The sequence below is a fragment of the Rhineura floridana genome, chromosome 11 (assembly GCF_030035675.1).
Source record: "Rhineura floridana isolate rRhiFlo1 chromosome 11, rRhiFlo1.hap2, whole genome shotgun sequence".
Lineage (NCBI taxonomy): Eukaryota > Metazoa > Chordata > Lepidosauria > Squamata > Rhineuridae > Rhineura > Rhineura floridana.
In genome coordinates this window covers 60,281,799-60,336,649 of record NC_084490.1, presented here as the reverse complement: position 1 = coordinate 60,336,649, position 54,851 = coordinate 60,281,799, and the positions used below count along the sequence as shown (strand labels likewise).

The following is a 54,851-nucleotide window of genomic DNA, read 5'->3' as shown; positions in this document are numbered from 1 at the left end:
TTCAGAGTAAGCCTCTTTAGGATTACATTGCCATCCGTCCGTTGCTGAGCTCCCCTCCCCTTTCCCTCTTTGCTGAGCTTTCCCTCAGACTTTTTGTCTTTTTTTTTTTTTACCATGGGGCTAGATTCCATTCCTTTCATTTCCTTTCCCCTTCTCACCTCCTCCAACCTCCCCTGAAACTAAAAAGTCAGTTTTAGCCAATTCCACAACTCCGTCAACAGGACTTTATGCCTAACTCTGCTCAAGATTCCCGCTCCACAGATTGACGCTTCTGACAGCAGGAGAATGCAGGGAGACATGAACATGTGAGCAGAACTCAAGTTTATTCATGGGACAGCTACACGCGGTGACTAGCAAAATCACCACGTGTAGAATCTTTCTCACCAGCAGCTGTACGCAGGTACAGGCAACTTGTACCTGGGTACAGAGTAACATGAGAACACCCCCACTGTGTCATCGGTTATTGCAGCTCAGTAGAGTCGCGTCTTGCCCGTGAGACCTTTCGTTCAATACAGCTGCCCGGTCGCGGTGCATTGTGGTCAATGTAGTTCCCTAGTAGTCTTGCGCAAGTTCACCACGGCGCGCATCGCCTGCAGGAAACACTACATATCCCATGTGGCCGTGGAAGAAGGCGCTCAACTAGGAGAGTGGCGGACATTCCTAGCGATTCTTTGGAACAACCAGCAAGAGCCAGGCAAAGGCGAAAGGGGGCCGACCGACGGGCATGCGGCAGAGGGGGGAATGTGCCGCACTTCTCTGCAGGACGCTGATAGCGGAAGGGAGAGTACAGGCGAGGGTTCCACGGCGAGGGCACGTGCAGAAGCGTAGGCAGCTCAGCGGCAGCAGCAGCAATAATAATACTATGACCGAGGAGGCAAAAAAGCTGGCCGCCTGGGCTGCAGTAAACAACCACGTACAGGTGGGAACCTCCTTTTGCAAAGTTCTGTGAGCCTTCCGAAGTTTGCAGCAGGGTGGGGAGCTAAGCGTGTTTGTGTTCGCTAGAAATTTAGGAACATGCTCTTAATACCGTGTAAAATGTTGGGAGGCGTGGTTTTTGTACACATCTCTAGGCAATCGTTTCGAAAACTACCGATTGTAGTACTTCTGCAGTTGCTGGAACTGGTATTTAAGCAGATAAGCGATCCTAGTCATTTTGAAATCTCATTAGGAGGCCAAGAACCGTATGTTAGGGTTGGACCTCTTAAATTAATAACGTGCTCAAAGGTTTATCGAGTCGCAGTTTTTATCGGATGTAAAGCCCCGCTGAATGGCCTTTTCACAGATTACTCTTGTAGTAGGCGCTTAATAAAGCTATTTATGCGTGAAATATACGGACAGGTATTTCATAATGCATACACTTGTCAGAGAAGCAGCTGAATAATGTACTAACTGTAATAACGAGGTACAGTATTTCTCAAAATACATGTACATACACACATCATATTTATTAATGAAGTACATTATTTAACTGTACATATTACAGTTTTTACTTTAAATCAATAAATGTGACTTCATACTTTTTCTTATTCTTTTTAGGCAGAAGGATGCTTTTTAGTTTTTATATCAGAAAGCATTTATATTTAAAGTACTGGGCCCAGTTTTGCATAAAATAAACTTTTGTCTCCTTAAAAACAAGGCCACAGATGATCATGCCTTCTAAAAGTTGTTCCTTCTTGCATATGCTAAATACTCTGTAGTGTAACTGAAGCTACACGCACACCATACATTTGTTGCACTATTATTCCACTTTAAACAATCACAGCTTACCCCAAAGAGTCCTGGGAAGTGTAGTTTGTAAAAGGTGCTGAGAGTTGTCAGGACACTCCTATTCTCCTCACAGAGCTACAATTATACGAATGGTTTAACAGTCAGTTCCTCTTCCCAAAAAACTTTGGGAATTGTAGCTCTGTGAGGGGAATAGGAGGCTCCTAACAACTCTCAGCACCTCTTACAAACTGCACTCCTTGCAATTCTTTCGGGGAAGCTGTGACTGTTTAACATGGAATAATAGCGGCGTAAATGTATGGTATGAGTGTGGCAACTTTTGAGTTGGTTGTCAACAAAAGATTTTTGCTCTTTTTTGTAGACTAATCAAGTCCTTGGTATTGGAAGTGGGTCTACAATTGTTCATGCTGTACATAAGTTGGGTATGTATTTTCACTCTTCTTTCTGTCCCAATTATGCTTCTTAGTCAGACTTCCAGAGTCTGTTCTATGCAAGTATACTTATTTCTACTTGCCAAACAGATAACCCTGTGCGTGGAGCCCATGTTGGACCAGGCCCTGAGATATCTATGTCTTGTACATAGACTACATAGGTTATATCCAACATGTATAGGCCCAAACTGTACAGTTATTTCTTAGATTACATGTGAGTTAATGACTGAATGCATTGGACTTTGGATGTGCTCATATTGGGTATGTCTGTGTAACACAGCCGTCTTCAACCTAGTACCCTCCGGATGTTTTGGAATATAACTCCCATTATCAGCCCAGCCAGCACATTGGTACTGGCTGGGGCTGATGGAAATTGTAGTCCAAAATACTATGAGGGTAACAGGTTGGAAAAGGCTAGTGGGATAAGCCTATGCAGTTGGTGGTAGAAGGGCACGATTCTTCTTCCCTTGGTGCCCATAGCTTCTACACCAACCTGGTGTCCTCCAGATGTTTCAGACTACGACTCCCATCATCCCCAATTGGGTTAAGCAAGGCTGCTGTGCTATCCACTGGGCTTTAGAGGATTTGATTTGTTTAAAACATACACGCACACACTTAAGTTGTGCCTCCACATAAGGACCAGCTATAAAGAATTAAAGGCCTAACTGTTGATAGATTCCAGAGTGGAGTGTTAAACATTCTAAAGCGTTCTGTGACCATGACATTGTCAGACTCTACTGTCTGAAGATACTTCAATCTACGGTATCATGTAATAGCAGGCCCTCTCCTGTTTTGCAGGGTTATTTTAATTTTTGTAATTTAAGCAGTTTTCAAAGTTGCAACTTGAATTAAATACTGGTTTACTCCTCTGGGTTGTGCTGAATAGACATTAGTCGATTCCTATGAAATAGTTTATTTCTTAAATGTTTTTTTTAAACAGAAAGCCCAGTACAAGCCTTTGTGCACACCCTTGAATAATGAAGAGGGCTCAAGATTCCACACACAAATAGCAGTTGCTCTTTTCTCCCACACCCAGCAAAAAAGGTTCCATTCTCAAGTTCTGCACACACTGCAGAAGATTCAGGGGGCATGGAATAGGACAAGTGTGACTTGAGAGATCTCTTTTGCTTTGCATCAGGCATTGGGGAAGGCTGGAAACTGGATTAACCTCTGAAATTAACAGAGATCTTAGGGCAGAATCAACAAAAATGTCCTCAGTGCTCCGCCCCACCTCCCAAACAATGCTGTTGGCTGAGTAAGTGAGAAACTGCTAGGACTATATATATCTGTTCTAGAAACCTTTTCTGACTTGTGCCATCCGTGACATACTCGTGAATCCCAGAAAGCTCATCATGGTATTAAACCTTACAAGTTTCACTACAATTCTTAGATGAACATTTGCTGTTACCTCAGTGGTTTTCCAGCACAGTTGTCTCTTTTTCTTAGTGCTGTTGAAAACTTGTTGCTTTATCTCAAGGCTGAGGATCTGGATCTGGCCAATGGGCCAGATCCTTAGCATCTCCTCTTCTCCCACTCCTTGCCCTGAGGGCCAAGTTTGGCAGGTGGGCAGGACCACTCACGGGTCAATCACCTGATGTCGTGAGACTTTAAAAAAAAACTATTTTGGCACAGGCAGAGCACTTTGCAAAACCCAGTAACCAACTGACCGGCAGCACTTGCAAGCCCCCTTTCACTCAAGCCCGTCTTTAACTGCTTTACGCCATCTGTGACAACAGGTGGGCACTGCTTGGCCGAAGGCCTTGTGGGCCAAATGGAAAGGCCTGCTGGGCCTGAGGTTCCCCATTGCAACTTGATGAATGGTCACATTGACAAAATACAAAGGTCATAAATGAAAAAAGGTCCATGTTCAGAAGAACAACAAAATGGTGGTTTCTGACCACATTCATCAGAAATGTTCTCCTTATTTGTTGTTGGCAATCATTTTCCAGGTACATCATATTGATCTCTTCACTTTAAGGTGGTTTTCTCAACCTTTGGTATGTTAATTTCTCTTGCAATTTATTCAGCATAAAACTGGTATGTTTGTTAACTTTGGCTGCATGAGCATCGTACTGCTAACTGGATACACTTTTTGCTTCATTTGCTGCCACCATTAAAAACTGAAAGGAAGAAATTGTCTTCGTTCAGCAGAAACTGTAAACTCCACCAACATCATTATTTTGTAGTAAACGTTTCCTTTCCTTTTTGCAAGCTGGATGAAGCCCGGTAACTGAAATATTATAAATAGCCTGTTTTGAACAGGGATATTTTAATATGGATGTATGATTCTTAATGATTTGAGTATATATTAAACCAAGTAATTTCCCCCCACAGCTGAGAGAGTGAAGCAAGAAAATCTCAACATAGTCTGTATACCGTCATCTTTTCAGGTAAAATCTTCCCCTTGCATGTCCATTTCTTAAACAGCCAGATCTTTTGTTTATGTCTTAATCAGTCACTTGACAATTACAAGGCTGTTTTCCAGTATGTCAGCAACTGAATTAAGGATACATTTAGGATATCTTTCTGGAATGATGTCATGTGAACCTCATCCTAGGTCTGATTAGGAATCCGCTTCTGAGTTCTTTAGGAAAATCCATATGCCATTAAATATGTATTAACAGTACCCTTGTAGTATCTTGACCATAAGGTCACTGTCTTCCAACAGTGAGTTGTATTTGTCAGTAGGCAAAGCAGAACACTGGAATTGCATCCCTAATTTGGTTTGTTTCCTATTCTTGCCTGCCGTTCTTGGTACTCCAGACTGAAAGGATGCTACATCTTAATGCATCACAAAAGACTAGAGCCCGGAGTATGATGGTACTGCTGCTTGAACTGCTGCTGGTGTTTTAACCATTTTTGAATTGTGTGCAGAACTCATCTGAGGTCACAACCTAGCAACAGTTTGTTTCTTAGCAACTAATACCAAGTTGTCTTAGTGTCTGGAGTCTCAGTTTCTAGATCATTAGACTGTTGGTGCAGTAAGGCTGCATTCAGTTGAGCAACATAATGATATCCTTTAATGCATTTTAGAAAATGTTCATTCCCATGTGTGAATAGGATGTTTGAATTGCCACATTGGGTGTTCCTTTTGGGACTGGAAGTCAGAGTATAAGCGAATAACCAACTTCTGTTTATTCAAAAGATTTAGCATAAGTACACTTGCTTCCTTAGCCTGTTGAAACTGATAGTCTCTGTTCTATGAGATCTGCAAGGTGGCCAAACATTTAAAAACAATCCTGCATGTAATTTATTCTGCCCATAGTTTTATGTCAAACAGAATATTTACGGATACAGTCATATAGGATAATACATGATGGAAATGTTATAATTTTTAAAAGGTGAAGGCCAGGAGATAATGTTTCATGTTATAATGTAAAATTGACTGTTTGGTGAAATATTGATCAAATAGTTAAAAATATAAAGTCTCTGGAATGGTGTTTCACAATTATAAAAGTGCAGGCTCATTTTTTAATGTCTAGAAGATTGTTACATTTTCAGAAACTTCTGAATACTCTTCTGAATACTGGGTCTTGATGCAGATCTTCCATGTTTCCATCCTGGAACCCCAATGATAACCAAAACAGTTACAAATGCTGTGTTAAAACAAAATTAAATCAATAAAACATACATGACAACTATAAAAGTGAAAAGTCAGTTTTGAAATGTGTCTATGTATATAGCACAGAGCAGGCAATGCCTTCTATTAAGTGTGTGCATAGATTAGTATATAAAAAGGCTTTCCTGGTTTTGTGGGATATGTGGCTGTAGCTGTAAGAATCAACTGGCAATATTTGGTTGGCTTCTGAGACTGCAGTCTGCTCAACTGTTTAGAAAGCTCTGGGCCCAACTGTGCTTGTGATTGATGGAAAGCATTTCTGTGTGTGAAACTATAAAGAAATTGTGCAGTGTAGCATAGGAGTGGATATGGTTGGGGTAGGAAAAGTTAACTGACAAACCAGGAGGGATCTTCCAATATTGAGTCCAAATAATGTTTTTGTATAAAGAGATAAAGCCCTTGCATAAAAGCTTTGGAATAAAAATTGCATTGATTCCAAGCTTCCAGTGAACTACAGCTGTGTCATCAGTTGCCATCCATCCCCATTTCCACATCTCCCATACTAAATTTCCATATTATCCTTCTCCAGCAGGTCATTGGATGAGGCTGTGCGCCCCCAGAGAGCCCACCAAGCTCCTTTATTGCCCCTCTTCTGGCATTTGTGTTATTTTTTAAAAGTTTTATCAAGCCGTAAAAAAATAAAAAATCAGCTATTGCTGTTTTACTGAATTTCATTTATTTCAGACTGTGTATATATAGATAATAGATATAGATATATTTGCTTTTCAACAGAACTGTTGTCAGTGTCCTATTTTATACTATTTTTATTGCAGTTTATTTTTGTATTCAGGCTACCACAAATCTGCTCACCAGGGGAAATTGCCCTAGGCCCCATTCAAAACCTAGTTTGGGGGTAGGTGGGTTCTCATGTCACACCATTGAGCTTTGGAAGTAGGAAAAGAGCTTCTGTCTGTACCAAACCATTGTGCAATATGAGAGACATCCCCCTCTCCCCTCCCCCAAATTCTCTGGCATTCACAAAGGATTTGAAGGCTGGCAGGAATCTGTTTGACCACAATGTAAATCATGGTTTGACCCCAGTATGTCTACCTTATTTATTAATAATAATAATATTTGTTAGTCACTTTCCTCACAAAAGTGACCCAAAGCAACTTGCATTAAGCAATTTCGTATTGGAAAATTGGCTGTAAAAAGATCTCCAACTGCATTAGGCTTTGATTTTACAGGAGTGCTTCCTGGCTATGGAGTCGCATCCCCAGGTTACTAGCAAAAACAGCTGGAAGCTCTTGGGTTACGTGGTGCCAGGTTTTTTTTGTTAAATACTATACAGCTGTCCCTAAGATGTGTACGGCTGAGCATTGCAATTGTTGCACATCTGAAAATGAGTTCCTTATATCATTCAGATTGTACTGTTGGCATGTAGAGTAACAGTTGCATGCATCATTTTGAATTAATATCAGAGTCCAGCTAAGCGATCCCAGTCTTTCCTAATCTTCCAGGAACGTGATCCTGCTTGCATAGGAGATCAGACCACATCTCCATCGAAGTAAATATGCTTAGGATTGCAGCCTTCGCTCAGTTTTATTGATGCAAAGCTTGTGCAACATTTTTGATGGCGCTATCTTCCATGGTCTGTTGAAAGCTTAAATTGGGTTTTACTTAGGAAGATACTTTATATTGAGTCAGACAACTGGTCCATCTAGCTCAATATTGCCTATGCTAGATTGGTCGCTGTCCAGGGCTTCAGGCAAGGTTCATTCCCAGCCCCACTCAGAGGATTAAACCAGGGACCTCTTGCATGCAGTGCATGTCCTCTCCTGTTACGTTATGTCCATTTCTGTGCACTGCTGGTTTGACATCATAGACTATCTATTTGTACTTCTTCTGAGAGAATGAGGCCTTCTTATAGAAGATAATGCATGTGATACGTGGATGCAAAGGTCTTAACACTTTTTTTATTGTGGGAGAAGAGACTTTTCTTCTTGACTGCTTTCATGCTTTCCTTGGATCAGAACAATAGCAATCACTCCATGATAGCATAGTTTCTTAAAAATAAATTTGTATTACATCTGCTAATAAAAATGTTGAAATGAATCTGGATTTCCCCCCTTAAACTTTGACAAAGAATTCTGGCTTTTAATTTCCCTGTAGGCACGTCAGTTGATTCTGCAGAATGGCTTGACCTTAAGTGACTTGGATAGACACCCTGAGGTAAGAGGCTTGAGTTTTTTTCTTGTGGTCTTCAGCACCTATTTAGTTCCCATACAATGCATCTGTCTTTTAGGATTTTTTTGGTATAAGTGAGCCTCTAGTTCTAATCAACATAAAAATTTACGTTGCCATGGCTGGACGGTGGAGGGATGCATCTTGACTTGGGATAGGTCTCTGTGTAGGTATCAATGAAAGGCCAATTCATATGTACCTGAACTGCCTTGAGTACTTTGCCTCCAAGCAGTCTGCCTGAATGCATTGGGAAGGCTGTGTGTATGTGAACATGGCCTAAGAATAGAAAGGTCAAGCTCGAAGGTTGTGTGCAATTCAACCCCAGTTTAATCTGGTATAAGCTGTGGAATGGGTGATGCCACAATGCAGTTCCTAGGAAGAAACAGGCATTTTGGAAGGCTCTCTCTCTGGTGACAGATTATGCATTCATTAAACATATCCACGTATAATGGTTACTAAAACTGCAATAACCTGGGTAGTAGTCTCTCTGCATCATATACCCCCGGCAGTTGATTCATATATATTAACTGAGCAGTCGTTGCTTCAGTGCTCAAACGTTAATGATTCCCAGCCCAATGTAAAAGTAAAAAGTGTTGTGTGTTTGAGCTGGCACTGGGTGATGTGAAAATTCCATCTGTAGTGACTTGCACATATGCCAAAGTCTGCAAACAGTCACTATGCCTGAGGGCGCCAGATCCAAATTCCACTGTTTCATTTCTCTTGCAGTGTGTTCCTCAGACGCAACCACCTTTGCGCAGTTTATGGTGACATTATTTTTATTATGGTGACATTATTGCTATTCTTTTAACTGTATACCGCTGCATATTTCAACAGAATTCTCTTAAGCGGTTTACTTATCTCAACAAAACTCAATATTAAAAAATACAGTACAAAGTCTATATTAATACTGCTTCTAATAATAATAAATTGCACATTTAAGTAGCATAATTGAGCAACAGTTAATCTCAGAACGGTCTACATAAGCCTGTAAATAAAATAAAAACCACAAAATCGAATCGTGTACAAGACATCAAGATATGACATGACTACATATATAGCTAGAAAATCCCAAAAATAATATATAAGAGCTGTAATATATAGTAATACAAATCAGATTCAGGAACCCTGCTGTTATGCCGTATCATTCCACTCCGTCACTTTCCTTGCACTCACTACGTCACTCCCATCTATTCTCACTTCAGTAAAGCGCTCAAACACTCAACAACCAACAATCATGTACAGAAAGATATGAATAAGGACAATCCAATCACAGGAGGGGGAAAATTAAAGCACTCATTTCTGCTCCATCGCTCACCTGGGGCAATACAAACATGCTCTCTCCTCAAGAAGATGAGCCCTTCCCCACCAGCAGACTTGAATACTTTACTGCATATGCTGCCATGTTGCATAAGCTTTGAGAAAATAATTAGAGGAATGAGGAAGAGAGGAAATCCAGTTGCAACCATCTAGCACATGCAGAAGTAGTACTCGTTTGAAATCTAGGAAGTTAAGATGCACAGTGTGCTAGGCATCCCTGGGGATGGTCCATCTGTTTCAGAATTATGCTGGTAACGTATTCAAGCGACAGACAAACAATTATTGGGGAGTGGTGAAACCAATATGGTGTATCCAGTGCTAGCCAAATACATTTCAGGAACATAACAGAGAAGAGGGATCTCTTTCTTTGAGGTAGGGAGGGTTGTTATGTCTGTGAATGTGCCTGTTTTCTTTTTCTCAAACTGTTACCCTAAAGTGGGCAGGAACCACTGGGAAAGTAAGGAGAAGGTAATAGACTGTTTAAAGAAATTTGTGAGAGAACTTCCCAAAAACATTCCTCACCCCTGGTTTACGAATCCACCTGTGTTTGTGATATCAGTAGGTTTTAAGCCTGTTCTTATCATGATTTCAGACCTATTTACATGCCTAGCAACCAACATGCCTCATAGTAAGCAAAGGCTGCCCTGAAAAAGGTCCTAAAAGCAAAGGGCCAAGAGTGAGTATGAATGTTCAGAGTTGAGCAGAAGCCAGCACAGCTGCTTGTCTGTCTGTCTGTGATACACACACATACATATATATTAGTGTGTGTGTTTTGTGCCACCTGTCAACAGTTGCCAGGGCCTAGAAGACTGCTTTAGGTAGTTCTGCTTATCCCTAATACATTGGAACTTTTTTGTGAATTGTCATTTTAAGATCCTTTGAAATCCATTCTTGGCTGAACAGCAGGGTATAAATAAATGCAGGCATGTCCCTATACGCAGCCCTAGATACTTAATTAAGAACCTGAGATTAATCGCTTAACCTTATCACATGAAGCCGAAGCTACTGTAAATTCCTCTGTCTCCAGAAGCGCTCAGCCTCTTGCCCTTGGGTTGTGGTCCACTCTCAATGCTACATTGGTGCTGATGTCACTTCTGCAGTACCAGAGGTTTCCCCTTGGAGAGCTGACCCAGACTGTCTTTTGCTTAATGAATGAGATCAGTCTTGAGGCACCAGAGCTTTTACAGTGGAAAGATTTCGGAGAGGCTTGTCAGCTGCCTTGTAGTCATCTGCAGGTCCAGCCTATGTGGAATTCTATTTGGCAGATGGTGATTCTGAGTCACCTGGATCTGGGTTGTTTTGTAGTTGTTTCCTGACATTGGCTGCTCTTGGGCTAAAGGAAAGCAACAGCAGGAGTGAGTTCAAGTTTGTAGTTGCAAATGTGTCAAACTTAAAAACCCCTCTGTTGCTGGTACATGAGCCACCTTGTGATGTGGCCACAGAATTAGAACTTCCCTATGCAGAATATTTTTTTTCCACAGATGTCTATTAAAACTTCTCCCATTCAGCATGCCATGCTATTTTTCACATAGGACGTTAATTCCCAAATGGGGTCATGTACGAGAACAGCTAGTCTGCCATAAAGGCTTCCATGAACCCGAAGTCCCCACCCAAGGAAGAGGCTACATTCTCTGTCTCTGCCTGAGTCAGGATTCTGACCTTGCTTCACCCAACTAGCATCTTCTGGAAGCAAGTAGTTCTACTGTGTCTCCACCAGATATGTTTGAGTAAATTAGTTGTTTCCTGGGCAGAGTTACAGCAGAATTTCTCATCTTTGGAATGGGAGGAGGCTGCCTGTTGTGTCTCTGTAGGAGTCACTGCCCTGGGCTTGCCTGGTTCTGCAAGAAGCAGAAAGATAGCAGGTGGGCTTCTCGGAGGGTGGAGTGAGTCATGCACATGTTGTTTACACTTGGTGAAGGTTTACTTTTAGAGTGCGATTGTATTTTAGAGCCCTTTATGGCTTGGGATCCAGGTAGTTGAAGGGACTGTCTTTCCCCCACATATATCTGCCCATGTGTGATGGTCCTTCTGCAGGCATCCCAGGCTTCTGAAACCAGGCAGCTGCAGAGAGGCCTTTTTTGGCTGTGATGTCCTGATCAGTCTCCCCACACAGGGTGACATGCCTGGTGCCTAATTTTTTGGGCACTAGATGGTGCTCTCCTCCTTTCCTCCACCACCAGCCTTTTAAATACCGCCTATGCTATGTTTTCTGACACAGTTGCCCATCCTAATGCTATTGCTTTTATTATTTTGCTGCTAAAGTGTTCTTAGTAGATTGGTAACTGCCACCCTGGAAGTACTTTGCCTCCAAAGTGTGGTGTAGAAATACTGTAAAATTCCACTTTCTTTTATGTAGTTGAATGTTGCCATTGATGGGGCTGATGAAGTTGACTTGGACCTCAATCTTATCAAAGGTGGAGGGTAAGAAATAACTTCTAATTATTTTACTTGTAGGCCAAGTACTGAGGGGAAGGGTGGAAAGCCTAGACTGAATAAATGCATTGCTACCCAGTAGCGTAACCAGTGTTTTGGGCCCCAAGATTCAATCTCTAGATTTTCCTGCTAACCCTTTAGTTGATAAACCTCCGATTGACTGCTGATCAGCCTGTGCAGTTAGGTTTGTGTTCTGCTCTCTTTTTTTTTCTCCAGGGGCTGCCTGACACAGGAGAAGATAGTTGCTGGCTATGCAAAAAGCTTCATAGTTATTGCTGATTACAGGTAAAATATGCTGGCAGCAGTTTTGTGTTTTCTTCCCAGAAGGTAGAGAGAGAGAGAACTTTAATCAGACATAACTTAGTCAGCTGGTTCACTCTTGTGTTGTGCTCCTGTGTGTAACCTACAAGTCCATGCAGAGGATTTGTCTCGCTTTAATTGTTATATATGTGAAAACTGCCCGTTGCTCCAGCCTTTCTTCTTCACCTACTCACTGCTATCAACCAGGAGTGTGTCCTTGGGTAGCACTTGCTCTGGCAGGCAGGACCTTTCAAACTAGCTTCCCTTTGACCCCTCAAGTGGGAGGAGTCCCACCCAGTTCCAGTCCTGCCTTCTATAGGGCTGGTTCTCTTCTCCTCACCCCCTGGCCCCATTCTTCCCTGGATTGGGCAGATAGGAGGGAGAGGGAATTGGAACTAAGTACTGTGGCCGGTTCTGGTCACCACATTAAGAAGGATGTAGACAAACTGGTACAGCTTCAGAGAAAGGCAGTGAAGATTGAAGAACATCCAACACGCGTTTAAAGCATGTGACTTCCCCGAAAGTATCCTGGGAACTGTGGTTTCCCCTTCACAGAGCTACAAATTCCCAGCAATCTAACAAACTACAGTTCCCAGGATTCTTTGGGAGAAGTCATGTGCTTTAGATGTGTGTTGGATGTGCTTTAAATGTATGGTGTGGATCTGCCCTAATAAATCTTATGAGGAAAGCTTGAAAAAATTGGGCAGGTTTAGCCTGAAGAAGCGAAGCTAGAGAAGGGACATGATGGTTTCCTTCAAATACCTGAAGGGTTGCTGTATAGAAAAGAGCAAAGACTAGAGCTCTAATGGTCTTAAGTTACAGGAGGGTAGATTTTGGTTGAACATTAAGAGAAATGTCATGATGGTAAGAACAGTTCAACTGGGGAAACAATTGCCTAAAGGGATTGGCAGCTCTCCTTTTCTGGAGGTCTTGAAGCGGAGGCCAGGGCTGTGGAGTCAGTACGTCAAACCTTCGACTCCGAATCCTCTATTTTTCTACTGTCCGACTCAGACTCCTTCATAAATGGCAAATGTATATTAATTTATTAATACTAATAAATTAATATTAAAATATTAATTTTATTTTGAAGTCGGAGTCAGTACATTTCTACCGACTCTGGCTCCACCCAAAATTGCTTACGACTCCACAGCCCTGGCAGAGGCTAGACAGCTGGGGATGCTCTAGCCCTGCATGTCCTGCTCTGAGCAGCAGATTAGACTGTTTGCTCAAAAATGTATACTTCTTAATCTCTAAACTGTTTAAATGAAATCAGAACAGCCTACCTTGCCTACAAGGCTCTTTCCAACTCTGTTATTCTCTTAAAATTTATCCTGATGGAAAGAGTTTGGCAAAAAAAACAAAAGGTATCGATCAAGGCCATCGCAGTGTTCTCTCGTACAAAAAAAGGAGCTCTGAGATGCTTGGAGGAGGAGAAAGACAGAGGGGGGCAGGCAACAGGAAAGGGAAGGAGATTGAAATAAACTAAACAAGTCTTCTTCAGAGTGATGTGCCCAACTACCTTTACTTTTTAAAACCTGGCTGATCCTTGTTGATGTCTGTTCAGTTCTCTGGGCCTGCAGCCTTCTCTCTGTCTTGCAGTGAATGGCTCTTGTACTCAAAACAACTTGGGAGTTTCCCTTTTTCTCTTCCCCCCCCCCCGGTCTCCCATAGTTTGAGTGCCATCTGAAAAAGGGGACTGAATTGTCATGTACCCAGATATGAAAAAAGCTGCCTCTGTCGTTAAACTTCTCTCTGCTGCCACTATTTAGGTGTAACGTGTTTTGGTTGCCAAGATTAAGGTTGTCCTGGCAGTCTGGTGTGTATGTGTGTGTGTGTGTGTGTGTTTTGAGGATTCCTAGTTTTAGTGCAACCATCTGCAAAAGAAGTGTCAATGTCAAATCTAGTTTCAAACCATGTTCCTGTAGGAAAAAGTCCAAAAGCCTTGGGGAGCAATGGAAGAAAGGCATTCCTATTGAAGTCATCCCAATGGCCTATGTGCCCATTACCAGGGCTCTGGCCAAGAAGTTTGGGGGTGTCGCAGAGCTCAGGATGGCTGTGAATAAGGCTGTAAGTATAAATTACGATGATGGAGCCAGTCTGCAGCTGCTGAAACGTGAAGAACGCCTTTCTGTTTTAGCCTGAATAAATTCACTCTCTGCCATGTCGGATTGGTGTATGAGATAGTATACCTCTGTAGGGCTGTGTCTCCGCTGTGCTTAATATTTTTTTAAACTCCTGCACTCAGGCAATCTAAATTCTGCACCAAGAGAAGCTGAATTCTCTTGTATTAATCACTCATCTTTATAGAATTGCTAACGCTACAATTACAGGTTACAGATTTTTTACATTTATAATTTTTGCTAGCTATGGGGAAAAATAAGGAGCTACGGTGGGTACTGACATTATACCCCCACCCAATGGAAATCTTACTCAGCCATAAGTATGCCTTCTTTGAGCAGGTATTACCCTCAATCTTTCAAGCATATATTTCCAGCCAAAAGGGCTAGAACCTTGTTTTTTTTTAAAAGTGAGATTCCCCAGAAAATGAGTGTTGTAATTAATAACATCTTCTGTGCTTCTGTGTAATCACAGCATTTATGTACAGGCCTGACAACAGCAGGTGGCCCGGTTGGGCCCTAGCCAGGTGTCCCTGAAGGGCCCCTCCTTAGGCTGGGAGGGTGGAGCTCCCGCTTCACAATCTGTGCCAGTGTCAGGTTTTGGGACCTGGCGAACGCAGAGCTGGAGCTCCCAGGCAACTCCCCCAATGCAGGCAGCAGGGGCTTAAATAAGTCTGCCCACCCCACCTACCTGCTGTGTCAGTACACACACCCTGCATGCTGTGTGTGCCTGCCTGCCATCACTAAAAACAGTGGCAGGGGCATCCCTAAGGAGTTGGTGCCCCCACCACCATCTTGGGTGATGGCAGGGGTGTATGCGAGGTGTGCACACCGACGTGCTGTCACAAGGAGGCTGGTGGGGCGGGCGGGCCTATTTAAGCTCCATGCTGCCTGCATCAGGAGGGGGGTGCTGGGGAGTATGGCATTGCAGGCCCAGGGCAGGCTAGTGCCAGCTGTGTTTATGTAGTCCTGACTGTAGTATGATTCTCCTCTTCTATCCCTGCTTCTGCTTTTCCTTTGCATTTATTACAAAGCCATAGACTGATTAGAGCCAGTTACTGCATTTCTAGTAGTCACAATATTTATCCATGGATGTTGTAATGCTAGAAGACTTGTCCCCTGATCTGTGTTGTTTTATTGATGACAAAATGTACATAACTGAGAGGGATACATAATATATATCTATTCTAAAAATATTATCCACCAGATGCTTAGCTGCAACTGCTCTGTTTGGCCAGTGTCATGATAGATCATGATATGTATTATAATGGGAAGACCCAGATAATGGCTTCAAGTATGCATATAATGTGCTGAAATCAGTTACATTTGCTTAACTTTGCTCACAAGATGCTTAAGACTGATTGAACTAGTGTATAAAGTTTGCTATAGGTACAAGAGCCAACAGTAAAACAGGAGTAGTTTGAAATTGCCCCTCTTCAGAGTTGGAGGAAAAGCATTTTAAAAAGGCAAACATTTCTGTGCCCATTCTCCCCCTCCAGGAAGTCGGTGTACAGCCAAGATAGTAGATTCAAAATAAGCAAGTCTGAGTTAGAATGTAAACAACAGAGAGAACGGGAAAATACCTTAGTAAGATTCTCTGAATGGCTGGCGGTAATCTGGCCAATTCACCTATGAATTGATACAAATCTCTGAGAGGTTGTTTATGAAACTAAATGTCTGTGAGAACGGAAAGGTGATTATTTGTTTATTAGACTGCCCCATGAGAATGTTTATGACAAGTCTGTGAGAATTTTATGAGAATGTTTATGACAAGTATCATGAATTCATGAGAAAAAACCATGGGAACACTCCCATAGAAGACAGAGTGTATAAAAAGCCAGGTGTCATAGCACTCAAGGCCCCCTCAGCTCTGTTGGGGGCGGTCAAAGCAAGCAAGAGAACCATCCATCTATTCCATCCGTAACATCTGATGGGTGATGTATCATGACATGTATTCCTATGTCCTTTGTATTTTGGCTCTGTGACTTAGAGTTTAACTCAGTCCTTCAACTTTTGTTACTTGTTTTAATTAGAGTTTTATACTTTGATGTTAAATGAATATCCAGCAATTTCTTTTGTGTATATATATATATATTTCTATTTTTCTGTTTCTGCAATGATGGCTAAGGCCACCTAGAATACATTGTATTAGTTGTAGCGTGCAGTATATGAATAAATAGCATATATTATAAAGACCATTTTGCTGTCTGAAGTCTGAATCCCAAATAGGAAATTTCTGGTACCTCCCAAGATCTCGAGTGGGGTCTCCTCTATTCTCCACCTATACTGGACGGCTGCTATTGATAACCTGTGAGCTTATGTGACCTAATGTTCGACATACAAGGACTCTGTGTAAATTCTGGGGAAGGGAGAAAGCAAGAACCCTCGACCCTATGCATACACTGGCAAGGGGGTAGTCTTGCCGGTAACAGAATGAAAACTAGAAAATAGAAGGACTACGCTGCCAAAGCTATGTTTTCAATATTTTCATGCTATGAAAAAGTGCTAAAATTCTCATGAAACAAACTATATTTTTTCTTAAAACCTGCAAGGGATTGTAGGAACTTGGGATCCATTTGCTTTATAGGATCAGTAAAAAGTAAGCTTCCTATTACAGGTATATAATAGCTATGAGCCATGAACATATCTTGGGCCTCACATCTTTGAGCAATTCTAATTTCCTTTCAGGAAAACAATTGTAATGTGAATGAAGAATTGGCACATTCAGTAGACAGAAGAGATGCTTTTTCTGTGAAGAGTTAACATGCACATAAAATGTGTCAATGGAACCTTGGGAGGAGCTAGCAATGGCCTCCATTTCTGCAACAATCAGATTTGCCATTGTATTGATTATTATTTCTGATATTCTCTACCTTTGCGGAGAGAATGTTGAAGTAGCAACTCTCCACACCTCGTTCTGATTCCTCCTTTTTTCTCCCAGTTTTTTAAAAATTCACCTTGAAATAATCGATAGTATGAGTGATACTTCTATTGATCTACTCTCTTCAAACATGTATTCCTTTTCAATGAAGTTTTGATTCTAACTGACAGACAGAAAGCAGCAGGGGGGAATGAGGTGTTGATTGTAAGGGGGGGGGAGACACTGACTTGATTATCTGCCTTAATCTGTCTGCTCTGCAGTGCACTTGAACAGGAATGTAAACAAGCAATCATAGCAGAGTTCAGAATACAGATTGATACCAGTAGAAACTTGTGAATAAATAGCTATTATAATATTGATAATTTTCTGCAAAGCAAAAAAGAAATATATCGGAGGAGATTGGAAAAATGAAAAGATACTGGCGGAAAAAGGAATTAGATTGTTAATGTCCACCAGGGGCCACACTTAAAAATGAAACATGAAAAAGGAAAGGATGCCATCCCTAGTAGGAGTGCACATAAGGTTATATGTATTCAGTAAACAAACAGTAATTGGCTGGTAAGGGTTACTCCAGATCTTTCCACACCTAATTGCCAACTTTAATCATGTTATGACATGGCTCAAGGTATTGTGTTGAATTGGTTTGGCAAAATGCATACAGGGAACGTGTCATGTATATTTATAAAATTTGTTTGTGTTTTGTTATGCATCAAATTAGGGGGTCGCTATCAGCTGTGAATGTAGTGTGACTTTTCTTCCTGCAGTCTAGGATTCCATAATTCCATGTATGATGAAGTTGGGTTTTTCTTTAATTTTGATATTTGTTTTCAAAAATTGGATCTTATGCACAAATTGTTTCTTCTCTTCCTTGCTAGGGTCCAGTGGTGACAGACAATGGGAACTTCTTACTGGATTGGAAATTTGACAAAGTTCATAAATGGGATGAAGTGAACGTGGCAATCAAGATGATACCAGGTAGCCTTCATGTGCCATCATAATTTATTTTAATCTTGCAAAGTGTTTACATGTTGGTTTCTGAATTACTTATTATCTTCCAACAGAAGCATATTCGTTGAGGATTATTTCACCCCTTCAAGTAGGCATGTTAATAGCTTTACGATTGTGTAACTGAAGTTCCAAAGTCATTAAATTCCAAAGTTACTAATTTCTTCATAAATGAGGGAAAATATGTCTGTCAACACTGGGGCAAAATTAAGTGCCTCTGATTTTATTTTGCTTTGGCTGTACAAAGTCTTTGGCTGTGATCCAATACACACTTAGTCCCCATTGAACCCAATGGAGCTTACTTCTAAGTAGAAATGTATTGGATTGCATGCTTAGTTAAAGTGAACATTGTAAATATGACTTCATAGAAACTATTTCTTTTGCCGAGAATGTTGATATGTTAATATGTGTTACTGCTGTATTTGCAACTGTCAGAAGATCCAGAAGGTGCTGCTATTGATAAATATCCCTTTATATATTAACATGCATATCTTGGTGGTTCTCACATCAGTTCTATAAGAGAAACCAGCATTTATTATAACTAGTATTTTCTTTTTCTTCTTCATATTTTAATTAAAAATTAATTTTGAACATTCACAAGTCAAAAGGGCATTCCACACCCAGTGACATGAAATTACAAATATACAACTTGTACCTTAACACATCTTAATATTTTATAGTAATTAATACAGAATGTTTTAATCTGTAATTAAGAATAATTTGCTTTTCTATTCTAGGAGTGGTGGAAACGGGTCTGTTTATCAACATGGCAGAGCGAGTTTACTTTGGCATGGAAGATGGCTCTGTGAATGTCCGTGAGAAGCCAGTCCACTGACTGCCATTCAGCTCCCCAAATCTACTCTGCCTTCAGGCTGTTGCATACAGTTTATCATTACGGTGCCAACTTGACGTCTTGCCTTAAAAAGCATGTCTGTCTGTATTTTGGTGAATGAAACGGAAAGTCCAGCAGATCTCACTAATACCAAAAGTGAATGTTATCTTAAATCTATTTTTTATTTTTTTTCCATGTAAACCTTTTTTTTATAAGATGTGACCAATCATTTTGAGCATTTTGAACTTTCTTCACTTTGGTTTTTTACAAAACATTTACCAAAAAGGATATTTTACACAGTACTTGAACCATCTGGTTGCTCGGGATGTCTCTATTGGGGTGGGGGGAAGATTGTAACTGCAATTTGTGGTAGTTGTATAACCCCCCCCCCCAAAAAAAAAGATGCACTTATGCAAAATGGCCATGTCCAGGTGGTATGCACAAATGCCTTATTGGAATCTTTTTGGTTCTGCAATTTATGCCTTTCAATGATTTTTATCATAATTGTTTTTAATGGAGAATGTCTAGTCTTATTATAGTGTAGCTGATATTTGCAATTGACCTTCATAACAAGAATTGAATTTGAAGTTCTGCTGGGGACTAGCAACTTTCCGTAGCACCATAACTGTTCTCATATTGCCCTGGTAATGTCTGAAAGAAGGGGATCATGTGCAGTGGGCTGGTAATACGGTTGCATCCTGAGCCAGTGCCCTAGCCCACACTGGCATGGGATAAACCGTGATGCCCATCCCATGCAAGCAGTGCACATTGCTTCAAATGTTCAAAAGTGCCATGGAAGCAGCCTTGCTGCAGTATCTCCCAGACTACTGTGAGCAATGTATGAATCGGTCCAAATTGCTGGTCACTTGCATTAATGATATTTTCACAGAATGTTTTATGTAAATGTAAAGAACTGAGCCTTTCTGGGAGGACTATATTAATGTAGCAAGAGCTACTTTTAAAAATGTGTCATATTCCATTCCTTTGCATGATACTGGATCAGAAATACACAGCTCGTCGTTAATCTTGTTTAAGGTACTGAAATAAAGAACCGTAATGCCAACCTTTTGTATGTTTGTGGGTTTTTTAAAATGCCTTCCTGGTTGATTTTGTAAAAACTTCTTTCCTGAATCAGTCCAATGACCTGTCTCATCCAGCAGCCAGCTAGATGTTTTTGGAAGCTCACAAATAGGGTCTGAAGGTGGATGGGCATCTCCAGTTGTTTGTCCCCAGTATTTGGTCATAACTACACTCTTTCTGGAAATTAGCTACCATGGCTAATAATGATGAACAACAGACCTATTCTTCCTGAATTTGTTTTTAAACCTCCCAAGCAAGGGGCCTTCACTTATAATAGTGAATTTGCATGAGTAAAGAAGATACAGGTCAGAACAGCCTTTTTAAGATATTCTTGTTCCAGAAGGGTTGTCTTTCATACACGATAGTTAATTTGCTACCCTTTCTGATAATCTCTATAAACCCTATTTATTTTACTTAATCTACAAGTAAGCTGTGACTGACACTTAGGAATAACTTCCATTCATCAGAAAGCTGTTTGTATAAAAGGCATATCCCTTACTTTTTAGCATTACCAAATGCAATGCAAAGACAATGTTCACACTCTTAACTTTGTTTCAAGAGCTGGAATGGAATCTCTTTATACTAAGAAAAGGAGTAAAAATTAACTGCTTATCCAAAAATCAAGTTGATGTAGGATTCGACATTGAATCCAATAATAAAATTGAGGTTTAATTTGAGAAGCTATTTGAAATCCTGTTTTGTATTCTGACTCAAAGAACTCTGCCATATGTCCATCTGCCAGGGAGCCCCTATGCATCTGCCACAATGCCCCTGTGTTTTGTAGAGGAATCTGAGGTGCATTAAATGGTTTGTGCACTCACTTTGCACTGGATGCTGGCCCACAAGATGTTGCATTGGCGCTAAGACATCTTGTGCAGATGGAGACTTCCAAAAGGTGCCTCACTGAAAAGCTGATGAGGCACTAAACGGAGAGCCTGTCCACCATTACTGGTTTTTAAAAAACTCTTAAGGAAGTTTCCAGGAGACTTCAAGTTTCCTAAGGACACGGTTTAAAAACCCCTGGGTTAAAGATGTCGTTGCGTGGCTACTTTCTTCCACTGTCTTGCATGTCTGTCTTGAAGTTATCTGTGACAAGATCAGCCTTTCCTGCCTAAAAGGTCCAGTATCGCATGTGGCTCTGCAGTCACCAGCCAAGCAGCAAAGCCAGATTAGGGAATTTGTCCTTTTCTCAATTTCTTAGGTTGCCAATTACGGTATACCCTTGTGTCAAATGTCTGATCTGCCCTCTATTATGGTTCATGGTTAAGACAACCTTCCCTAAATGCATAAAGTTCCTAATTAAATCCTGTCAAGCAGAGAAATGCTGGTGACCCTCAGGAGGTGTCAAATCTGTACCTGGCAAACATGACCTGAGCTACAGTGTTTGGCTGAAATGAAAAATGCCATCTGTTATTCAACCACAACCGAGGTAAGAAACCCTTAAAAAGGGGGCTGCAGCCATGCAGTCTGTCCCTCTTGATTTCTCCAACCTGCAACTGTTGCCTGAAGCTGCTATTGTCAGAAGTGACTATTGAGAGTAACTTTGCAATGTTAGTTTGAACAAAGTGTAGGATTAGTTAAACCAGTAGTTTGGTATAGTGTTTTATTTCAGTTTTGAACTGCATTCTTGCTATTTCTCCCATTTCACCTATTCTTTTGAATGCACTGTTTAATTGGATTTCTGGGCTGTCCTGGTTTCTGAAACCATGGGCTGGTTAACCTTCCATGCAGTTTAGGCGCATTTGCTTTGAGATTAGCGGTGGTCTCAACTTGCATTTCTACATAATGACACTAGGGGGCGGCAGAAGATAAGACATCCTGGAGAAGCAGCTCTTTAACCAGTCTTCACCGCCAGTTAGGAGCCAGGAGACCCTGCTAGACTTGCAGGCTGGCCTGTTTTAGCTGTTGGGCTCCTTTTTTTTAGGTTAGTTTCTTTGCAGATGATATCTGTATGACAACCCTCATAAAGGCCCAGGTTATGGTCTTGAGGCAGATGAGGCCACCACCCATGCTGAAGGTAAGCAGGTCTGGGTTGGTCAGTGCCTGGATGGGAGACCACCTGGGAACGACATGTATGCCACTTCGAGTTCTTTGATGAAAGAAAGGTGGGATATAAATGTAAGTAAATAAATAAACCTCAGTCTGAAAGGATAAACTCAGGAACAGGCAAGCCCAACTCTTGCATTGGTGATTGTGTTGATTTTACACACAGACTTGCTCTACATTGTAAATTGATTGTAGATTATTTTAACTGATTTTAATGATGATGATCAACATCATTTTATTACCATCTGAAAGCTTCTGGCAAGAGATCTTGACATACCTGAAGGGTATTATTACTATTTAAACTCTGCACCTGTTCTGGTGGATCTGATAATGTAATCTTTAGATTTTTGAAATCTAAAGATTAGATCTCTGCACTTGTGGAAAGTTTAGCAAGGTCAGTCCAAGACATTTTGTTGCCTGTGGTGAAGGACAAGGTGGCATCCCCCTACTTTCCATGTAGAGAAGCCAGCTGGGCTGGCAGCTGAACCATGTTTTAACACAGGGTGACAGAACAACAGCAACTTCCATTGCATTTGAGGGATACAGGCAGTGTCAGTGGGGCAGTGGAATCCACTCCCGAGTTTTAGTCTGAACTTTCAAACATTTGTCTAAGGTGCCGAAGCGGGTTGATTTCTTTTGGCTGTTGGGTGCTGACGCACCTTGGACAACTTATTGAACAGTCAGGGTAAAACCCAGAACAGATTCCACTGCCCCACTGACTTAGAGCCACCAGCATGCCCTGTAGCACTCATGCATGCACATGCACACGTCTCTCTGCCTTCCAAGACCTGGTCCCTGCCTCCCAGCATCTGAGGTGGCTGCCTCATTCTCTAGGTCTGGAAAAACATCTGATCTTTGGGGTCCAATATATTAAGCCCTTTACCTTTAGTTCCTTTCCTTTTGCTGTTCAGGCTTAAACTTTGCCTGACAGTGACTTTATAGTAAAGGCCTAACTTGCTTTCTCTTCTATCCCCTTGATGTGTTCAGTGATAGTGTCCAAAGAAGCAGCGACATGAGGCAGCTGGGACCCTCTCTCTGTTTTTACATCAAGCTGCACTACTTGAGCTAGAACATCGGGTACATGTGAGCAAGTGGGCCTAAGAAGGGCAGGTCCTCCAAAAAATTAAGGGGGGGGCAAGGCACGTGCAGCCCTTCAGATGTTGCTAGACTCCATCCTCCCTGTCCATTGACCATGCTTCCTGGGGCTGCTGGGAGTTGAAATCCAACAACAGCTGGAGGGCCACAGGTACCCCATCCCAGTTTTAAGGAGCTGTTTAAAGTGGAAACCTTCTTCAGGATGCCCAGTGCTTTCAAATGCCTGATCCCAACAGTGGGAAGTGTTAGCATTGGCAAGCTGCTTCTTTGGCTCCTGAAAGCTCTCTAGTGAGCTGACAGAGATGAGAAGCTCCTCTCCTTTGCAGCCATCTTGTTCCATGACTGCTTTTTTTAAATGGATAGACCAGAACATAAGAAGAGCCTGCTGGATCAGGCCAATGGCCCATCTAGTCCAGCCTCCTGTTTCTCTTAGGGCCAATCAGGTGCCTATGAGGTACACAAGCAGAATAAACATAGTTTATTATTTTTCCCTAAACCTTTGTTTTTAATGAATGATTATAAGTCTGAAACGTTTGCATTAAGCAGGGGCCCCTTGATTTTTTGGCAAAAAGAATTCTTAGGCTTTGAAGCAATATAATGCAATATAAACACCTTAACTATAGAGCCGCTTCTGTGGTTTGATTATAGATGGTACAGTGACAAAAGCTAAAATAAGGACATGTAGTTTAATTTATACTACATACACTCCAACTGCCCTTCTTTCATCTGGAACTATTCGTATTTTCAGGTCCCCAGTGGTGCTAACGCACTGTCCCTGGTTAGCCTTTTGGAGAGATGTTGCTGGGGTGTGTGTGTCCCATTTTAATATTTTCTTACACAGAATTCTTCAGGTTTCAGTCCATACCCCTAGATTGCTAGAAGTTAAATATTTGAGAAGGGGTCAGCTGCAACACGTCTAGCATGATATTATTGGATACAAAACGCAGCATAATGCTCCACTTTGTTCCCCTATAAACTGTCTATCCAGATAGTAAATGTTGCTGAATGTCTTTGGCTTGTCACTTTTCTACCATGCACACAACCAAGTTGATTGTGAGATGAAGATCTACTAGACATCCTTACATTTTGTCCCCCACCCCGCCTCCCCTTAAAGTAAACTGTTATGGGGTCAGTTTCCTAATCCAGAGTAAATTCATCCAACATACAGCAGGTGGAGAAAGGTATTCCCCAAAAGCTGTAAGGCTAAGGCATTCACCCTTGGTAGGAAGCACAGGGCTATTATGAGCACGCAACAGTCTTTGTAATGTTCAAGGGTACGATACAGTGAGAGGGGAAAGCTGAAATCCAGTTGAAATGCTCCGGTGCTGTTACATGGTCTAGTGTGGCAAAGCGAGCGTCCCATTGGTTCCTTTCAGAGGCCTACAGAAAAGAGGGGCAACGTCTTAAGCAAGTATATGGCATAGTCTTGACATGAATAAGTAAATGAGCCTGGTAAAAGGACAGCATTTGTTTCCCACCCATTGGCCCAGTGAGCCTCATTCTGTTTTCAGAGGCATGATTTTTATCTAGCCAACATCAAAATTCAGGGGTCCCAAATCCTATCAAGTATGCAATGATTTATTTTCTTATTCATTCATTTTTTTCAGTCTATGAGTTGTCTAATAAACAATATTCTGCAAAACAGAAAAAAATTATAACAAACAATCGTGGACCGAGCAATAAATACAATGAGATGGGTGTGGGTTGAATGGGGCCACAACTTTATTGGTTATCAGAGTTTGTGGTATAGGGCAAGGATCTGTCTATCAAGCAGCATGCCTGTTCACTGCTAGCCTACCCAGCCTGCCAGCTGGGCATACAGAAAGGAGTTGCCACTCTTAGGTGTGGGCTGCTCCTATGGGCCCTGCCATACCCTGGGTGTGTGGCAGCCAGTTACAGCCCCCCAAGTGAGGTCAGAAGCCTTCAGGCGCCACTCTCTAAGACCCCTCATGGGCATCCCCTCTTAATCTATGGATCATAACCAATGCCCTCCCTTGCCCAAAACTTCTAAGAAATTAAACATCAGTATCAATCTATGCTCATTCCTATGCTCAAAGGCCAGTTGTGGCTGTGAATAAAATTCCTTCCCAGTCCCATTAACCAGTGACCAACATCAGTCCACAGCAAGGACATTTCTAACTAAGGCTCCATCTGCACTCTACATTTAAAACACTATGATACCACTTGAAACAGTCATGGCTTCCCCCCAAGAATATGGGGAAGTGTAGTTTGTTCAGGTTGCTGAGAATTCTTAAGATACCCCTATTCCCTTCTGCGTAGAAGGGGGAATTTCAGCAGCTGACTTCTTTTTCCATCTAGCCACGCTAAAATACGCTAATACACAACATAAGACCAGGATGGCAGGCAGATTGTGGTTTGTGGTAGATCAGGCTTCTAGGATGCCACAGTAAATTTAAATTGTATTAAAGAATAGCTAATGAAAACGGTGTTAACAGTTACCACAAGAACTTCTTTTCCTGTTCTCTTAAATTTGCTGCCACAAAGATTGCTGTTGTAAAAAGTGTACGTGCCTGCCAGGTTTTTAAAAAATATATCAATCCAAAATTAGCCACTGAACAACAAAAAATACACAGGAAAGTAAGGTTTGCCTGACTCTCATTCTAGCCAGTGTGATTTGCAGCACAGTCAAACAAGTATACTCAGGACCGGAGTAAGGCCCCAAAGGACTGACTTCCATCCCTAGCAAGTGTACTTAGGATTGCACTGTTAACTGTGGTTGTGAACACGCTAGTCGCCAGAGCAAGGCATTTCTATTAGCCATACCTGGAGGGGGACTGGGTTGATCTGCCGACCTGCTGAGGAATCTCTTTGAACTTTAAAAAAACAAAAGACTTGAGCTGCTTCCACCAGGTTTTACAGTAACAAGGGGTGGGGTTTGACTAGCATCTTGTGCCTCCACTCCAGAAGAGAGAGGTGGAGATGCACTGGAACCAGGAGAACAATGCCCGTGTTTCCACCCTAAATCTGTTAGGATGCAAGATTGGAGAAGACTCACCTTTTACATTTGCATTTCCTCCTCCTCCTTCTTGGATCTTCCGGTTGTTTTTTGTGGGGGGTGGGGGAAGAAAAAAGCAAATTATTTTATTAGTACATACAATACTGCAGTGTTCTGCTCTTCAGCTTGTCTTTTTGAGCTTTGTAATCATTTTGTATATAGTTTTGTACAAATAGTCTTGTGTACTTTGTACAAATAGTCTTGTATATAGAATTAATTCCGTTTTATCAGCAGTGAATGAGGGAGGCAGAGGAAAGAGTACTTCTCGCTGCTGGGGTGGGGGTAGGAGGGTTGCATTTTGCCTCAATACTCCCAAGCAAAACATAGGGAGAGAAGAAACAGCACTGCAAAATGAATGGAGGGAGGAGCTGAGAGGGTGTACAATTGGGAGAGGGTGGCCAGAGCGCTGCTGCTACTGCCATGTCATTAAAGCTGTTGCCTTTACAAAGTATTTTAAAGGGGGGGAGTTTATAAAATGGGGAAGGGAAGAAGCTCCCTACCAGAATTGTAAGTCCTCTCCCCTTTCCCAAACTGTTTTGGGATTGAAATAAATGCCCCCCAAATGGCCACCCCCCCCATATGCCACCTGCAAATGGCATGGTGGCATCTGTTTTCAGTCCACCTCTGCTTACCTGAACGATTAGAATAAAGCAGGACTAGGGATGGGTGAATCTGCCCATTTCCATTTCTCTTAGTTTCTCATTTGCAGGTGTTTTTTAAAAAAGTCCTTATGAAAATTCTTCAGCATTTCAATGTGAATTTCTCCTAATATACACATGCTTGTATGCCATTTTGCCTAATATATGCACTTTTGCAAATGAATTTTCCCTAATACAGCTAGGGATGGAAATATCTGTCTGTTTCCATTATCTCAGTTTCTCATTTTTCCAGTGTTAAATTCAGTTCTCTGCATTTCTACACCTCCTCCAGGATGCACACCTTAACGTAGTGAGGGGGTTTGAGAGTGTCGAAGAAGCTGACAGCAATGCCGTCAGGGGTCTAGACCAAGAGGCTAGACTCCCAGCAGGTCACCCAAGGCAGAATAGTTAAAGCTGAGACACCAGATTAAGATGCATCCAAACTCAGAGGAAGGCAATGGCAAACCACCTCTGAATACCTCTTACCATGAAAACCCTATGAACAAAGTATCCAAAATACAACATGAGATAGTGCTGGAAGATGAGACCCCCAGGTCAGATGGCACTCATTGAGCTACTGGGGAAGAACAATAGATAAGCACAAGTAGTGCTGTGACTAATGACGCAACTGGGTCAACACTGAAAGGAAGCTTGGGGGCTGATGTGCACAGATGTGAAAGGAGAGTCCGGAGTTGTACAATGTAAACAATAGGAACATGGAATGTGAGAAGCATGAACCAGGGAAAGTTAGAAATCATCAAGCAAGAAATAGAAAGCATTAACATTACAATACTTGGTGTGAGTGAATTAAAATGGATGGGAATGGGACATTTTCAGTTGGGCAATTACAAAATATTTTATGCAGGAAACGAGAAATTAGGAAGAAACGGGGTTGCTTTAATAGTGAGAAGTGATGTAGCAAAAGCAGTTAGGAGCTATAATGCAAGGCCTGAGCAAGTGATATCAATGACATTAAATGGGAAACCTATTAACATAACCATTTCCAAGTCTACGCTCCAACAACAAACACATAAGAAGAGGAATTGGAGAGATTTTACGCAAAAGTACAAGAAGAAACTGATCACACACCAAAACAAGATGTGCTGATAATCATGGGGGACTGGAATGCAAAAGTAGGGAACAGAGAAGAACTAGAAACTGTGGGGAAATGGGGCTTAGGAGATAGAAATGAAGCAGAAGAGAGACTTATTGAATTCTGTGAAGCCAATAATTTGTTTCTCGCAAACACATTTTTTGAGCAACCGAAAAGACGACTGTACACGTGGAAATCAAATGGTCGATAGAGGAATCAAATTGATTATATAATTAGTAGCAGAAGATGGAGAAGTTCCATACTTTCTGTGAAAACAAGACCAGGAGCAGACTGCAGTACAGAACATGAACTGGTAATATTGAAAATCAGAGTAAAGCTAAAGAAGAACAAAGCAATCATGCCAAAATACTATTTAAATAACATCCCAGAAGAATATAAAGATCAAATAAGGAACAGATTTGAGGCTTTAAACTTAGTTGATAGAGAACCAGAAGAACTATGGATAGAAGTCACAGACGTTATCAGGGAACAATGCAAAAAGACAATACCTCTAGTTAAAAAGAAAGAAAGACCTCAATGGATGACTGGTGAAACTGGTTCAAGAGAGAAGGAAAGGAAAAATGAAAAGGAGACAGAAACGTGGTCAGAACCTTAATACAACGACTAGTACGTAGGGACAAAGAGAACTATTACAATAGTTAATGTATAGAAATAGAAGAGGACAACAAAAAGGGTAGAACAAGTGCCCTATTCCAAAAGATTAGAGAAATTAAAGGGAAATTTAAACCTAGAGTAGTGATATTGAATAACCAACAAGGGAACACACTGACTGACTGAGATGAAATAAAAGGAAGATGGAAGCAATACACTGAAGAACTCTATAAAAGAGATGCCAGGATGACAGATTTATTCACGGAGGAACTGTATGATGAAGAACCAGAAATTTTAGAATGTGAGGTGAAAGCTGCTCTTAAAATACTTGGAAGAAACAAATCACCGGAACAGATGGCAAACCAATAGAGTTGCTACAAGTTACTGAGACTGAATCTGTCCAAATTTTGACAAGAATTTGTCAACAAATATGGAAAACTAAACAATGGCCCACAGACTGGAAGCATTCAATATATATTCCAGAGAAAGGGGATCCCAGGGAATGCAGTAATTATTGAACTATTGCCTTAATATCCCATGCAAGTAAAGTAATGCTCAAGATTCAACAACAAAGGCTCTTACCATATATGGAGAGAGAAATGCCAGACGTCCAAGCTGGATTTAGAAAGGGAAGAGGCACCAGAGATCATATTGCAAACATACGTTGGATAATGGAATGGCCCAAGGAATTTCAGAAGAAAATCACCCTGTGTTTTATAGATTACAGCAAAGCCTTTGACTTGTAGATCATGAAAAACTATGGAATGCTTACAAGAAATGGGGGTGACACAGCATATGATTATCCTGATGCGCAACCTATACTCTGCACAAGAGGCTACTGAAAGGACAAAATATGGAAAAAATGATTGGTTCCCAATCGGAAAGGGGTGTATTTTGTCACCCTATTTGTGTAATCTATATGCAGCAGAAGGACCAAGATGAAGGAGGTGTGAAAATTGGGGGGGGGGAAATATCAATAATTTATGATATGCAGACGATACCATACTACTAGCAGAAACCAGCAATGATTTGAAACGAATGCTGTTGAAAGTTAAAGAGGAAAGCACAAAAGCAGGAATACAGCTGAATGTCAAGAAGACTAAAGTAATGACAACAGAAGATTTATGTAACTTTAAAGTTGACAACAAGGACATTGAACTTGTCAAGCGTTATCAACACCTTGGCACAGTCATTAACCAAAATGGAGGGGAGGGCAGATATGAGAGAACTAGAAAAGGTCCTCAAATGCAAAGATGCATCACTGAACACTAAAGTCAGGATTATTCAGTCCATGGTATTCCCAATCGCTATGTATGGATGTGAAAGTTGGACAGTGAAAAGAGCAGATAAAAGAAAAATCAACTCCTTTGAAATGTGGTGTTGGAGAAGAGCTTTGCGCATACCATGGACTGCAAAAAAGACCAATAACTGGGTGTTAGAACAAATTAAGCCAGAACTATCACTAGAAGCTAAAATGATGAAACTGAGGTTATCATACTTTGGACACAATATGAGAAGACATGATTAATTAAAAAAGATAATAATGCTGGGAAAAACAGAAGGGAGTAGAAAAAGAGGAAGGCCAAAAAAGAGATGGATTGATTCCATAAAGGAAGCCACAGACCTGAACTTACAAGATCTGAACAGGGTGGTTCATGACAGATGCTCTTGGAGGTCACTGACTCATAGGGTCACTATAAGTCATAATCGGCTTGAAGGCACATAACAACAACAACATTTCTACAGTGATCTGTGAATTCTTTTACAAAAATCTTCATGAAAATTCTCCACCATTTTAGCATTAATTTCTCCAAATAAGCACATTTTTGTAGGCAGTTTGACAAAGGTACACATTTTGCAAGCCATTTCTCATCATTTCATGCCTTTTTGCATGTTATTTTCACTCCTGTATTCATTTTTATGCACACCTTTCCCTATTATATGCATTTTTGTAAATGTTTAGTTGGCAAACTACATCCCCAAATTCTAATAAATGTGAATTTCGAAGAATGCCTGTGTTTTGGTTCTCATTACTGTTTCAAAAATTGCAAATTTGATAAATTCTGCTCTAAATGCGAACTGAATCAAAATTCTCACCTATCCTTAAATACAACACATTTTATGTCATTTTCACAAATATATGCATTTTGATGTATATTTTACCCTAGTATATGCATTTTTGCACAGATTACTTGGCTGGAAAACCCACTGCCAAATTCAAAGAAATGCAAACTTCAAAGGATGGCTATGTTTTGGTTCATGTATTGTTTCGGAAAGAGCAAATTCAGTTGGCTCGCCTTGAAATGAGTCAAAGTTTTCCCCCATTCCTAAACAAGACAACTGCATTTTGGAGAGGCAGGAGCCTACTGAGCTCCCTAATTACAAGTCTTACAATATGCTTCATGAAAATTTATTTATTTATTTTATTATTTATTATTTTATTTATATCCCGCCCTTCCTCCCAGCCGGAGCCCAGGGCAGCAAAATCAAGAGATTTGTCCCAAGGCATTTTTAAGTAATAGTTGTGTGTCCAAATGGACACCCAGTCCTAGCTTTTGGACATTCAGTGGACACAAAAGGGCACATAAAATTTAATCAATGAACCAAGAACACAATTTCAGATTGGAAGCCACTGAAACACTGACTAGAGATATGATATTTTAGTGAAACTGAATAGAAACAGTAGAACGTAAGGGCATGTTATACTGTAATTTGTAGGGTTCTTACAAATCATTAGTCTTTCTGAAAAAATCTTAACAAAATCTCTCTCCCTATACACTGTGATGTCTGGTTCTCTGAATCTTCATTCTGCTTTTCTTTTTTTTTTGGTAAGAGTTCAGCTACTTCAGGGTGTGGATCATAAGCAGAGGTTCTTAATTTTAATTTGCTTTTTAATTCATGTACTTACTGGTGGGTGGGCAGGCTAATAAGAATTTTGCTAGGCTAATAACTTGTGTAAATGCATTTGCAAGGCTGTATTCACCCTCCTTTTTTGTTTTTGGGGCCACTTTCACCTCAGTCCAAATGTCAGGGCTCATACATGTGTTGAGCAGAAAAAGTTATATTAAATTGATTTGATCACATAGGTTTATTTCCTGGTGACCTGACCTTTCACATTCCAGTGGCTCAGTGAATAAAAGCCGGTTTAAGCTGGAAACGTTCCTTCCTCCCTGTTTCTTGTATCATACCCAAAACCAATACCTCGCATATAGTTGCAAAGTGTATCTTGAAATAAATGTTAAAGTTTCCCTAGTGCCTCATAAAACCTTGACATGCAAGTCTTTGAAATGCAAGCCTGGCATATTAAGGCTGTCACCATTCAAGGGGCGCCTGGTTGCAAATGGTGCCCCATCCCATGTCTATCTTTTGTCTCTGGCTACAGAGTGCTTATCTCAAGGACATGTAAATTATGCAGACCCAAGTCTGAAAGCATTTCCTATGTCCCTGCTAATGTTCCTCCCCTGCACTCCTTCACCTCCTTTTCTATGATGCTGCTCCCCAATATTGTAACCTCTGGGGTAAAGCTATATATTCTCTGTTTTATCAATAAACAGGGTTCCCATTTTGAAGGCCTTGAGCTGTAAGTAGTGGGACCCCTTTGCAAAGGATTTCTGTGTCGTTTTTAATTGATCTCTGGTAGTGGGTCTTTTTGCACTCAACTCCCGCACCCCTCCCTGGTGGATGTGAGCTGGGGTAGACAGAGACAGCTCGCGTGTTTGGTTTGGACCTAACACATGGTAGAGAGGCTTTCACGTGGAAGCCATCTGAATGCAAAAATGGACACCCAGTCAAAAGTCCTTTAGAAATGCCGTGGTTTGTCCCCCCTGCCCCCCCACCCTACATCTCAGAGCTGTTGTAGGGATTGTGTTGACTGAAGCTAGGCTGCCTCCATACGATTTTAGCAGCAGCAATCCCTTCCATCTGATGTCACTTATCCATTTGTGGTCATCTCTAACAGTAATTATATCTTCCAAAGCTAATGAATCAGCATCTAAAAAAAGAGCATCTTCAGCCAGTCCACCATCGATATGGAAGAGCCCTGACCCAGGAAATTTATGTTATAAGGCAACTTAACAAATACAAATAATAAATAATAAACAGTATTTCAGGTCTGTCCAGTCTGTCCCATTTTTGCATTAATTATTCCATCACATATCATTAACTGCATATGCTGCCAGCTCATGATAATATAATATATGGTATTCTTCTCACGAGTTCCCGCCTTTTTTAAAAGCAAAATGTGATTTTGTGCATAACTGTTGTGCTTTTGGATAACTGTGTTGCAACTCCTTTCACCCCTGCTACTGTTTGACTCCTTTGCCCAGTTCTTTATCAGGGCTTTAGACATGTTTTAAATTATTCTCTAACCCATTTGTGGACCCATCTGCTAATTCACCAGAAATCTGTTTTTCTGCCAGAATTTTACAAATGTTGCCCACGTGTGTTTGTACAAAAATATTTGTTTTCTGGGTTTCTTCTTTTGCACAGCCCTGCAAATATGGCAGTGTCTGAGAGAAGTATAGTTACTAAGGGGAAAAACAGGCATATTCTATTAATAGGTTAACAAACTCCCAAGGGTTATAAGGAGCCGCCATTGTTAACAAGGCCTTTAGATTAGTTAATTCACATCTAGGCTCTAAGCACATTAGTCGCCAGAGCAAAGAGTTTCCATTAGCTATACTTAGAGGGGAAATGGGTTGATCTGCCAATCAGTTGCAAAATCTCTATGAAGGTGAATTTAAAAAAAAAAAATACTCAAGCTGCTCCACCAGGTTTTACAGTAAAAAGGGGTGGGGTTTGATTAGGATTGTGTGCCCCTATTTTCAGAAGAGAGAGGTGGAAACGCACTGGAACTTGCAGAAGAGCGAGTATGTTTCTACCTGTTTTCAGCTAGCCTCTTACTCCAGCTCAGCCCTACAGATAGAGTTTAAAATAAATTCTCTTACCATAGCACACCAACAGGGTTATCACCAACATAACGAACAGAAGGAAGCAACCACCAGCTAAGGGAGTCCGGATGTACAGCTCACAGGGGAACATCATACCATCACTTGGATCTGCCTTGAAAAAAGCAGAACATACTGACAATGGATTCTGAAGCAATGTATACGCTGGCAGTTTTTGACGCTGTCCTCTTATTTCCTGGTGCTATTCTATGCTCCATCTGTCATGGTGCTTGACTTTGGCTTTTGCACCATTTGCAACGGAGGAGGACCCCTGTAATTCTTGAATGCCAGACTAGAGGACATCCCCAAGCACTCAGTTTTAATATAAGTTTATGTCTGCATGGGTAATTCTAATTGTGACGAGTAGGCTTGAAAAGGAGCATTTAAGGTGCCACAAGACTGTGCTGTTTTTGCTGCAACAAACCAACAAGGCTACTCCTTTGAATATATGCAAATATAATGACCTGAGTTTGACACATTTGGCTGCTTATTAGAGGTACATACTTTTTCCTGCAAATAAATTATACCTACACAGGAAAATTATCACAATAACATAAGCCTTGCTAGAACAGACCAAGATCCAATTACTCTCCTGTTTTCAACAGTGAGTGGCCACTGGTCAGCCATACATCTCTGTGAGTGGCCGTCTTCATGGATGTTTGTCACTAGAAGCCCAGATTACTGCAGTGGCTAGGAATACCTTTTACCAGCTTTGGCTGGTATGCCAACTATGACCATTCCTGGACAGAACAGCTTAGCCACATGATGACCTCAAGACTGAATTACTGCAATATGCTCTGTGTGGGGCTGACCTCAATTTTACCCAGAAGTTGCAGCTGGTGCAGAGTGTGGCAGCAAGTCTGCTGAGCGGAGTACTGTTCCGCTAGCATATAACACCTGTTTAGCCAAGCATTCCCCTCATCTCCTGACTTGAACCGCCTCCTTTCATTGTTTTAATTGCATTTTCAAAAAATTTAATTGTTGTGCTGTTTCAATGGGCTTCTTTTATTGTATATTTTAACTGTGGATGTTTATTTTAATGTTTCAATGCAGTTGTTTTATTCAGCATTTTAATTATGTGTGTTTATATTTTTTGTTATTGGTTTTTTATTTGTAAACTCCTTAGAAGCTACCTTGGCAATTAAGCAGTATATAAATTAAAAAGTAATAATATTAATAACAACAACACCTTTGTTAAAAGGACAGCACTGGTTGTCAATATGCTACTGCGCCAAGTTTAAGATTTTGTTCCTAGTTCACAAAGCCCTAAAGAACTAGGAGCCACAGAACCATTCAATCACTGAGATCATCAGATGAGGCCCTCCTGGTGGTGCAGCATTTTCCACAGACTCATTTAGCAACTACTTGAAGCAGAGCTTTCAGTGCTATGGCTCCAGCTCCATGGAATGCCAGGCTTCTTTCAATGAGACAGGCACCAACTGATTTGTGTTTATGACGCCTGCTCAAAGCTTGCTTAGCCAGGCATTTCCAGAACGTTGGTATTGGCTTCAGTTGCTCCTGATTTTTGTTTAATATGTTGGATTTATTTTATTGTATTTGATATTGTGTATATTTTTATTTTCTGTTGCTTCAAGATTATTCAGAACATGAAGTGGTTTATATGCATTCCATATCAAACAAACAAACAAACAGGACACTGAGCAACAAAGCTATCTGTTTTTTTGTAACTGGCATAGGATATTCAGAGGTGGACTTACTTTATATAAAGAGGTACCACTTAGCTATCGTGCTAAGAGCCATTGATAGGAGTCTCCATGAAGGGTGGAAGCTAGTTTAATATCTGCTTATTTTAAAAGCAGCAAATACTGTGTCAACTACTCCAGATTTCTTTGGGGGGGAGCAACTATGCAAGACACTGTCAGGACTCAGGACCCCTCCCTGAGTAGGCCCGCCTCCTCCTAATTGCTGTTGCTGCTGCTCATTCACTTGTCCTGCCCTCTGGGCCCAATCCAAACCACTTCCCTGAGGGAGAGAGCAAGGTAAGAGAGGCTCCTCCTCCTCCTGCTGTGACTGCTTACTCACTTGGAGAGCAGGGGCAATAGCAATGGCTTGTAGCAGCAGTGTCACAGTGGTTGGCCATGGGCCCTCTTCTAGGGCATGAGACTTGACTGATGTCCAATGATGCTGACCCTTGATATTGGCCCTCAAAAAATGGCTATTGTTTTGCCAGTCATCATGCGGGATCATTTGTAGCCAATGCTGCAACATGCAGGGTTTCATTTTTCTTTTCATTCACTTGATGATGGGGTGGGGATGCTAGCTTGCCTCAATACATTTACTGAAACACTCATATTAAAAAACAATGGTACGAGGATTTGAAGCACCACAGAACAATTATAGTAGGGGATTATTTATTTACCAGACTAAATTAGTTGACTAAATGAGGTCCCACTGAAATAAATTGTATCTAAGTTCAACTAAAAGAAATGGATATCTTTGTCTTGATCCAACCCTTCATTTATGCCCCACCTTTCTTCCACAATGGAACTCAAGTATTACCAAGTGGTCTCTCACATCGAGGGACACTAACTAGACTTGCTTAGCTCAGCAAACTGCATCATGCGCTTTGAGACCATGCCTGGGCTGGAAGTGGTGCTGATTATACAAATGACTATACATTTTTATATGTAGGGGTGGGAAGCCTGTGGCCCTCCATATGTTGTTGGACTCCAACCTGGACTCCAACCTGGGCTCCTACTGGGAGAAAGGGCAGGATATAAATTTAGTCAATAAATAGACAAATAAACTCCCATCAGACCCAGCCAGCATGGCCAATGGTGTGGGAAGGTGGGAGTTGTGGTCCAGCAATATCTGGAGGGCCACAGGTTTCTCTCTCTTGTTATATGCCTTTGGGCCCATTATGTCCCCAACTGAGTAGGAAGGTTAAGGAAACATACCTGGGGCTGTGGAATCTGGACATTCCATGGTTTCTTTGTTTATCAGTCCTTTGCTGTGAGTTGAAACCTGAGATGGGATGGTGGGAGCCTGGGTTGCGCGCTCTGTAAAGAAAATAAAGATGAAAGCATTTCCCACCTGTTTACCATGGCCCAAGGTTTGAGTGATGGACTCTGCAAGCATCCACTTCCCATTGGATTCGACAATGGATGGGTGAATCTGTCAGTTTTGGTTCTGCTCAGTTTCTGATTTTTCCAATCTTAAGTTCCTTTCTCCACATTTCCACATCAGTATGCATTTTTTTTATGTACTCATGAAAATTCATCAGCATTTTAGTGTTAATTTTCCTGAATGTACACATATGTATGTAATTGGGCCTAACATAAACATTTTTCCAGAGCAAATTTCCCTAATATTTTAGATGTTATTTTCATCAATATATGCATTTTATGCACATTTCCCCCAGCATATGAATTTTTGTACACGTTACTTGGCCGCAGAACTGCATTGCAAAATTTGGAGAAGGACAAATTTCTTTTTTTTTTTTACAATAATTTTTATTCAAATTTTCATAAAACATACAAAACAAAATCATAAAACATTCAAAGACAAAAAACAAAACAAAACAAAAATGATTAAACAAAAAAATAAAATGTTGACTTCCCATTTGTTGCAGATCAAATCAGTTGTAGGTCTACAATATATAACAATCCTGTCTCTTAAATTATATTATAAAATCACTTTCCTCCAGTAGTTATCTTAATTAATCATCAAATCTCATAAACATTACTTTATTCTTTCCACAAAAAGTCAAAGAGAGGTTTCAATTCTTTAAGAAATATATCTATTAATTTTTCTCCAAATAAACATGTCGATTAATCCATCTCGTTAATAATAATAATAATAATCTTATTGTCATAACCATAGTCCAAATAAACATATTGATTAATCCATCTCATCAAAATCTGTTAGGTCCAATAATTTCAATAGCCATTATTCCATTATCCATATTAATTCCATCTTCCATCTTCAATAGTCTTGTTAAGTCCAGTAATTTCAGTGTCCAATCTTCCATTATCAGTATTCCATAATAATCTTGCTGTCATAGCCATAGTCATATAATAAGAGTCTGATGGGAATTTCCTCTATCCCAAATATTTTCTTGCCATCAATTCTGAATAAGTTGCTGAAATATTGTTGTAAAGTCATATCTGTGTTCTTCTTTTTTACAAAATGCACTGGCTCATCTCTTGAGAGTTTTTCCATTGTCACATGGCTGCAGTTAATTCCATAGATTTTCTCTATATCAAGCTCCATCACGTCATTCCAGTCCAGAAGATTATCCAAGCCATTGATAACTTTATCTCTAATATCTTCATTAATTTCTTCAGAGATAACGTTAAATTCCAAACAGTAGATTTTATTTCTAATATCCATAAACTCCAGATCTTTTTCCAATTCCACATTTGTTCCAATCTCCAGGGCTTGTATCTTCCCTTTATTTTTTCTTTTCTCATCTCTGATCTCATTCTCCTCTCTCACAGGATCCCCTATTTCTTTAAGCTCCTGCATCATTTTGCTCAGTTCAATTTTCAGCTCCTTACTGCCCTGTCGCAGGGTTTGTTTCGTTATCTCAATCTCATCCATTATTTTCTGAAACATAATTACTTCCAGATTCTCAGCCACTTTCTTGATTGCCATTTTTAAAACCACGAAAACAAAACAAAACAAAAATAAAGAAGAACCACTTCTTATTTCAGCAACAATTGGGTTAATATTCCAGGCTTGATGACATCACAGTATAAACAGAGCAGCCTGCCTTATCTCTCTATGTTCAAGAACACAAAACAAATTTAGTTCCCAGCATCAAAACAGTTAGTGGCGTCGTGAAGAAGCAGATTCGTCAAAATAAAATAGACCAAAAAGAGAATAGTCCCAGACAATATAATGTTCCTCGGAATAGAAATCCCTCTTCTGTTTATATCTTTAGAATGCACTTCCAGGACAGCTTTTTGCAATAGAAACAGAGATAAGCTGTTAATTTCGCGAATAACAGAGAAGAGTTATAGCTCACCCAGAAGCTCTTTAAAGCTGATTCATTTGACAAATCTCTTTTTGCTGCAACAATTTAAACCAAGTAAAAAAAAGAATAGAAAGAAGGGTGCTTGCCTGTTAGTCCGTTTTCTCTTTGAAGAAAAGATAAACGTATCGCATTAATCAGATAGAGCTTGTTCGGAAGTCCGTCCGGCATTGCTGGCTGGACCTTTTCTCATAAATTAATGAAATCCAGTCCTCCCAACAAAAACAGGCTTTTGAGGTTGATCTCTACGTTTCTCCCTGCCCGGGAGAAATTTCATCAGTCAAAAAAAAAATGTTCTGACTGATTTATATCTGAATAAGCTTCTTTTGAGGCGGGAGCCCGTCTCAAAAGCAGGCACAAGCGAAGTCACCCTTCCCGGAAGTCGGAGAAGGACAAATTTCAAAAGACATCTTTGTTTCTGTTTGCATATTGTTTCAGAAAGTGTGAATTAAGTAAGTTTGCCTTTAAATGCAAACTGAATCAAATTTCTCCTTCCCTAATTGGGTGACAGGAGAGATGTAGCCATCTCAAGGATCCACCAGAATCTAGGATGCAGAATCTAGGAGGATACTTAAGAACATGGAACAGATGTTCTAGGCTTGCTGGATCAGGCCAGTTGAAGCATTTTCCTGTTACTTCACTTATCGTAAAAAGTCAGATCTTCGAGGGAAGTGTGTTTGTTCCACAAGCCCTCCCAATCAACTATAATTGCAAAATCCTGAATTTGCCGGTATGCAATTATATTCTACCCAAAAACAGTGACAATCTGGAAATACAGTAGGGCACCGCTTATATGGCGGGTTAGGGACCAGGCCCCCGCCATAAAACGGAAATCACCATAAAGCGGAACCCATTGACTTTAATGGGTCGCGTTGCGCGAAAATGTCGTGAAAATGCCGCAAAATGGCAAAATCGGCTTTAAAACGGGGAATTTCCCCTGATTGAAAGCTGCCGCATCAGCAGAATGCCGTAAAGTGGAACACCGTAAAGCGGGGCCCTACTGTACCCCAAGAAAGGAGAAGAAGTTGGTCTGGCAGGGAATGTGTGCAAAGGCTCACCACTTGCAATGGGCACTAAAAGTTTAGATGGAACTTGCCTGGCAGGTACACTTGGAGGCCTGAACTGAAGTGCAGGGCCTGGTTGCGGAAAAGAACGCACTGATAGATACCCTGATTCTCCTCCTTGAAGCTGGGAATAGTTAGCCGGTAGAAGGTAGAATTTTTTGATGATTTGTAGCCTGTGACACGTTCCGGTGTCATTTTGGACCTTGCAGAGACATGTAAGATGAAGTCAGTACTGTAGTCCCGTTTATGACGGATCCAGAACACCCCAGCATCCATGTAGGTGGTCTCACATTTCAATTCCACTTTGGTATTAAGGGCTTGGGGAGGATGACTGATCATCTTGATTTTCAACATAGTTTGGGACCAGCAGCAGCACCCTGGAGAGAGAAAAACTAGTTTGCTGATTACTGGTTATTGGATGCAGCCAAAGACTGTGAAACATATATTTATTAATACTTAGAGCCATTAAGGTGTCTGGTGATTAACACTGAAATCCTGAAGTGTATAATGTGCAGATAGGGTGGTATTCAATGCTAGTCTTACTCTGAGTAGACCCACTGAAGTTAATGAACATGACTGACTTAGGATCATTAATTTCAATGGGTTTATTCTGAGTAGGACTTCGTTTAATACAACCAATGGTTAACATGATGATACATAGCCGAACTAAGTTTTAGGGTTAGGTCATTCATTCCAGTGAAACTAACATCTTAGCCCTAAACATATTTATCTAAACATGTTTAGCTCAGTTGATTCAGTTACGTTCAGGGTTCTGCTGTTTGTGTACAAAGCCCTCTACAGCTTGGGACCAGGATACCTGAAAGATTGCCTTACCCCTTATCCCCAGTCGATCATTGCACTCCTGCAATCTTATCAAGTGGTCCATTCCACACAACATAGGAAGCCGACGTCTAATGTTGTGGCACCTAGCTTTTGGAATTCCCTCCTCTTAAATCAGCCTTTCCCAACCAGTGTGCCTCCAGATGTTGTTGGACCACAATTCCCATCTTTCCTGACCATTGGCAATGCTGGCTGAGGCTGATGAGAGTTGTGGTCCAACAACATCTGGAGGCACACTGGTTGGGAAAGGCTGCCTTAAATATTAAACAGTCGCCATCTCTGCTATCTTTTTGACGCCTACAGAAGACTTTCCTCTTTCAACAAGCCTTTTAAGTAGAGGCCTTATCCCAGTCTGTGACTGTGTTGGAATTGCTTTTAAAGATGTTTTTAAAGCTTTTTTTAAAATACATTTTTGGGTCTGTTTTAAAGATGTCTTACGAGTGTTTTTAGTGTTTGTGTTTGCCACCCTGGCCTCCTTCTGGGAGGAAGAGTGGGATATAAATAAATTAAATAAATAAAATGTTAGTTTGTACAGGGCCAGCCTTGCCATTAGCCCAAGTGAGTTGGCTTCCTCAGCCATCAGATGCTGAGAGGCTTGCAACAGACAGAGGTGTGTGTGTCACACAGCCTGCCCTGAGCTCCCTGAGCTAGCCTGCTGCGCTTGGAGGATGCTCACCATCGCCTGTAATAAAGTTGACTGCAGTGTTGTTGCCTTCTCTGCATTTAATAGGGGGAGGCACCATCCTCGGGCAGCAACACGTCCTAGGCTGGCCCCAAGTATGCGTGCCCAATTTTATTATTGTACTTTCATCGTACATTACTAGCTTGTTGTATATTTTTATGTTGAAAGCGTGAAATATAAATTATCTATATACAAATAAGTAACCCATGTGTTTAGGATTCCACCCTGTCAGCATGATCCTGTAAATCAGCCTTTCCCAATTTGTTTTTTTCCAGACGTTTTGTACTACAACTTCCATCAGCTTGCTGATGCCTTCAAGGGCTGTAAGGCCACGGTCACATCATACATTTATTCCACGATTATTCCACTTTAAACAGTCATGGCTTCCTCCAAAGAATCATGGGAAGTAGTTTCTGAAGGGTGCTAAATACCCCTATTCCTCTCATAGAGCTATAATTCCCAGAGTTAAGGTACTCGGGGAATTGTAGTTCTGTGAAGGGAATAGGGGTCTCCTAACAACTCTTAGTTCCCAAACTACCCTTCCCATGATTCGTTGGGGGAAGTCATGCCTGTTTAAAATGGAATAATAGTGGAATAAATGTATGGTATGAATGTGGCCTAACTTGTCCAATTCCTATGACAGCAGTTTAAGCCCCTTTTGCAAGGACAGTTGGGTGAAGCCAGAGCTTGGAAAAGTTACTTTTTTGAACTACAACTCCCATCAGCCCAATCCAGTGGCCATGCTGGCTGGGGCTGATGGGAGGTGTAGTTCAAAAAAGTAACTTTTCCAAGCGAAGCACAGTCACTGCAATGCAGACGGCTAATGCTCTACACTTAGTGCATCACAGGTGGGGTGCAGCATTGATACGAAGGCAGAGCTTGTGCCGTTGTATTGGCACCCTGTGCTTTTATTGACCTGAAGGCGGCGTTTGACTCAATTCCACGGGATTTGCTGTGGGCAAAACTGGCTAAAACATCGATGGATAAAATATTACTGTTTTGATATATAAGTTACACCAGAACACTTCCCTCCGCGTTCGCTGCGGCCAAAATGGTGATCTCTCCAACTCAATCATCACATCAAAAGGGGTCAGACAAGGCTGTGTGTTGGCCCCGCTCCTTTTTAATCTTTTCCTTAATGATTTGGCCTCCAATTGTCTCTCTGCTGACCTTCACTCGCCTAAAATTAAAGGAAGTAGATGCCCCATCTTGCTTTATGCTGATGATGCAGCCTTGCTCTCCTTTTCAAAAGTTGGCCTAAAACGTTTGATTAGAACTTTTATGAAATATTGTTCAGAGAATGTATTAACAATCAACTTCTCCAAAACTAAAATTCTAGTCTTTGCAAAATCATCATTAACTCCGGAATGGAAAATCAATGGCCATGTAATTGAGCAAGTTAGAGCATATAAATATTTAGGCATCTTATTCCATTCTTCCCTTTCCTGGGTGCCTCACATCAGTGCGGCTGTTGCGACGGCCCAAACAGCGATGAAGAGCATTGTCCGATATTATTATAATAATGGGGGGCAATACATTCCAGCAGCATTACAGGTGTTCAGAGCTAAAATATTACCCCAACTTTTGTATGGTGCCCAGATTTGGATATATGCTTTCAACCCCAAAGTGGAGTCAGTGCTATCTATTTTTTTGCGTCGAATTTTTGGAGTCCAAAATTGTGTTCCTAACGCCGCCTTGAGAATGGAAGCGGGATCTTACTCAGTCGAATGCTTAGCATGGTTATTTGCCTTTAATTTTTGGACCAAAATCATGTATGCATGCCCGACAGGTTATCTTTCATCTCTTGGGGAAGAAGGTCACCTATCCACTTGGATGAAATGCTTTTTGGACAAACTACCCTATTTAGGCCTTTCGATTGAATTTCTTTCTTCTATAGAGTTTAGTAAGGCCAGACAGATTATTAAGGATAGGCTTAAGGATATTGATAGACAATCTACAACACAGGCGGCAGCTAAAACATGTTCCCCTTCCCAGCATAATCTCGGTTTTCACTTTCCAAAATACGCCCCATACCTAGATGTCCTAACGAATCCTAAATTCCGTCTAGCCTTTACCAAGGCTCGTTTCAACTGTCTGGAGTCTGCGCTCTTGGAGGGCAGATTCAAGGGCATGCCCTTAGCCCAACGTTTCTGTATATGCAGAAAAGGACACTTAGAAACACTTCACCATGTCCTGTTTGCCTGCCCACTTTATATTGAGGAAAGGGACTTACATATTGCACCCCTTATACAAAAACAATCCAATAGATCTCCAGAACAGTGGTTAACATGGCTTCTATCTGGCAAAAATAGCTCTTATTTGATTCCAGTCGCTAAGTTTTTTTATACAGCACAGCGCAAACGTATGTTATCTAATCCTATATTGTAATGTCTATTGCTTTTTTATCTTGTATGTAACTGGCTGTAATTTTATTTTCTTGACTGGTCATTGACCGTAATAAACGTATAAACGAGTATAAACGGGCACCCTGTGCTGTGTTTCAAGCAGTTTACATCCACGGGATTATTTGGAAGCTCATTATCAACTCACATTTACAGTGCTTCAAACAGACCATCAACCAAGTAACTTTTGACAATTACAATATTAAGGGATAGGCTTATATGTATGTAGCAACCACACACAGTTTTTCCTGTTTTGTCTTGGTTTTCAAATGAAATTTTTCAAAATTCAAAAATAATTTTTTAAAACTTAAGTTTCTTGTTGTATAGTCAATAACTGATCAAACATACATACTGCAGCACTTCAACATGTGCCATATTTTGGAGATATTTAATGATGGCGTTTTCTCCCTACATAGGTATTTTCTCCTTACACAGATATATAGTTTATTATTTTGTACCATTTATTATTTGGAACAATCATCTTAAACTCACTAGCCACAATCCAGTACAAACATCAGTGTACTTAAATGTGGGAATTTCCAAGATCACTTAAAGTTTCTCCCTTTAAACACTCTGCTCTATTCACTATTACAATGGATAGCAGGGGCTTCCCCTCGCCCGGCCCAGGAGCACTTAATGTAAAAGAGCGATTATGATCCTGAAACATCAGTCTTGAGCCAGAAGAAATCTTTGGTGAGCAGACCTGTGCAGGTCAGGTGAGTGGAATACTGCCTCCACTGGGAGGGCACACATGGTCATAGGATTTTTAAAAAACAGGTGTAAGGTTTTCTCTTATAATGCCTCAGGAGTGTGTCCTTACAGGGCCTTGTCTGGTGGGCCCCTAGCCTCCAAGGAAAAGAGAGATCCTTCTTATTACAGGATCCTTCTTGTGGGCTCTTTCAAAAGCATTTAAGGTAATCCCCAACTATAGGCAGCATTTCTTGTCTAGCCCTTCTTCCCTTTGGGTAATTCTGCTCCTAAATGCTTACTCCTGCTTTCTCTCTGTTCCTTTGTCTTCTCTGTGCAATATTCTCTTCCTTCTTCCCTTACACCTGCATTTCTTTTGTCTGTCCCTAGATCCTCAATACCGTAGCATTCTGAGCTAAGAATGGCCTCTGCTGCTCCTGATGGCTGTCTTTTATGCAGCTTTAGTGCATGTCAGAGAGTCCCGCTTGTTGACTCGCCATCCCCTAAGTGTTCTGCTTCCGTCCTGCCCATGTTTACAATTGGGCAAGCTGCAAGAGGGCTCCAAAGCAACCCACCGAAATTGGTTCCACTTGCATCTCCCTCACATTACCATTATTCATATTCTTAAAAAAGCTCTTATTCTTTAAATCCAGAGTGGTTAATCCAAGGCCCATCCACTGACCATATATAGCCTGCCAAGCAGTGCTTGGATGGAGAAGCACTGACCCCTCCCTGACTGCAGCCTTAGCCTTGTGAGACCCTGAACCCCCTAAACACATTATTTTTGATGTCTGATTGAGATGACCAAGAGATTATGGCTAGAAAGAGAGGGCCCCCAAATTTAGCAGGTCCAGTTATGATTCTTAAATCTCAGGTGACATGAGTGATGTACATTACGGCTAGACCTGAGGCCAGTCCTGCACCTATACCTGAGCCCAGGAATGTTGTCTTCTCTTCTTTGTGAGAGGTTCTGTTTCCTGTTCTCCAGAAAATGTAGCTAGCTCTTTGTATGTTTTCTAGTTTTAACCATTAGACTTATTTTCTGTACTAGGAACTACAGTCTTAATAAACTTTTATTATCCATCTCACGTCTGGTATGCTAGTATTGTATCAATAAACGGATCCTCATTCTCAGGTCCAAGAACGTAGAGTGTGGTACAGCTTGAAGGGCTGTCAGAGTCAGATTAGAACAAAACCTCTTCTCTGTCAGAGGGGACACTTACTTAGAATCCTTCAGCCCTACTTCTATACATAGCGGAAAATCAGAGGAAAAAAATGTTCATAATGCGGTAACACTGTTGGAACAGTTCATGCTAGTGGTTCATGTGCATACCATAGTGTAGTGGCAAATTCAGCAGTGCAAGGTCCCTTCATGATAGTTGTGCCACACTCTGTCACAGCCACGCCCCCTTTCCCACTTTCCCTCATCTTGCAAGTCCACACACTCCACTACAACAGACTTCCCTAGGAGCCAATCAGCATGAAAAGGGAGGCTGTGTGTTAGTGATTGAGAAGAGTCTTCTCAGTGGCTGACTCACCTTCTTTCACTCTCATTGGCTCTAATCATCATCAAATAACACGGACTCTTGTCAGTGGCTAACACACTCCAATTTTATGTTGATGGGGTCACACATAGGAACCTGGCTGGGATCCTGCTTCCAAAAACGTAACGGGTCTACAACCCCCCCCCCACAACCCTGGACAACAACACCCCTGTGTGCATAGCAGAGCTTGAGTTACTTTTTTAAACTACAACTCCCATTAGCCCCAGCCAGCATAGCCACTGGATTGGGCTGATGGGAGTTGTAGTTCAAAAAAGTAACTTTTCCAAGCTCTGGTGCATAGTATACAACATGATCAATCTGATACTGAAAGAATGAAAGTAATAGCTCTGGAAAGATACTCCTGCTACACTGAAACCTTCAGAAGGCCAGAGCTATATGGCTGAGAGCCTAACTATAAGTTACACTAAATGTCTTTAGAACTCTTCTTCAGGCTGAATGTTTCTTTCTGAAGAACTTAAAAGTTTGCTCAGAAAAGGGGGGGATAGTTCCATAAACCCCCTTTTGGATGAAAATCACATATGAGAGGATTGTAAGGTCACACTTTAATTTTAGAAATATTGTTCGTACATTTACTAAGGACATAAGAAGAGATCTGCTAGATCAGACCTAAGGCCCATCTAGACAAACATTATGTGTTCACAGCGGCCAACCAGATGCCTATGGAAAGTTCACAATTAGGATATGATGAGAGCATATGAGAAGCTATGGGAATAGACTAGCTCAAAAGTGAAACAAAAGCAGGTTTTCACTTTTAGCAAACAAACCACCAAGTTTTATCGTAAGTAATTTATACCTGGCTGACCTCCCTAATGCTATGAGTTTGATTCAATCCCATTCCCCCAAATTAGGGAACGATAAAGTGTGCATTTTGCTATATGCGGACGACGCAGTTCTAATATCACTTACCAGGAGAGTTAAAAAGATTGCTCTCAGGCTTTGCGGCCTATTGTAATGATAACTTTTTAACAAATAACCACGTAAAATCAAAGGTTATTGTGTTCTCAAAGTGGAAGGTCAGATTCCCCTGGTATTTAGGTTCTGGGAGAGCTGAACAGGTTAATTCCTATAAATATCTGGGAATGTGGTTTCATGAGTCGGGTAGTTGGAAACCACAAGTTAATTATATAAAAGCCAAAGCTGGAAAAAATCTGGGAGCACTAATACGATTTTACCTTTCTAAAGGTGGGAGATATGTTCCGGCAGCTATATGCATAATTAGGACAAAAATTGTTCCGATGTTGCTGTATGGTGCCCCAATTTGGTCCCCATACTTTAAAGAGTCCTTAGAAGGACCTCTGCATGCTGCTTTGAGATCTATATTTGGTGTCCCTAATAGGGTTGCCAGGTCGGAACCATCCAAAAACCTGAGAAAATGGGGGCGGGCCCTAGTGATGTCAGGGGGCGGGCCCTAGTGATGTCAGGGGGCGGGCCCTAGTGATGTCAGGGGACGGGCCCTAGTGATGTCAGGGGACGGGCCCTGGTGATGTCATTAAACATGATACATTGTATCAACCACAGTTGCTTGGAGCATACCATTCAAAAAAAATTCTCTGGAGATTAAAATAGAAATCTTACCTAAAATAGGGTGTTCCTAGGTCCATCTGAAGTGACAAGGTCATTCTTTCTCACAAGCTTAGGGTGATGCAAAATGGAAATGGACTGCCTTCAAGTTGATCCCAGATAGGGTCTTCATGGTAAGCAGTACTCAGACAGAGGTGGTTTACTATTGCCTTCCTCTGAGTCTGAGAGGCAGTGACTGGCCCAAGGTCACCCAGGGAGCTTCATGGCTGTGTGGGGATTCAAACCCTGGTCTGCCAGGTCACAGTTCAACGCCTTTAGGGAACATTTAATCTAGCTTACTTGCTTCTGGGAAGAAGGGTTTACGTGCCCTCAGGCCAGCCCATTATTGGAAGAAAGGAGCTTAGTGTTGCAGAGACGTTAGATGGGAGCACAGATAGATGCCCCTGAAGGCAGCAACTGTAAGCATGCTTATTAAGGAACTAAGCCCCATAGAACTCAATAGGATTTACTTCTGAGTAGATATGGTTGCAGCCATGTTAAGGACAAGGGAGGGCATTCTAGGCAAAACAGACAAATAATTGGGTGTCAGAACAAATTAAACCAGAACTATCACTAGAAGCTAAAATGATGAAACTGAGGTTATCATACTTTGGACACATCATGAGAAGACATGATTCACTAGAAAAGACAATAATGCTGCGAAAAACAGAAGGGAATAGAAAAAGAGGAAGGCCAAACAAGAGATGGATTGATTCCATACAGGAAGCCACACACCTGAACTTACAAGATGTGAACAGGGTGGTTCATGACAGATGCTCTTGGAGGTCACTCATTCATAGGGTCGCTATAAATTATAATCGACTTGAAGGCACATAACAACAACAACAAACCTCCCTGATAGACTGTGGGAATGCTGTGGACACAATATATTTCAACTTTAGCAAAGCTTTTGACAAAATGCCACATGATATTCTGATTAGCAAGCTAGCTGAATGTGGACTGGATGGAACAGCTATTGGGTGGATCCACAGTTGGCTACACAATCATATTCAGAGTGCTAATCAATGGTTTCTTCTCAACCTGGGGGGGGGTAACTAGCGGGCTACTATAGGGCTTTGTCTTGGACCCAGTGCTCTTCAACATTTTTATTAATGACTTGGATGAGGAGGGGCAGGGAATGCTTATCAAACTTGTAGATGATGCAAAATTTGGAGGAATACCTAATTCCCTGGAAGACAGAAACAAAATTCAAAGGGATCTTAATAGGCTGGAGCATTGGGCTAAAAACAGCAGAATGAAATTTAACAGGGATAAGTGTAAAGTTCTACACCTAGGAAAAAGAAACCAAATGCAGTTATTAAGATGGGGGATACTTGGCTCAGCAATACTACATGCAAGAAGGATCTTGGGATTGTTGTTGATCACAAACTGAATATGAGCCAGCAGTGTGATGTGGCTGCAAAAAAGGCAAATGCTATTTGAAGCTGCATTAACATTTGGAGGCAATATGCCTCTGAAGGCCAGTTGCGCTTATTTATTTTATTTATCTATTAAACTGATATCCCGCCCTTCCTCCCTGAAGGGTCCTGCTTGCAGGCTTCCTATTACGGTTGGGGTGAGGAATTAGATGTTCTTATGTCCTTAAGGGAACCTGAAAACTACTGAAAGGTACCAGGAGAACAGATGGGCCCAACTCCTGCTGTGCAGCTCCCAGCACGGGCGGATGAAGCAGGGTGGCCAAGGCAAACTAAGACTCCGAGCCCTGGCCTGAGGCAGGATTGGACCAGATGCGAGGATCCGCTTCATTTACCCAGGAATGTTGGATGCAGACCCATGGGTGCTCTCTAGCCCAGTGCTGTCTGCACTGGCAGCGGCTCTCAGGGCTTCAGGCAGGGGTGTCTCTCAGCCCTACCTGGAGATGCCACTGAGGACTGAACCTGGGCCCTTCTGCATGTGCAACAGTTTCCCTAAAAATAAAGTAAGATTCTAGTCCTTATGGTTCTGAATGAAGGGTGATTTAAACAGGGAGCTGCTTTATACTGAGTTAGGCCATTGGTCCATCTGGTTCAGCATCAGCACTGTCTACAGCGACTGGCAGCGACTGTCCATGTTCTCTACCACTGAGTTACGGCCATCTTCCCTTGATTTAAAAGGGGGGGATGGGCTCTGGCCTGCAGGTCCCCCAATATCACCTGCTCCACAGGCTCTTCTCAGGCGGGAGGGTGTTCAGCACTGGGCAGTCTCTGCTTGAGGAGAATTTTGAAAGTGCACATTGGGCAAGCTGGCAGCTGACCCAAGGCATCTCCTCAGGCCACTGACCCACAGACAAAGCCAGCTGGGGCCTCAGGTTGATTTGGCTGCTGGTGGTCAATGGCTCTTGACAGACAAAAAGAGGCTTCCTACTCTGCTGCGGGGGGCTTTGCACGCACACTGAGAGGTTTAACTTCCAGAGTCTTGAGTGGAGGCAACTCAATGCTGAAAAAAGACTAGAAACTTGTTAGCAGAGTTAGGTTTGGGATCAAGAGCAGACCCAGCGCTGATGTGTGTGTGTGTGTGTGTGTGTGTGTGTGTGTGTGTGTGTGAGTGAGAGAGAGAGAGAGAGAGAGAGAGAGAGAGAGAGAGAGAGAGAGAGAGAGAGAGTGAGTGAGTGAGTGAGTGAGTGAGTGAGTGAGTGAGAGAGACTTTCCCTGTGAAGTAGCAGACTTTTACGCTGCAGCAATAACTGAGGATTCAGACTTAGTAAAATAAGGAACAGCTTGCTTCATTGAAGGAAATACACAATAGATAGCAAAGGGATTCTAGTTCTAGTAAACTACCTGCATTGGAGGTTCATGGACCTGACATGGCCTTTGCCCTCATGCTGCAGGTGAGAGAGACAAAGCAAAGACATCTCTTCTCTTCAAGAGACAGCGAAGAAGCAGGAAGGAGAGAGTTGGAAGGTGTAGTCAGCATTCTTAAGAGGTATCAGTTTTCAGGAAGGAAGATGAGCATATGACCAAAGGAAAGGCACAGCCTAGCAACCTGGAGGTCTCCTCTCTGTCTCCCTCCAGACATGGAAACACCCAAATAGAGTTGCATTTCCACAATTCCAACACAAGTGATGCTTAAAATGGAAACTGTGATTTATCAGGGACAGGGATTAGGAAACAGACATTGTTCCTGGGGAACCTGGCCTGGTTTTCCCTGCCTTCCATCTGCAAGATTCTTTCTTTATTTTAAGACCCACTCTGCACCCACCTGTTCCCGGGGCTGCCAGCTTTCTTTGGGTGGCAGCCAGAAATTCAAGACGTAGAACTTTCATTGTCACAGAGATGAGGGGACGGGCCTGTTCACCTGCTGAAGTTCCATACACACACAAACCCAGCTGGAAAAAATCACATGGCAACCTCATCCTGCTATACATTTGGCTTATTTAAACATTTGGTTTTCAACAATCCAAGGAGCAGTGGCAGACATGGAACCACCAGCTTTCCACAATCAGAAAAGGAAGAGGGGGGGCCCAGGGTGTGAGAGTGTGTGTGTGTGTGTGTGTGATGGAATTTCCTCCCCCAAGGTGTGGTGATGGCCAGAGACTGCTGAGCCCCATCTCTCAGGCCTCTCTCTCTCTCTCTCTCTCAGGGCTCTCTCTCTCTCTGGCCTCTCTTCTCTCAGGCCTCTCTCTCTCTCTCTCTCTCCCCCCCCCCTCTCTCTCAGGCCTCTCTCTCTCTCAGGCCTCTCTCTCTCTCAGGCCCCCCCCCTCTCTCTCTCTCTGCAATCAGCCGCAGTCCAACCTGCTCCAGCTCCTGCCACCCGCAGCCTTCTGCTTCCAAACGAGATTCCAAACTGCTCTATCGGCCGCGATGCAAACCGCAGCCAGAAACGCCCATCGCAGCCGCTCCTCCCACCCAGCAGCCATGCGTGTCAATCATGCATGCATGCCTGAGGGGGACGTCCAAAAGCCGGAGATCAGCCTCTTCACACCAAATATGGCTGGAAGCCGGAGACGGCCCACTTTTGCTGGAGACTCTGGCAGAAAACCGGAGACCTGGCAACCCTAGTCCCTAAATGTGTTTCAGGGGCCGTTCTTATGCTGGAAGTGGGTTTAAATTCCTTGAAATGCGTAGCATGCCTTCATACAATTTACTACTGGTTACGCTGTTTTTTTAAGCTTTCTCCAAAGTCTTATGCTCGACAGATTTTAAATAACCCTGTTAATGCAACGTGGCCTAAACTGGTTAGGCTGAAAATTGAGTCGATTGGTCTTTTACCCCAAGAATTGTTACAGATGGACCTCCAAACGGCCAAGGCGTTGGTTAAAAGATGCCTAATTGATATAGATAATCAAGAATTGGTGGCAGCTGCCGCGGGGCCGTGCTCTCCCAGGGCATTGGGATTGCCCATTTTGCCCTGCTTGGATGGGATGCGATATCTGTATTGGCTCTCTATTCCTAAGTATAGGCGGGCCTTTACCTTGGCTCGTTGTGATGCCCTTCCTTTGAGATTGTTGGAGGGCAGGTATGAAAAGATCTTAAGGAATCTTCGATTTTGTCCTTGTGACGTGCAAGAGGTGGAGATGATCACGCACGTCCTTTTTAAATGCAAATTTTATGACTGTCTCAGGAAAGATATTTTAAACCCAATTATTTTAAATTATCCTGGGCGATCGGCCAGTGCACTTTTAATTATTCTTATTCAGGGCTCCGATGAATCAGTTACCTTGAGTGTGGCCAAATATTTAAACCAAGCAATGATGATCAGAAAGGACATGCTGGGTCCGAAGGCCTGATTATATGCCACCTGAAATCACCTGACGGTTTACAGCTTATAGTTACTTTGTATTGTAAGTACTGTAAGCCAGTGCACTGTAAGAGATTTTGAAAGTGTACAACAATTGTAAAATGTATTTGTCTGTGTATTTGTATCTTGCTGTGAGTGCCTGCTATGGTCTGTTGACTATGCAATAAAGGCGATTGATTGATTGATCGTAAGTAACAATAGTAAATACTTTACAGCAATGTGGTCAATCATTTCATAATGAAACTGTTAAATGACTGATGTAAATTTTAAAAAAATTCATCCTCTATATGTATTTATTTTGTCCTTGCTTTCAGGAACTGGAATCTGCAACCATTAAATTTCTGTAATACAATTTCACAATTTTAGAAAATTGAACAGTGACAGTTTTTACCATGAATCATTGACTATCTATTTATTCTGTATTCTATTTCTAAAAAGTAATTGGCTAAACAGAAAAATTAATATTGTATATTATAACACACATTGACCTGGAAATACACAGTATATAGTTGTGCCTAATCGATTGATCCTATTCCTCTATTTATTGCACATCCTGTAGTTTCCTTTGCAGCAAATTACATTTCTAAAAATCGAACACAATGAAATGCTGTGATTCCAAGCATTCACAAAATACATTCTTAATCTTATTTATCACTCTTCTCCCCTCTCAGCAAATCAGGGCTGGCCCAAGATATTTGGCTGACGGAGGTGAAGGACAAGATGTATTATTCCATATATTAGGCAGCTTCCTTATACTGAGTCAGAGTTTTGGTCTGTCTAACTCTACATTGCCTACACTGACTGGCAGCGGCTCTTCAGGGGTTTCGACAGAGAGGCTTTCCCAGCCCTACCTGGAAATGCCAGGGATTGAACCTGGGATGTTCTGCATGCAAAATACTCTTTGTGATGACATTTCAAAGCTGGTAGCTGAAGCTTAACTCCACAGGGTCCTCCCCAACACCTGAGGGCAACTGGCTAGCTTAGGAATTACAGGGCAGATGACATGTCACACAACGCTCTGTTCTCCAACACCTCATCATGGTTGCTTGCCCCTCACTCCAGCATCGTTCACCTAAGGAGGCTACTTCCCTTTACCTAATTGCATCTGTACCAAATGCATTCATTTCCCCATAGTTAAAATATTCCATATCCAGTTTGTTATTCTTGGGTCCTCCGTAATTTTCCATTTACTAGGCACCACAATTAATTGTAGTGAATTAGTTACAATGAAGTTCTGTTGGTACTACGGAATGGAAGAATCTGTCACTTTCAGTTCTCTCAGTTTTGCATTTTTCTAATCTTAAATTCAGTTCTCCAGATTTCTGCAGAAATTTGTGATTTTTTAAAAAAATACTCAGAAAAAATCTTCAGCATTTTAGTGCGAATTTATCCTAATACCCACATTTTTGTATGCAGGTGTGACTCATATATACATTTTTGCAAGCAATTTCTCCTTACACAGTGCATTATTTTCACTGATATGTTCAGTTTCATGCACACTTTCCCCTAATATATGCATTTTTGTAAACATTGCTTTGTTGGACAACTGCACTGCAAAATTCAGAAAAGTGTGAATTTCAAAGGAGGGCTATGTTTTGGTTCTTATATTGTTTTGGAACATGCAAATTTGATTGATTTGGCTTTAAATGTAAACTGAATCCAATTTCTCCCCCATCCCTAGTTGGTACAATATTTATCCTAAAATGACATTGATTGGTCTTAAGAGTATTGTAATTGATGATATAATGGGATTTAACAGAATATTTAATTGCATACAACAGGGAAACCATCATCCCTCTATAGCACATTGGCTATCCCTCTTGGCTCCCAGTTAGGTTAAAAGGAGTTAATATCTAAAATAGGACAACTGAAGAGAAGAAAACAATTTAGAAAAAGGCAAAAGGTTGTGTGGATGGACAGGCAACTTATTATCCTTCTAGTTATTCAATGTACACATCTTCAAGTGTGCAATTCTTTTTTTTTTTAATGGTTACACCACATCATCATACAAGGGGTAGCCATCTTCCCCTGCTATGCAGCCCCTGGAAACAATATCACATAATCACATACCGTAGTTTTCAAAGTGTGTGGTAAGAGCTGTGTTTCCTTGCCCCTTGGAGACTGTTTTACCTTTAAGGAAGTTACTGTGTGGTGGTGAGGGTGGCGAAGAAGGCCCACTTCTCTGCCTCTATTGGATCCTCAAGTAGCCAACCAGTGGAAAATGTCGACCCAGTGTGCGGCAGCTGTGAAAAAGGCAAATTCCATGCTAGCAATAATTAGGAAAGGTATTGAAAATAAAACAGCAGATATCATAATGCCGTTGTATAAATCTATGGTGCGGCCGCATTTGGAATACTGTGTACAGTTCTAGTCGCCTCATCTCAAAAAGGATATTATAGAGTTGGAAAAGGTTCAGAAGAGGGCAACCAGAATGATCAAGGGGATGGAGCGACTCCCTTACGAGGAAAGGTTGCAGCATTTGGGGCTTTTTAGTTTAGAGAAAAGGCGGGTCAGAGGAGACATGATAGAAGTGTATAAAATTATGTATGGCATTGAGAAAGTGGATAGAGAAAAGTTCTTCTCCCTCTCTCATAATACTAGAACTCGTGGACATTCAAAGAAGCTGAATGTTGGAAGATTCAGGACAGACAAAAGGAAGTACTTCTTTACTCAGCGCATAGTTAAACTATGGAATTTGCTCCCACAAGATGCAGTAATGGCCACCAGCTTGGATGGCTTTAAAAGAAGATTAGACAAATTCATGGAGGACAGGGCTATCAATGGCTACTACCCATGATGGCTGTGCTCTGCCACCCTAGTCAGAGGCAGCATGCTTCTGAAAACCAGTTGCCGGAAGCCTCAGGAGGGGAGAGTGTTCTTGCACTCGGGTCCTGCTTGCGGGCTTCCCCCAGGCACCTGGTTGGCTACTGTGAGAACAGGATGCTGGA

General features: G+C 41.5%; 2 protein-coding genes across 2 annotated transcripts; one reads left to right on the top strand and one right to left on the bottom strand.

The window, feature by feature from the left end:
* Positions 1-555: 555 nt before the first annotated feature.
* Positions 556-19,907, top strand: RPIA (ribose 5-phosphate isomerase A). The gene is made up of 9 exons (XM_061589217.1): positions 556-919; positions 2,087-2,147; positions 4,491-4,546; positions 7,888-7,947; positions 11,633-11,697; positions 11,926-11,994; positions 13,935-14,076; positions 17,883-17,982; positions 18,750-19,907. The coding sequence occupies exons 1-9, from the start codon at positions 725-727 to the stop codon at positions 18,845-18,847; spliced, it is 846 nt and encodes a 281-aa protein (XP_061445201.1). The 5' UTR covers positions 556-724; the 3' UTR covers positions 18,848-19,907.
* Positions 19,908-23,416: 3,509 nt separating this feature from the next.
* LOC133366146 (T-cell surface glycoprotein CD8 alpha chain-like) lies at positions 23,417-54,067 on the bottom strand (the record flags this gene model as incomplete). Its single annotated transcript, XM_061588915.1, has 6 exons — positions 23,417-24,445; positions 26,082-26,118; positions 33,371-33,481; positions 36,289-36,390; positions 39,463-39,807; positions 53,974-54,067. Coding segments are annotated over 6 exons (732 nt in total), but the record flags the coding sequence as incomplete, so codon positions are not given.
* Positions 54,068-54,851: the final 784 nt, after the last annotated feature.

Excerpts from the sequence above, each read along its gene's own strand:
- RPIA (XM_061589217.1), top strand. The coding sequence starts at position 725 with ATGCGGCAGAGGGGGGAATGTGCCGCACTTCTCTGCAGGACGCTGATA. Across the intron at positions 2,148-4,490 it reads TCATGCTGTACATAAGTTGG|CTGAGAGAGTGAAGCAAGAA; the intron begins GTATGTATTTTC and ends TTCCCCCCACAG. Across the intron at positions 17,983-18,749 it reads GGCAATCAAGATGATACCAG|GAGTGGTGGAAACGGGTCTG; the intron begins GTAGCCTTCATG and ends TTTCTATTCTAG.